The sequence below is a fragment of the Hemicordylus capensis genome, chromosome 4 (assembly GCF_027244095.1).
Source record: "Hemicordylus capensis ecotype Gifberg chromosome 4, rHemCap1.1.pri, whole genome shotgun sequence".
Classification (NCBI taxonomy): Eukaryota; Metazoa; Chordata; class Lepidosauria; order Squamata; family Cordylidae; genus Hemicordylus; species Hemicordylus capensis.
Window position 1 is genome coordinate 196,624,065 of NC_069660.1, and position 72,089 is coordinate 196,696,153.

The window sequence follows — 72,089 nt, forward strand, 5'->3', positions numbered from 1 at the left end:
TCAGACCTTTTTGCATTGAAGTCAATTGGAGGCAAAAAGGCGGGAAATTCAAATAGACGTCATTGTTCAAAATGGAGGGGGGAAAGGAAGGCCACAAAATGGAAGTCCGAAACATCCTAATATTTCAGATCTGAAACAGGGATGATTCGTTTCGGATCCGAAATTATTCGGGGCTCTTCGGGGGTGATTTGGTTCGGATCCGAATCACCTGAAATTCGCTGTTTCGGGTACAGATCATTCTGTACCCATAACGTTTCACACATCCCTAATACACATACACATTCACATTCACATTCCACAATCAGCAAAAATAAAATAAAATACATAAAGATGAATTCCTTTGCTGGAGTATAGGTGCACATAATTGTATAATGAACATTTCATCAAGCTACATGTTCTTTTTAAAATAAATATTAAATCAGCATATTAACATGGTGAGGAAAGGGGCTTGGCAGGAGTGAAAGTGCCAAAATTTGGGAAGCTGGACAGCATGAACTATATATGAGCCAGAATGATAAACTTAAAGTAAAAGGTGAAGTGTGCCATCAAGTTGGTGTCGACTCCTGGTGACATATGGCTTAATATGGGCTTAATACAGTTACTGCCTTTTCTTCTGTTTAGAACCAGGTTAATATAGTAATTTCTCAACAAAAACGTTGACTCACAGGGCAAAAATTGGTCTTGTGGTAGCAAGCATGACTTATCCACTTAGCTAAGCAGGGTCTACCCTGGTTGCATATGAATGGGAGACTAGAAGTGTGAACACTGTAAGATATTCCCCTCAGGGGATGTAGCTGCTCTGGGAAGAGCAGAAGGTTTCAAGTTCCCTCCCTGGCTTCTCCAAGATAGGGCTGAGAAAGATTCCTGCCTGCAACCAGGCGCATAACAACGATAGGGCAAGGGGAGACAGTTGTCTGGGGGCCCCACTGCCTGGAGGGGCCCCCCAGAGGCACCTCACGTGACTCCCCATTGCCCCCTGCCCAGCCCCAAGGCCCCTCAGCCACTTGCCCTGTTCTCCATCTCTCCAGCTCGTTCTCCTGGCCGGCAATCAAGGCAGCAGACAAGCTGCAAAGAGCTCCTTTTCTCCCGCCTCTCAGCTGATCGGCGGGTAGGCGGGGCTTCCACGGAGGCCTCCGTGTAGGCCTCTGTGAAGCCTGAACTCGAGTAGGGCCCAAGGAAGCCAGGAAGGAGGAGGCAGCCAGAGTGGCCACCACTGGTCTCTGCAGCAGAAGACCCCTTGCTGCCAGGTAGAGTGTGAACTCCTTTTTGTGGTTACCTTCCCCGCCCACCCCCCCATATATAGGCATCTGCTTGCCATAGGGCTTTGATATGGGGGGGGGAGGGACTGAGAAGTCTCTGAATATTTATTTTTAAACAGCTTGGAAAATTTGCTGGCTTAAAAAAAACTATCTAAAAAGTCCTATAAGTGGCTTGTTTCATGGCAGAAAATTACAAAAACTTCTGGAAGCAACAGTATTATATTTATTTTATTCATTCATTCATTCATTTATAAATGCACTTATGTTCAAGTTGTTTTGCAACCCAGAAGGTCTGAGTGAGAACTGTGAAGCATGTCTTGTGCTTTTATTTTATTTTATTTTATTTTTCTTGTGTGTGAACTGCTCCCCAATAACTTGCAGGGACTTCAGGGTCAATCTGGCCAACATGTGAATGCAGCACCTCTATTCCAGAGGAGATGTGTGTTAAAGGGCTTTAAAAGCCTCCTGCGAAAAACCTCCTGGAATCGAACTTGACTGAATTTGTTCAGAATTCTGAGAAAACAAACATAGGCTCACCCTGCATGGTTGAAAGTCTTCTTTGCTAATCTGCAGCAAGGGATCTATTGTAATCATTCATCTTTCTAGTGTGTTCTAGGCATTAAAAGTAATACAAATGTATAGTACTCAATGTATATCACTATATATTGTGACATGTGCGTGTGTGTATTCAGTGAAATGTATTTCCAGGCAGCATACTTATTTTGGAATATCAGACTTAAATCCTTGGGGGCCTGGGGTGTGCGGAGGCCCTGGACTTTGAGTGGGGGGGGCATTTTAAAATCTTGTCTCTGGGCCCATTCCAACCTTGCTACGCCCCTGCCTGCAACCTTGGAGAAGCTGCTGCCGGTCTGTGAAGACAATACTGATCTAGATAGACCAATGGTCTGACTCAGAATAGGGCAGCTTCCTGTGTTCCTATGTAACTCTGAAACAGGGCAACTGTTTCCTTCCAGTTTGTTTACATATTTTACTCTACTGAAGGGCTGTGTGAGAGCCCAGGACTCACTGGTAAACTCCACCACATGTAAACATCAGGGGCTTCTATGAACCCATTTGTTTTGGAGATATTTTATTCTACTAAGAAGTTATCAATGTGTGTTGATCTTCATCGGGATAAACATCATAAATCAATAGAGTTACGACTTATGTATGCCTAGTTACATCTAGCACAACAAAAAGCTTCTGATTTAGGCTGGAGAAACACTTAATATCAAAATAGGGCTTGCAGCAGCAGATATCCTGACTAACAAAGCACATGCATAAGGAGGGTCTGTGGGGACACACTGTGAGCTCACATGCAACTCCCCCGGACTCCCTGTGCATGCTCTTGTGCAAGAGCCCTTAGAATTCAAAGTGCTGCCTGCCCACTTCCGCCTGCACACATGCCTGCACATTTCTGATCCACAGCAACCTATTTCCAACCTTAATGATCACTTTGGTAGTGTGGGAAGCACTGAGTTGCTCTAGGGCTCCTGGTGCGGCCCTGCAGTTCTTCCTTATGCACACATTTTGTTAGGATATCAGCCATGGTGCTTTTCAGCTTTGTTCCAGCTGTACTTTCAGAATAGACTTGTCAGAGAAGCATAATACACCCATCAGTCTTGGCCCTTCCCTTTTACACAGGATGTTGCCTTATGCCAGGGCTGCTCATCTTTGGCCCTTCTACAGATCTTGGCCTACAATTCCCATAGTCCTTGGCTGTTGACCACTGTGGCTGGGGATTATGGGAGCTGTAGTCCAAAAGCAGCTGGCGGGGGGGGGGGCTACGTTGAGCAGGCCTGCCTTATACTGAGCCAGAGCATTGCTCCATCCACACTGACTGGAAGCAGCTCTCCAAAATTTTATGCAGGAGTCTCTCCCTTGTCATTTCGCTACCTGGAGATGCCAAGGATTGAACCTGGGAGCTTCTCATGCTCTACCACTGGGTTATAGCCTCATTCCTCCCTCATCCATTACCGCTTCTGCCTGCTGTATCCTCTCCTCCTCTACCTCTAGCTGGGGAATGCTCAGGCACCGAGTGCAGGGTGCTCCAGCTAGAGGAGGTGGAGGAGGCAGTAATAAAGGAGGGAGTAAGAAAGGAATAAGGAGTAAGGAATAAGTATGGGAGATGGCAAAGGTAAACCCCTCCTATATTCTACCAAAGAAAACCACATGGCTCTGTGGTTGCCAGGAGTAGACACTGACTTGATGACACAACTTTAAGGAGTAAGTAAGGAGTAACCAAGGAGGGAGTAACAAAGGTGAGAGTAAGCAGGGAGGGGGAGAGATCGTGTGTTACACTCACATAATAGCTCTAATGTGAAGGCAGGCTTGGGGTGCTGTGAATGTGCAGTAAGTCCTCTCTTTATAGATCTGTTTTCAGCCTCTGCATTGTAATACATCATTCGTTCTCTGCTAAGTCTCTTTCCATGAGTTTTACAATACACATAAAACAGCACCTGCCATTGTGGCTGCACAAAACTCCTGGCCGTATTATGAAATCCTGTGAGTATTCTGCTAAGTAATAGCAGCCACAAACTCTGCTTTTATTTTATGTGTTGCATAAAAATCTTTTGGGTAACTCGGATATGTATGTGACAACTTGGATAATAAAAAGGAGACAAACAGATCCCTTTATAGAAACATAAATCTCATGAGAAAATGATATTTGTTGCCATCTTATGTATGGGGACAATAAATCAAAGAATTTGGACTTAGAATTTCCAGAATCCAGTTCATGGTACAGTTCTCCAGATATTGCTCTGTTTCTAATAGAAACCATTAATAATTATGTATTTATTATTTATTTACCATGTGTCTATACTGCCTGACATGTACTTCCCTAAGTAGTGTGCATATGTTAAAATACAACAAATATTAAAAACAGGATACAATGATTAAAACAATTATAATATAAAGTCCATTACACAGGTGCGCCTTAAGAGTCTTAGGGGAAAAAAATCTCTCTTTTTTTTAATTAAAAGAGATGAAAAAGAACTTTTTCCTTGAATGATAGTTTTGTGCACTGTGTTCGCTCATTCCTGGCAAATTTTATAGTAACTGGTATGGATCAGGCTTGTCCACACTGATGACCAATGTTGTTGTAGCCTTTTTCTGGTCCAAAGACATGTTACCAAGGAGAGGGATGGGCACCACTGATCCATGTCTCTGACAACATCTTGGTATCATAATTCCATCTTTCACTCCATTTGGCTCCTGCCTCAGTGAAGTTAGGCAGGCTATGTGAAAGGGTGAATTAGACAGCTATTCAGGTAGGAATATTGTTAAGTCACTTCATCCAGCCAGGGAGAGGGGCACTGAGCTGGGCAGCAGTGGTCTGTGGGTTCAGAGCTTTATACCATTGGTCCAGCTAGCTCAATAGTGTAAAAATATTCACTATTCAAAATAGTGAAAATACAAACGATGAAAAATGTGATAAAGAGGGCAGAGGATGTCTCCACAGCTGAACATCAAAAGGAATCTGGAGAGAAAGCTGAAAATCTAATTAGGAAGAATGGGTATGAATTGCCTGTTTCAAGGAGTTGGAGAAGAGCTAGATCTATTAAGGGTTTGCCAGTACTTAAAATACCATTCATTACTGATAGATTTACATGGCAAATCCAGAAAATCTTGGAAAGACAAAGAATTAAGGTGGATGTGGTTTGTACAGCACCAATGACACATAAACAACTGTTAGTCAACTCTAGATTGTAGGATAGGAGATGTGATGTACATGATTATGAAATTTGTGAACAGGGTGAAGGAAACTGTGGAAAGAAAAGTGTAAAATACAAAATTTAATGTTTAGGTTCCATACCATTCTATATTGGGGAATCTAGTAGATCATTGAAAGATAGAAAAGAACATCTAGCAGATATGAGGCATTGTGCACAGAGAACGAAACCCTGGTCATTGCATATGAGGATAAAGCATGAAGGCCAAATGGTGCCCACTACAATATCTATTTTGGGGATTGAAAGGAACCTACAAAGAAGGAAAATAAAGAAAGCATTATTTATAGATTTATAGAAAAATTGAGACCTGACATTAATGCTCGGGAGTCATTGGCCGATGCCATAAAGTTTATTAGCCTCTCTGAGAAGAATCAGGTGATTCTCCTTTTCTCCCCCTCCCCACCCGCTCATTATCTCCCCACCAGTCACGGAACTGACTCTTATCATGTCTAAGGAATTTAACATCTGGGGAACGGAGTAGGGTTTTATCTGTGCTTATTTGTGTACTTACCTGAGGATGGTGTGCTACACTGAATTGTCTTATGTATATCAAATTTAGTTTTTCTTTTTGCACAATAAAGGGTCTTTTTGATGAGAGTTGGAGTTAATATGCATTGCATCATTGACACATCGATTTATCCATGCAGAGTGACAGCAGCTCTCCAGGGTTTCAAACAGCAATCTTTCCCATCCTTGAGATGCCAGTTACTGAAGTTGGGACCTTCTGCATTGCTGATATTCTGCCACTGAACTATAGTCAGGGGCGTATCTAGGGTAGGGCATGTGCCCTGAGCACCACTTGAAGTGGGGACACCATTTTTTAAAATTAAAACATTTTTAAAATGGCCACTGCACGTGTTCAAATGGCCCCTGTGAGGCCCTAGGCCATGCCAGGCCTCACAGAGGCAATTTGAGTATGCACGGCAGCCATTTTGTTTTCAGCAGCCATTAAAAAAAATATATTTTAGAAAATGGCCACCGCACATGCTCAAATGGTCCCTGTGAGGCCCTAGATGCCAGTGGGGGAGGGGGAACCCTTTGCAGACCCCCCTGGCCTTTAGGAAGACCCCAGAAGGGGCTACAGTTAACTTTTTTAAAAAAAATAATATAATATAAGTCACTGTACACACATTCAGTTTGGCACTATGCACAGAGAATCAGGGCTTGTGAATAATGAGCTGAAGCTTATGAGCTAGGATTATATTCATTTGCTCTTACTTTGCTTCTTGTGATGAGTGAGTTAAATGTGATGTCTTAATAATATGGCTATTAATGGTGAGTTTGTCTTTGAATCAGTGTGAAATCCTTAGTATTAAGGCCCACTGGGAGTTTCGTGTGTGCGCTCTCGCTCTCATTTTAACTGTGTTTCTGAAATACTAGAATATATTCCAAGCAGTGACACAGTTTACTCTGCATATCCTTTAATTATTTTCAGAGTATCTGGAGAAAGTCAAATTTTCCATTTATTTTTAAAACTTATGTAATAGTGATGCTACAATGCATAGTAAAGAATTAGACAGGCACTTCTGTTTAGTTTTCCAGGTACACTTCCACATAGTATTTGGGTATTTCATGAGCCCCAGCATACTGAAATTTGTCATTTTCCATCATTTTTTGGTCTGGCTACGTCCACTGCTAAATAGTTTTTGAAATATTAAAAGATTAACGAGTGTGATCTGATATTATGATAAAGTTATCTGAAAGATGGGTGTCAGATGTTTGGACAGAGGGCGCAATTTCAGTGCTTGCCCTAGGTGCTTTCCCCCCTAGATATGCCTCTGAGTATAGTCCCATTCCCATATCTTGTAACTGAAAAATATATGACATAAAATAATCGTATCAGCATTGCTTCAAGCCCCTGGAGTGGAAACCAATGAAAAGTAGGTGAGTGTGGTTAAGATACACTTTTTGCCTCCACAGCAAGGAAGACAAAAGGCCAGTGCCAACCCAAGGATTTATGGCACCCCAGACAAAGACTAGCTTTGATGTCCCACCCACTTCCCCCATGTGGGCAGGTACCTCCCATCATGCAGGTGGCCCCCAGCAGCCCACCTTTTCTCCTTGCTGCCTCTGCCTTCTGCTCCTGCCACTGCCAGCTGCTTCTGGACAGCCAGACTGCCACACTGCATTATAATGATGTTGCTTTGCAACGCAGTGTGATTATAATGTGCAGGACAGCTGCCTAGAAGCAGCCATCAGTGGCAGAAGTGGCAAGCAGAGGCAGCCACGAGAGTAACGCTGGACTGGGGAGCACCCACTCATTCACACATTTGCTCCAATGATAGGAGGTGCGTACCCCCAGGGGGTGCCTATGGCAGCACATGACCCAGGCTGTCAGTGCCCTTCCCTGTTTGGCACCCTAGGTGACTGCCTAGTTCACCTAGTGGATGGGCCTGTGCAAGGCAAGAAAGACACATACAACTGAGACATAGGTAAAAGGGTTGCAACTTAATTGAAGAAACATTATAACTTATAAGCCACCTAATGGCACAGCGGGGAAATGACTTGACTAGCAAGCCAGAGGTTGCCGGTTCAAATCCGCACTGGTATGTTTCCCAGACTATGGGAAACACCTATATCGGGCAGCAGCAATATAGGAAGATGCTGAAAGGCATCATCTCATACTGTGTGGGAGATGGCAATGGTAAACCCCTCCTGTAGTCTACCAAAGACAACCACAGGGCTCTGTGGGCGCCAGGAGTCAAAATTGACTTGATGGCATACTTTACCTTTACCTTTATAACTTATAAGAACTGCAGCAGGTCTTTGCTGCACTCGTCAAGCTATATGGGCACGACATCAGGACAGGGTCAGGCACTAATTTATTTATTTATTTATTCATTCATTAATTTTTATACTGCCCAAAACTTACGTCTCTGGGTGCTTTACAACAAAACTAATGGCCTCCCCCTAAGCCTACTTGGGCAAACACACCCTGTCTCGGAGCATAGGGTCAGAGGCTGACATATTGTGCCACATCCCATCTACCTTGTAACAGAACGTCCACATAATTGCATAAGAGTGCTAGTGTACAAGATGCAAGAATTGCACAAACACAATTGGACGATGGATGACCATTAGTTTCTAACTCCACCCTGTGCCTTGTGCTTCCAGCTTGTCAGGTAGGACAGCACAACCTTCCTCAGCATGAGGCTGTGAGTGTGGTGTCATTTCAGCTGCGCACTTTAGAGAGATGCAGTTCAGCAGTACCTGTAAACCTTGACCATCTGTGCTTCAGAAATTAATACCTTATTGGAAATTTATTATGTGAACAAGTATAATCTTATCGGAGACTGCCACTGCTTCCCCTTCTTTTTCTTTTTGCCTGCCCTTTTCCTGAGCCCTTCCCTTCTCAGCATAGCCTGCTTCCATCTTCCCTGAGCAGAACCTCTTCTGCTCTTTTGCCCCTCTTGACCATTATCTGTTCTTCTTGTCACCATAAGCTTTCCCTTTATTTTCTTATAACAATAAATGCTTTTAGAAATGAAACCTCTGTATCCAGGGGGGTAATAGCAGATTGCATGAAATGACAGTATGAAGTCAAACACTGTCCCAAAAACTTATCTATGATTAATCCAACCTTTCTTTCCTGTAGGGATGTGATTTGTGGCTTAGTTACAGGTCATAGCACTGACATAGTTCTGTGGCCAAAATGTGATGGAAGGAAGACTAAAGAAAGAAAGAAAACTAGTCTGACATCCAGATCAATGAAGTACTTGTGCTACAGGAGAAGCACAAGTACTTCTGAACAGTTCAACTCACTCAACCGTTCAGTTGTACTGTTTGAGCCTCTCCTCATGATCCATGAGAAAGGCTAGAAGGTTGTCTGTGGGGAAGGCAGGTCAAGCTTACCTTCCCTACACACAACTGCAGCAGCATTGCTGGGCATGCTTCCCACGCAATCAGACGATTACCTGTGCATCAAGGCAGCGAGAAGGGCCCCAGCCCTCACAAATCCTGTGATGTACCATGCAAGTGCATGGTGCATGATGGGGCTCCCCTCCCCAGACTCCCCACAGTATGGCAGCTGTGGCTGGCTGCCAAATGATCCCAAAAATGAGGTTAAGGGAGCGTTTGCTCCCCTAAGCTCATTTTACAGGGTGGCTATTTAGGCAGTTTTGCCACTACAGACTCTTAGCCTGGTTTTGCACAGGTGTGTGAATGGCCTCTTTAACTCTACAGTTCAGTTAACTAATCATGCATGTAGTGGGAACGGGGCAAATTTCAACAACCTCTGTTTTCCTCCAGAAGCACTCGGTGCCACCCAAAAGTACATCCCTGAGATCTGCACAGATCTCTGTGACATATTTTCAAGTGGCACAGAGTGATTCTGAGGGAAGGGGTGGTCATCTAAGTTCCATCACCCCCATACCCGTGCAAGCACCAGTGCAGTGTTAGCAGAAGCGTATCTAGGGAAAATAGCGCCTAGGGCAAGCACTGAAATTGCACCCCTTGCCCAAACATCCAACACCCATCTTTCAGATAACTTTACCATAATATCAGCTGAAAAATACAAGTCAAGCTCGTTAATCTTTTAATTTTTCAAAAACAATTTAGATAGAAAACTACAAATTTCAGTATGCTGGGGCTCATGAAATACCCAAATACTATGTGGAATATACTTGGAAAACTGTCTAATTCTCTACTATGCATTGTAGCATCACTATTACATAAGTTTTTAAAAGAAATGGAGAATTTGACTTTTCCCTATTTACTCTGAAAATAATTAAAAGATATGCAGAGTAAAAAGTGTCACTGCTTGGAATATATTCTAGTATTTCAGAAAGACAGTTAAAATGAGAGAAAGAGAGCAAGAAACTCCCAGTGGGCCTTAATACAAAGGCTAATTAATACTAATTTCACACTGATTGAAAGACAAACTCACCATTAATAGCCATATTATTAAGACATCACATTTAACTCACTTATAACAAGAAGCAAAGAGCAAATGAATACAATCCTAGCTCATAAGCTTCAGCTCATTATTCACAAGCCCTGATTCTCTGTACATAGTGCCAAACTGAATATGTGTATAGTGACTTATATTACATTAATTTTTTTTAAAAAAAATACCTGTAGCCCCTAACGGCTGTGGGGTGGGTCTGCAAAGGTTCCCACTCCCCTCGCTGGCCTCTAGGGCTTTGTAGGGACCATTTGAGCATGTGTGGTGGCCGTTTATAGATAGATAGATAGATAGATAGAGATATCCGCTGAAAACAAAATGGCTGCCACACATGCTCAAATGGCCTCTGCGAGGCCTGGCATGGGGGCCTCACAGAGGCCATTTGAGCATGCACAGTGGCCATTTTGTTTTCAGTGGCCATTTTTTTTAAAAAAAAAATTTTTTTTTAATGGCACCCCCCTTCATGTGGCTCCCGGGGCACGTGCCCTGCCTGCCCTACCCCTAGATACACCCCTGAGTGTTAGTCTGGAACTCTTCAGAAGCACTGGTGCTTCTCCCATAGCACTAGCACTCCGTTACTCAGGATGTTGGCCAGTGTTTTTCATGTCATTGTAGATGAAACATTTTTAATGCACATAATCTGCAAATAGTTGTGATTGTAGTCAAATCCAAGGAGTCAGTTGGGATATTAGGAATGCTGGATCAGGGCCATGCCTGTCCCAAAACATTCTAAGTTAGTGGATTGCTGTGGGGTAAAACTGGAGTCCTGCCCACTACAAATGATGAATGAAGAAATGACGCTATAGGAGCAATGACTGCATATTCTCCTCTTGGCTTGGATCATTAAAGGAAACTGACAAATATCTTGTGATCTGGGAAGTTTAGTAACACATGCCAAACAAATGGTTAAAAGCTACAGTTGCAACAAGGTTCTTTTGCCACTTCCCCACCACCACCCCGGCAGAGATCTTGAATCTTTAATAGTTGCATGGCAGGGAGAAACCCAACAGGCAACACATGCTTCATCACTGGAATTCTCTGCTGAGAAGCACTCAGTGGATTTCTGCCACTGTATATCTGTTAAAGGCAAAAGCGCCTTTCCTGAAAAGATGGCATTGTAACCCTGTTATGAGCATATGTGCACCAGGGTTTGCTAAGCACTCATTTGGCTAATTAAAAACAAAATTTTAAAAACTCATGGTTTTGAGGCTGAAAGAATTTTTTTAAAAAAGAGATCTCTATCAGAAATACACATTGTAAAAATACCATGTGAAGAAAGAAGATACTATTTTATTAGAAATAAAGCCCTCTTTCTCCCCTCTCCTCTATTATCACGTCCTTACATTGCTAACATTAATAGAACTATTATGCTCACACACCCTGATCCATGTAAAAAATATACATGGAAAGAAGTCCCTCTGATTTTAAGACATATAGTTCCCCAAAAGTGGCTTTGGATTGCAATCACATATGGCTCTATATATCCATTACAGGGGAAAATAAGAACTGAATTTCAGCTTTGGGAAATGGGAAATAAAAGTGAGTTGGCAGCCTTAAAATAAACTGTCCTCTGAGGCCCTACATCTCTCTGGCCTGGATTCCACAACCATCCTCTTCTTCCCACCTTCCAAATTTATGTCCAGACACATGAAGAGGCAGGCAGCTTTTCCCTGTCCTGCTAAGTCAATATATGAACTACATCAAAGTATAGTATGTAGGTCATTTAGCTTTTACTGCTGGGCAGCCTTCCATTACCTTAAATTTCCTAACAGCTGGCCGTTCCTCCTCTTTCATGTGATGGAGGATCAGCTGATATTATTTAATCTATGGGGGATTTTAAAAGGAGATGAATCTAAGAGCTGAATAGCTTCTCTTTCCATGCTCTCAGATCAGGTTTGTTGAGGCACCTGTTTGTAGCAAGCACACACAATAGTTCAACTAATCCTGGGAAATGGAGGATAAAAGTTTAGAAGTGCTCCCCAAATGTATGGCATCATTTATCTTCTCATGTTCAAGCAGGTCCTCCAAATGTTTTTTCAGCTCACAGCTGCCATGTGTCTGCTCTCCTGAGAGAAATGATCAGGAATATGTACCTCAAGAATGGTGTCTCATTCCTCTTACTCTTCACAAAGGCCCCCGCTTTCCTGAGACATGGGTAGGCAATCTTGGTGCTCCAGCTGTTAAACTACAATTCCAATCATCACAGAGCTAGCGTGCAGTGGTAAGAGTGCTGGACTAGGACTGGGGAGACCCAAGTTCAATTCCCCATTCAGCCATGATACTAACTGGATGACTCTGGGCCAATCACTTCTCTCTCAGCCTAACCTACTTCACAGGGTTGTTGTGAGGAGAAACTTAAGTATGTAGTACACCACTCTGGGCTCCTTGGAGAAAGAGTGGGATATAAATGTAAAAATCATCATCATCCCCAGCCAAAATAAATTATGATTGGGGAAGATGGGAGTTGTAGGCAACAAGATCTGCAGAGCAAAAGGTTGCCTCTACCCCTGCTGGCCTGGGATGTCATCTAATAAGAACACCTCGTATGTATGGTGATTAAGCCTGTGGAGGGAGAGGAAGGGACAATAACCAGTGGTATGCAAACCCAGCATTTTGTTGGAACAGAAGCCTGTGGTGTTTTTGGTTAATCCGTTCACTGATCCAGGCCAGCTTTTGAATGGTGCTTTAGTTACTTTTATTCCAGTCCTGGAGCAGAGGCGGGCTTTCCTTATGCCTTTTATATAACTTTTTAAAGCTATTTATTTATTTATTTAATTTTTTTTTAAAATTCTTTAACTCATTTTTATACTGCCCGAAACGTGAGTCCTCTGTGTTGGTTTTTGTTTGTTTGTTTTTTGCTTTTGTCTTTATGCTTTATGACCTTTTAAACATTTGTATCCACTTTTTACGATTATTAACTACTATTTAGCATTATTAACTACTGTTCACTAACTACACTTTTAGATCTTGGCTATTAAGGGCCACTTAGTGTGCGGTCTTGCTTTTTGTGCTAGGCAGACATAGTTTTCCTCTAAATTTTACTTTGACTTCTGATTTTTATAGTTGTTATAATTGCATACCATATGCTTGTATTGTGTCTTCTCTAGGCTTTTAGTACATCACTTACTATGTTTTATGTTCTTATTGCTCTTATGCTGGTCTGAGACCAGGGGCGTAGCTAGGGGAGAGGTGGCCCATGTTCACCCCCAGTGGCCCCTCCGAGTAAGGGAGATAATGAAGAAAATAGGGAAGGGTGAAGCTGAGAGGCCCTTAGGAGCTGGGGGTCAGTCTGGGTTCTTTGAACCCATCTGCTCAATTATAGCTACACCCCTGTCTGAGACTGAAATAAAGGTGATTGACTGATTGATTGAGTAGAGGCAGGGCTAACAAACAGCCAGCAGCAAGAGCACTGAAAGCAGACTGCACTTGCCTCTCTGAAAATAATATCTATCTCATTAAATCATTAATATTCCTGATTTAACTCCACTGTCTTGTCCTTGCATACCACAAAGCCTACAGAAGGATTAGGGATATCCAGTGTGGATTCATCCTGTGTGTCACTGCATAGCCCAAGAGGGGAACTTCAGGAGATCAGCCATACCACCACAGAATCTTCTTAACAACTGATAGAATATTTCATCATAAACATTTAATGATAAAGCCTTGTTGTTTAGGCTTACAGCTAGAAGATTCAGCTCTTGTAGTTCCCTCTACCTGCAGCAGATTGACCTGCCCTCTCATCAACTATGTCCAAGTAGAATGTTAGAGGGGAAATGTGAGTCGTTCCATTGCTAAAGAAAAGGAAAGGCAATTGTTAGAGCAGAACTGAAGTCTTGAATAACTGCTGCACTTTATGACTAGTTTAACTCTGTGCTAGTGCAACCCCTCTTATTCAAGAAAAAGAAGGGGGGGGTAAATTCTTTTTAATGACCTTGTAATTCCACCAGTGGTTGCAAAATTCTATTGCCAAACTCAAAGGATTAGTAAGCATTAAGTTTCCTATATATAAAGTGTCAAGGTACATATGTATATATGCAAACACATGAATTCATCTACACAGAAGTAGAGAAATTCCAAATGCAAGTGAACAAATGAACAAATCACAAAATCATATTTATTATATATTTATTACATTTCTACACTGCCCAACCCAATGGCTCTGGGTGGTTTAGAAACTAAAACAAAATATAATCATTCCAAAATCAAAATGTAAAACCATAAAATCAGAACTATTAAAACAGCTTAAAACAGTTAAAACAAAGCAATCAAAAACAGCTGGAAAACCCTGGAAGCCCAGACCAAACAAATAAGTCTTAAGGGCACTCTTCAAGGACAATAATGTATTTATACCACAAATATGTATACAGTATTGGCATATTGCCATTATACAATCGCTTTGCTTGTTCAAGGTAATGTGTGAAGAAGAACAAAGCTCCCAGACTCCCTCTTCAGCACTGTCCCAAAAGTACTCTTCATACCACTCCTATATAAGGTCTCAGGGATATGAGAAATAAGGAAGGCATAAATGGAATGTGTTCCTCAGCTTGTCCAAGGTCTTGAACAAACTTTCTTGAAGACCAGCTGCAACAATAGAAGCAAGTTCATAAAGCAAAGGGTTTCAAAGCCACCTTTCCCCCTCTCGGATCAGGAGCAACTCTGCTTCTTGCTGGTGCAGCAAAATTCAGAAGATTGTAAAGACCTTCTGAACATGTCCCATGACTAATTAAGAAAGGGGAGGGGAACTCACCACACTATTTAGTTGCCAGGTTCAGTGATCCTATGTTGCTAATCCTCCCCATACATTAGCAACAACACTGGTAGTAATGGTGGGGATTACACTAGTTTGCTGGTATGATGTTGAACTCTGCTAGTTTACTGGAGTTAATAGCATTGCACAGGTGTGATGGAACTAATGATCAGCCTCACAGTTTCTGATATACGTCCACAATGTCTCACTTGTAGGCATATTTCATGTTTTGGCTGTCTAAGAAGTAAACAGTTAATTAAATATACTTCTGAAAATATAGTTTGGCATTGACAACATCTCGGTAATATACATCAGTCATATTGAATGACAACATAAATGCTATGCCAAGAGTCTTATAATTAAGGTGATATTTCATAAAAGTCTTAAAATTAAAGTGAAAACTGACAGGTTCTCTCTGGAGGAAATTGTAATGGAGATGCATCTGACCAAACTATAATTGTAGAGGGATGCGCCATTCTGTTTGTTCAATGATTGATAGCTGCCTTCTTGACCAAAATAACGCAAGCGGTACAAACAAGCAGAGAATGAATGGGGGCGGGGGAGGAAATATACTGTAGAAATTATTGGTAGTCGATATATAGCAATAATTGATACATCAAACAAATGCAATTTCAGCTGCAAAATGTTCTAGATAATGCACAAGTTGTGCAAAGAGTAAGTATGATAAACATGGTGTTGGATTGGTTATATTGGACTTAGACTGGAAAGACCTGGTTTTAAATCTTTGTGAACTATAGCAATAAATCTTATTAGGGGGCATTGGCAAGTTATTGTCACTAAGCTTGTGTTATTGTCACAAGTTATTGTCACTACTTCAAAAGGCTGTTGTGCGTCTAAAACACTGTTCTGAACTTCATGGGGAAAAGGAAAGAGAAAGAAAGAAAGAAAGAAAGTTGGTTTTGCTGTTCTGTTTGCAGAACAAGCTGTCTTAAACACAACACAGAGGAAACATACCATCAGGGTTGCATCTGAAGATCTCTCTAGTTTGAGTTTTGAATTATCTCCCATTGTTCTGTTGTTTATTTCCAAATTTTCTATAGAGCACTGTACACACATAATTTGCCATAGCTTTCAGTTCCTTCAGCTCAGTTAGGTCTCTGCCACACTTTATAGTAAGAGTGTGCACATGTACATAGATATGTGAAAAAGCAAGCTTGATGTTATTGTATATATTGTTGTATCAAGGTTGTTCTTGGGGTGGAGAAATAGACCAGTATTCAGTGCATGGAATGTAAGATGGTGCTATCCTTGAAAATGTTGAAGATCTCTGATAGAGAGGTCTATCTTAGACTTGGGATACCACAAAGTATTCTTGAAAGATTATAATGAGGTGGGAAATTATGAAATGATGGGAAATTAGGTGGGAAATTTCAAGAATAGCCTGCTGGACTTCCAATTATTCTCAGAATGTTCTCCAAGTAATTCTCATGCTGTAGCTTCACTTGCAAATGAAAAGTTAGTCTGAACCTTTTTGCAAACCAATTTCTAGCTTAGCACCAGGAATTAGTATCTCTTAGCAAGGGAGGCCTTCTCTGGAAAAGACTGTTATAAATGATTTTTGATTAATCTGAGCATGGGATTGGCACATGGTCACCTGGTTAGCTTAGTGGCTGGGAAGGAGAATTGGACACGGGTTCTTTTACCACTGCTCTGAAGAGCATGGTGTGGCCATGCTCAGATTTATACAAAGAGACTTGTTGGTGCTGCACCTCTATTGCAGAGTTAATCACTTGTACCCCGCTCAGCTGAGTAAGAACACTCTGACACAGGTATAGTGCAAACTGAAGAATATATTGAAGTAGAGGAAAACTTACATGATATAGCAGCTCAGTAAGTCCTTTTACATGTAGGCACACATATACATTAGGCACGATATAGCATAGACCTAGCAGCCGGGTGGACCACAGTGGTGCAGCCTTTACCACTGTGGACAGTTAGCTCTTCCTTGAGCCTCGTTCTTATGCTGGCTTTGGCCAATCACATCAGGTCAGTACTCAACACCTGTTAATTGGCCTCACATGTTGCCAGTCACCACTTACTGCAAATACAGTGACTTGCACTTATTACTTAAACTAATACACACACGGCACCTCACAGTGATATATCTTGACAAGACTGGTACCTTATGACTCTAAAATTCTGTTGTTTCCCTGTTGGTCCCCAACAGTGGCTGGACTCCAATGCCCATCACACTATTGTCCATTGCAACAGGGCATGATGGAAGTGCGAGTCCAAGATCTGCAGGCGGATCAAAGTTGGGCAGCCATGATCCAGGTAAGGGATGGATCTTGAGGCTCCCTGACTGTGTCTGGACTCTGATGCCCATCACTCTATCATTCATTACACCATTACATGATGGGATTGGAAGTCCATCACTAACAGGCAGGCCAAAGTTTGGCAGCCATGCTCCAGATTAGGGGTGGGGTGGCCATCTTGAGGGTTGCCAGCTGTGGCTGGAATGCCCATTGACCTATCATCCATCAAAGCAGGGCATGATATGAATACAACGAATATCTATATATCGCTTTTCAACACAAGTTTCCAAAGTGGTTTACACATAAATAGATAGACAGATAGATAGATTAGATAGATAGATTAGATAGATAGATAGATAGATAAGCAAGCTCCCTGACCCCAAAGGGCTCATAATCTTAAAAAGAAACATAAGATAGACACCAGCAACAGTCACTGGAAGGATGCTATGCTGGGGATGGATAGGGCCAGCTGCTCTCCCCCTGCTGAACAAAGATAACCACCACTTTTTAAAGGTGCCTCTTTGCTCAATTAGCAGGGGATGGGAGGCAGAGTTGAACATGTGCAGGTGGACCAAAGTTGGGTAGCCTACCTCATAGGGTTATTGTGTATGAAGTACACATGTTCTTCAACATTACAGCACCTCAGATGTCTGTGGATGTCTGTCTTCTATGTAAATCTGATATTCCTACCTTTTGATATGGAAGGAGTCTGTTAATTATGCCTCCAGTTTTTTGGAAGGAAAATTAAAAAGGTCCTTGGATACTGTGAAATGGGGATTTGTGTGTGTGTTGCTTTGTACCACATGACCCAGCTGAGTGAAAGGACATGCCACCCACTTTTAAAGGGCCCTCTGCTTTAGCTTGCAAATGTGTGCCATCAAGGCATTCTGAGAATGATTCATTTCAAGATCTTTGCCCTTTCTGCCCAGGAATTTGCCTGTGGAAGCTGCCACACATTTTTGTTTTTGAGAAAGTAATTTGCTTTATTAAAATAAAATTATTTCATATTTACTTGTGCAGTGGAGAGAATTCATGGTGGCTTATACCACAATAATAACAATGAAAGAAACCCGCAAAACACAGCATTGTACCTGGTGTGTGAATTGGCTTGGTGAGATTCTGATTTCTTCTTTTTTCCCATCCACTAAGAAATTGTGCATTTCCTGCCATTTATTTGTCAATGTTTACATTGTAGCCAATCTTCTGAGAGAGATTAAAGTGAATTATGGATACCAAAAGTTTTCTGGTCTGCAATGAATCAATTATTTGATTGCTACACACACACACACACCCCATTATTGACAAGAGGGGCCACCCTCCTGTGAAATTTCACTTGTCTTATGGAAACCTATTTGATATATCTCTAACATTTTCATCTGTTTCACCTTGACAGATACCTTGAAATTCACTTTGAATTTCACCTGCCTATCTAGAGATGTGCAGAACATCCTCCAGCCTGAAAAATCTAACTTCTTATAGAAATTCATCTGATGCCTCTTGACAATTCTCAGATGTTACTCCTTGGGAGGAACCCTGAATTCCTATTCTGATTCCAGTTTTTCAAATGTCAGTACTGATGTGTGTATATATACAAAGAACTGTGGGAACTGAAAAAGGTAATCATTGTAGGAGGGGCTTCTACCCAGAATAAACACAGAACTGTGGGGACTGAAAAAGGTATTCATTGTAGGAGGTGCTGCTAACCATTGTAGGAGGCGCCTCTGGAAAGAATAAACTCTTAGTAGAGTAGTCTGGGAGAAACCTCAATACGGCTGTTGGGTTTCTTAAGCTCCTAATGTTTTAAGTATGTATTTCTTTAGTTGTTAAAATAAACAGTTATATATCTAAGAAGTAATTGTTAGTCATATGTGAAGAGTAGAAAAACTAAAGGGCTGGTTACAAAAGGTACTAGCCCTACTTTTAAGACTACATTCTATAAAGCACTTGTGTTGATTCACTTTGGAAATTTTGATGGCATCGCAGAATATGGTCAGGCTGTATCATGGCCAACCAGGTACTTGACACCTTCCCTTGTTTTGCTATTTGTGGCAAGTAACACAACCGCACCTGATGGGCCACCATATATAGATGATGAACTGTCTTGGACTGGGTAGCAAGTTATGCAGACTTTATTTAAGATCACATCATCTGGATACCTGATAATAAACTATTTGTTTCTTGGGACAGCCAATATGTTTAGCAAAAGTAACATAGGATGGATTTTTTTAATTTCAAAATATTGATTTGGCAAAAGAAAGTAAAAGTCAAATGAAGATAATTTAAATTCATTGTTAATTCTCTGGGCTTCTGAAGTAGCATAATGTAATGCAAGCTAATGATCCTAGTGATTAAGCCTTGCTTTGTTATACTAATTTTTCCCCAGTAATTAGCAGTAGCTGCAAAAATCTAATGAACGAAAATGAGCTATAGGAAGGATCCAAAGGGAGGACTCCTACCATCTTCTTCTTCCTCTAGAGAACTTACTGATAGATATCCTCAGACACACTGAGATCCAGTCTTTAATTCCCTTATGTTTGCTATGTTCTTCTTCCCTGCTCTTCAGCTTATTTGGATGCTGTTGCTGATGAAGTGTGCTTATCCACTCATATCCATTCTTTGGATGGATTAGAATAGATATTTCAAAATGTTACCTACATTTCTTTTCTATTTTTTGTATTTGTTTATTTCGGCCCAAGGCCAGCATACATTTCTTTTCTACATGAATGACAATAATAACTGGACAACAGTGAGGTCATCCATACAATCAAAAACTGTGTTTTACACAGGTTTGGGAGCTGTGTGCTGCCAATTTTTGGTTGTGTGGAAGCAAGGTAAGAGGAAAACTTGGGTAGAAGTGATTGTGTGGGAGCAAGGTAGGAAGAAAACCTAGGTAGCTTTCCCTCCTACCTTGCTTCCACACATTCACTATTACCTAGGTTTTGCTCCTACCTTGCTTCCACACAACTGAAAATGGGGAGCATAATCAGCTCCCAAACCCAGGTAGAAAACAGTTTTTGATAGTGTGAATAACCTCACAGACTGCATACCTGTCATATATACTAATAAGCCCTATGCATATGTTAAGTTCAACACTTGTACAATGAGTGTACAGTGTACATAGGTACAGATCTGTACAAAGGTACAGTGCTCCACACATTATGTAGAACACAAATACAGCAGTATACTTCACATCTGTACCATGTATTTGAGGGGCCTGTATCAGGTTCACTTTTGAAAAGAATTGGGAATAGTCATTCACAAAGATGCATGTACGAGGGTACAGACATCTGTACAATCATACAGCATAATGTCTGAATTATGCTGTATGATTGTACGGATGTCTGTACCCTCATACATGCGTTTGTGTGAATGACTATTCCCAATTCTTTTCAAAAGCATAGTTTGCTATAGATGCCTGGCAAACTATGCACATCTTAACACTCACTATAAAACTACCTTCAATAAGTCAATCAAAGACATGAGTATATTTAGACAAGAACCGAGTGACTGTAACAATCACTCATATGCTTTTAACACACTTGGGGGCTTACAAAAACAATGTACTGCAGGCTGCCCAAAAATACTTATTTTGGATCAAGAGACTGTTCAGGCTCTAAAAGGTGCCAAGAGACACCTGTTTAATTATCAATTATCTTCAACTGCACACTATATTGGGTAGCTGAAGAAAATGCCAACTGCAAACTAGGGGTGTGCACGGAACCAATTTTGGTGGTTCACTCTGAATTCAAATCGTACCATTGGTCTGCCGATCGGTTCAGTCGAACCAGCAGCGGAAGATTCTGTTCAGTCAACTGGGTTCGAGGGGCTGTAAAGGGGAATTCTGCCTTTAAAAGCATTCTAAGGGTGACCGGGGGTGGCAGCAAGAAGGCACTTTCCTGTAACCGGTGGCATGGCAGTGGAAGCTGTTCCTCTATACCTCACTGGTGCTCCCCTCCCCAGCAGCACGGCTCATGCGGCAGCCTAGTTACAGCCTTTGCGCATGCCTGGAGGCGAGAACGGGGCTGCTGCGGGCCTGCCATGCAGGCCACACTGCTGCGGCGGAGCACCCGTGGGGTTTAGAGCAGCTGCCACTGCCATGCCACCGGTGCCAGGAAGGTGCCTCCTCGCCGCTGCCCCGAGTCACCCTTAGAACCTGTTTAAAGGCAGGATTCCCCTTTGCTTGTAAACTGGAATCCTCATCAGATTCCCCTTTACAAGCATAGCCCCTTGAACTGGGTCGAACCAGTCCATATCAAACTGGGCCTGATTCAGTTCCAACTCAGACCAGCTGCCTTTTTTTGAGGCTGGTTCTGTTCAAGTTCAAACCAGTAGAACCAAGCCACTTCTAAACAAACCCAGTTAGTTTCAAACTGGTTTGGCACACTCCTACTGCATACCAGATGAGACAAAACACCAATCTTTCCCTTCTTCCAAACTGTCAGACCCCATATTACTTTATATATTTGGATGCTTAAGATGTCTACTACAGTGAATATGCCACTGTAAAATATGGGGTTCTAATGTAGATCACCCTCCGAAGGTGTAGTTTGCATGATGTGAATGACACTTTTTTAAATGTTAGGTTTTGAAAAATTCAGAGTTCCAAAATCTGGAAAATGGAGTGCCAGTGCCCAATATCGGTGAAAAGGACCAATGAGATATTCTTTGGGTTGTAGCTTTAATAGCTGTGGACTTCAGTAGCAGTTGGATCTGATTTGTTTGTGACTGGGATGCCTGCTTCCTTGACTGGAGACGGAGGAATCTAGCAATATGTTTGTGTTGTTTGTTTGTTCTTCTAAAAGATGTGTCCCTGATTCAAGAAGATCTTTATTTCTTCATTATATTTGTACACCACCCCAAACCTCCGTCTCTGGACTGTTTACAGCAACAAACAAATTAAAACAGAAATTAAAACCTTACAACAATTTAAAACCTCAAGTCTAGTTAAAAAGCTTGGGGAATACATGTGTCTTTAAAGACTTTTGAAGTGTTGTCAGAGGTGGGGAGGCTCTTATTTCAGCAGGGAGTGCATTCCAGAGTCTCGTGGTGGCAAAAGAGAAGGCCCGTCCCTGTGTAGCCACCAGCAAGCTGGTGGCAACTACAGACGAACCTCTCCAGATGATCTCCATGGGCGATGGGACTCATAGTGAAGAAGACGTTTTCTGAAATATCCTGGGCCTAAGCTGTTTAGGGTTTTATAGGTTTTAAGCAGCACCTTGTGTTTTGCGCAGTAACTTATTAGGAGTAATATGCGAGTAATATAGTCTCTTGGTTGCTGCCTTCTGGTTGCTGCCTTCTGTACCAACTGCAATTAATATTAAGAAATAAATTAAATTAAATATTAAGAAATATACCCATAAATAAATAGTTAAGCAAACTCTAAGTTCTGTGTGTATATATATATAGTTGAAATTGATATTTGCAGCAGTGTTCTATGGGAACTATGTCAGGCTGGGAGGGCAAAGATATTTGATTGGGAGGAAGGAGGGATTCACTAGGAGACTCAAAGACGTTCTCTTGGTGAAATCCAAGTTTAAGTTTGGGGGCAGGGGGGACTATGTATTTTAAAATAATTTGCTATGTTAATCATAGGGTGCTTCCAAGGAACAATAATATATGTTTGAAATGCTGGGGGACAGCTAGTCCCCTCACCCAATATATGCATCAATATAAAGTATATAGATACCTTGTCCCCAAATCTGTGCTCATATAAGGATTATACATTTCACTTGAAACAAGCGACTGTGGCTGACATTCTGCTAATGAAGTGCCAGTGTTACATGAGAAATGTCAGTGCTACTGATGGCTTTTACTATGATGGGGGCAAATTGCAACAACCTCTCCTTCCCCGGGGAGTGCTCACAAAACCCTCAGGGACATGTTTTTGGGTGACACAGCGTGCTTCCAGGGGAAGGGAAGGTAATCTAAACTGTGTGTACATACATGTTGTGTGCACAAGTGCCAGTGCTGCATTCGTTTAACCCATCAGTAGCACTAACACTTCCCATGTAACATCGGTGAGTGCTGGTACTGCGTTAGTTGAAGCCATCAGTAGTCTGGTGTTTTGTTTGTCAGGATATCACTCTGTGTCTTTTAAGGGCACATCCATTTGCTGAACAAAGATCCCATTCAGAGAAGATGGCAGGTTCTCAGGCAGAATTTTTTTTAAAAAAAATCTGAACACAGTGTAAACTACCTCATACGTACAATCATTCCTAATAAACCAAATGTTTTGGTTAAAACCTACTGTGTTGCTTACTGTGTTGTAGAGTAATAGCTTATCCTCTACAAGTAATTAAACAAGAAGCCAACTTTAACTGAGAAACAAAAGTCTGATAACTAAATAGGCTAAGAAAACAATAAACAGACTAACAGTCTCTAATGCAGAGAGAGTGAGAACCTCTCAGTTTGAATTCAAGGCAGTAACTGAAGAGCAGACAAACACTGTGACTCCATCTCCAAGCCAGTACATATAGACATTTACATAGAGATGCATGCCCCAGATAACTGAGACAATGTCTATGGAGAAATCCCAACATACTGCAGTAGTCTTCCAGATGACTGCTTCAAAACATGAGAGGAAATTTCAGATTTTGTTAGTAGTAAAGTAAAGTTGTGCCATTAAGTTGGTGGGAACTTATGAAAAATGACTGAATGAACGAATTCAGAAGAATAAATGACAGTACCAAACAACACAAACACATGGAAGACAGTGACATTCAAAAATGTCTGGTATCAAACAGTCATATATTCAGTATTGAACGATTATTTCCAACTAAAGCAAACACAACAAAAATGTACAGTTGCCCAGGAAGACTAACATACAAAACTGAAGTTTTAGCCAAAAGGTTCAAACCATTGTATGAATACTGCATAAACTAGAAGTACAATAATTTGATTAGTTAGATTGAAATGCCTGTCGTGTCACTTGTTAAGATTTCTCAAAATGAAATCTCAGTGTAAGACTTCTTCCATATTTTGAAATATGATTAATAATGATGATTTTTAATTTGCTATTTATTTTTATACCAATTGTCTGCTAAATCCAGACTAATTGCATTCCAAGTGGGGGATGGGTAACATCAACATCAACAAGGAAGACAATTATTTAGAATGAAATAATACAACTGAAACAAATGGGCAAAATTTTATACTGGTCTGTTCCTAAAGCTTCACAGAACAACTGCCTTGATAACACATAATAATCAATAACGAAGAAGTTTAAATTGCAATCCAGCCTTCTTGTATGAAAATGAAACTTTTGTTAGTTGCAGAATTCAACTTAATTGAAGAATCACTGAAGACTCTTATTCAGAAGGGAACCTTTATCCTGAGGAATGGAAACATTTATGAGGAACAGCTTGATGGCTGTATAGTTCCTCTTCCTTTCTCATGCTAATTACTCTTATGAAGAAGCTACAAATAGAAACAGAGATGAGACTGCATCCAGTCTCACACACCACAAGTTTTAAAATTACTCTTTTGATGAACAAACATTTCCTGTGAAAAGCATGTTAGAGCTACTTAACAGTAATTATATTTTTTTAGTAAAGAATTTCCTATTCACATAACCCAAATATATTCTGCGGTTACCCTGACAATGTTTACAGCTCTTCTGAACCCCGTTGTAGGCTTTCTCATTGTGGTAGTGGGGACTTCTAACATCCGAAAGAACTTTATCACCACAGATATCAGCTTTGACCTCTTAGGAGGCTCATAAATGAAAAGGACTACCACTCTCTTAGATTATCCAGAGACAACAGAGAACAATTATGTTCATTCATTCATTCATTCATTCCCCACTTCCTCCAAGGAGCCCAGAGCAATGTACATGGTTATGTTTATCACAACAACCCTTTGAGGTAAGTTAGGCTGAGAGATGTGTGACTGGCCCAGAGTCACCCAGTGAGTTTCATGGATGAGTGGGGATTTGAACTCAAATCTCCCTAGTCCTAGTCCAACACTCTAACCACTACACCACACTGGACAACTATGGTGGTCTGGTGGCTACACAGGGATGAGCCTTCTCTGTTGCTGCCCTAAGACACTGGAATGCACTCACTGTCAAGATGAGAGCCTCCCCATCTCTGACAACTTTTTGAAAGTCCTTAAAGACTTACCTTTTCATCCAAGCTTTTTGATTTAACTGTGTTTTTAAATTGCTTTAAGGTTTTTACTTTTATGTTTTACCTGTTTTGATGTTGTTGTAAGCTACCCAGAGATGGAAGTTTGGGGCAGCATACAAATTTGATAAATACATAAATACAGAAGCGGGAATTTTGGCAGGTGCAGCTTGTCATATTTGGGGTAGAGGTGAGACAAGCTGCACCTAGTGAAATTCCCTCTTTTAAACAACTATTAAAGGTACATGTAGGTCGCTATCCTGTGCCTCTGACCACCCAGCTACTTCCATATTGCTACCCTTGATGAGTACACGTAACTCTACTGGAATTCCTTCCTTTTAAAAAGGGATAGTTACTTTGCTTCTCAGTGATCACCATTTATGACCCGCTTCTCTCTCACACTTTCACATACAGAGTGGTACGGAATCTGCTTTCCTGTGGTGTAATTCCAAGCGATTGTACCTTCCCATGTGGCATGGGATTGGACCATGGGAAAGCAGCTCTTTAGCTGGATGGAATAATGAACTGCTTTTGGTTCATTTGAGAGTTCTGCTAGAGTCTCTGCCATTTAGGAGGAAATTAATGGCTGACAAATAGGTAAGAGGAATTTCCTTGAATATTTTTAATGTATTCACAAATCTCTGTTTGTGGCCCGTAATTTCAGTTACTTTACTCAACATTAAAACATTATTTAAGACAGGCCTGTACAACTATGGTCCACCAAGCCAAATGCTGTTGTGGTCTGTCATGAGCAAGGCATGATTACATGATGATTGTTGGCAGCAGTCATTTAGCTGAGTTAACATTCATTTAGCTTAATTGTGCACACCTGTTTATAATCACATTATTATTACATTCGTCACAGACCTAAGGGTAGGTTGAATTTAGCCACATTGTTCCAATTGGTCCAGCTGATGAATGAAAGGTATCATTCTCTATGGTGAGATATGTGTGATGTTTCATGAATCAAATTTAAATTATTTTGCCTTTCTTCAAAATGCCTACATATGTTTTGCCTGATCTTCCAAGTTCCCAGGATTTCTCCTTTTCATATTACTTTGGTGCCATCCATGAGAGTGTCAAGAAGTTTGACTTCTACCTACACTGCTCAGATAACATGAAAAGCCCCTGCCACATACTACGGATCCTGCACATGACTGACTTCTCTCTGTGTTAAGATACACGATCCTCCCCATCTCTGGCAATTTTCAAAAAACACCTGAAAACCCATCTTTTCATCCAAGCTTTCTCAGCTTCCTAAAAAACTTAGTTTTTAATCTCTGGTTTATTTTTAAATTGTTTTAAGTTTTTTGTATATGTTTTTAACTTGTTTTATGCTATTGTTAACTGCCCAGAGATGAAAGTCTGGGGCAGTGTACAAATTTGATTAAATAAATAAATAAATAAAATAAGAATAGCCCTGCTGGATCAGGCCCAAGGCCCATCTAGTCCAGCATCCTGTTTCACACAGTGGCCCACCAGATGCTGCTCGGAGCCACAGGCAGGAGTTGAGGGTATGCCCTCTCTCCTGCTCTTACTCCCCTGCAACTGGTACTCAGAGGCATCCTGCCTTTGAGGGTGGAGGTGACCTTTCGTCCTCCAACGAGTAGCCGATGATAGACCTCTCCTCCATGAAGTTACCCAAACCCCTCTTAAAGTCATCCAGGTTGTTGGCTGTCACCACATCTCGTGGCAGAGAATTTCACAAGTTGATTATGCGTTGTGTGAAAAAGTACTTCCATATGTTGGTCCACCAGATGCTGCTCGGAGCCACAGGCAGGAGTTGAGGGTATGCCCTCTCTCCTGCTCTTACTCCCCTGCAACTGGTACTCAGAGGCATCCTGCCTTTGAGGGTGGAGGTGACCTTTCGTCCTCCAACGAGTAGCCGATGATAGACCTCTCCTCCATGAAGTTACCCAAACCCCTCTTAAAGTCATCCAGGTTGTTGGCTGTCACCACATCTCGTGGCAGAGAATTTCACAAGTTGATTATGCGTTGTGTGAAAAAGTACTTCCATATGTTGGTCCTAGATTTCCCAGCAATCAATTTCATGGGATGACCCCTGGTTCTAGTGTGATGTGAGAGGGAGAAGAATTTCTTTCTATCCACTTTCTCCACATCATGCATGGTTTTATAGACCTCTATCATGTCTCTCCACAGTCATCTTTTTTTCTAAATTAAATAGCCCGAGGTGTTATAGCCTTGCCTCATAAGAAAGGTGATCTAGGCCTCTGATCATCTTGGTTGCCCTCTTCTGCACCTTTTCCAGTTCTACAATGTCCTTTTTTAGATGTGGTGACCAAAACTGTACACAGTATTCCAGGTGTGGCCGCATCATAGTTTTGTATAAGGGCATTATAATATTATAAGTTTTATTTTCATTCCCCTTCCTAATGATCCCTAGCATGGAATTGGCCTTTTTCACAGCTGGCGCACATTGAATTGACACTTTCAATGAGCTGTCTGCCACAACCCCAAGATTCCTCTCCTGGTCAGTCACCGACAGCTCAGATCCCATCAGTGTATACTTGAAGCTGGGTTTTTTTGTCCCAGTGTGCATCACTTTACACTTGCCAACACTGAACTGCATTTGCTACTTTGTTGCCCACTTACCCAGTATGGAGAGATCCTTTTGGAGCTCCTCACAATCCGTTTTGGATTTCACTACCCAAAAGAGTTTGGTATCATATGCAAATCTGGCCACCTTGCTGCTTAACTCTACTTCTAGATCATTTATGGATAAATTAAAAAGCAACTGCCCCAGTACAGATCTCTGGGGGGACCCCACTTCTTACTCCCCTCCACTGTAAAAACTCCTCATTTATACCTACTCGCTGTTTCATGTCTTTCAACCAGTTAGCAATCCACACGTGTACGTATCCCCTTATCCCATGGCTGCTAAGTTTCCTGTTGATTCTCCTATTGTCAAATGGCAAGGAAAGGGTCCATGCTGCAGTGGCTCCCATGCACAAAACTAACGTGACAAGGGTGAAATATATTTGCAGTCCTCTGCATGCCACATGATGGGAATAGTTCCTAATATAAATAAGCTGAATTTTCTTCTAGCCTTCTCTCCACCACACAAAGAGGGCTGTGGGTTTTTTTTGGGGGGGGGGGGGAACTAGTGATGTGCTCTGTGTGTGTCATCATCTCTAGCAGTACCATTGCCAAGAGAGTCTATTACATCAGAAAAAGTTGCACCTGTTTCCACCTATGTCATTTATGCAATGAATGCAAATGTCCAAACTACCATGTGCAATATGTAGGCAAAACATCCACAGACCTGAGCTGAGGCATACTTAGCCACGGACCTTGGGAATTTGGTCTGTGGCCTTTTGTCTTGGGGGGGGGGGGCTCCAAATGTTCTTAGGGACCTCCCCGGAGCCCCATCACTGCCCCACACCCAACGTTCCACTGCCCCACCACACAAGTTAAATCTTTTTTAAAAACTTTGTTTTTACTGCTGCTGTGTGGTGGGATGGTAGCAGGGATGGGGGTGGGTGGCTGGGGGTGGGCACTTGAAGGGAGACTGAGGCGGGGAGGTAGAGGCAGCAGCAAGAGCTCCTTCCCTGAGCCTATCTGCCACTCCAATGACAGATCAGGCCATTTTCGGCCCATTTAGGGGCTCTCTCCCCTGTGTGTGTTTATTTGAACTGAAACCAATTCTGTGCTGCCTCTCTGGCCAACCTACAAATCAATCAGGCCAGGGTTTGTGCTGCTAAGAGTTAGATCTCAATTGTGGGATGGGGAAACTTCACTATTATTCAGTCCTGAAGGAGCTGGGGACCACTGCTGGAGCATCGGCAGAGCGGCAGAGCTGAGGAGGCCAAGCTGCAATGCTGGGGGGAAAACATAGAAAAGAATCCAAATGCTATATACCATTGTTTTAATATCACTGTAATAAAACTAGTTGGTTGAAAATTATCCAGACTGGGTTGTATATAATAAATAATAAATCCAAATCAATACATCTATATACTCTAATAAAATAGATGAAAAATGATCAATAAAATTTCATTAAAATAGTCTCTATGTATCCAGCTGAAAAGATAGAATCCAATAATTCATGTCCAAAAAATCATGTTCTCAAAAAATGGGAGAAGTGTTGACAGATGTTCCAAAGCAGTCACAAATATCTCATTGCAGTTGAGAGATAAAGTGTCAAATCTTGATTTTCCCAATTTCTAATCAATCTTGCCAAACACCTTTTGACCTGATGTCTTCATCAGTGGCAATTATCTGTAAAATGTTTGCTTCTACAGGTAGTCTCCAATCCCAACATGGGGGCTGAACTGCACTAGTTTCTCCCTTCTACAGGATTTTGTTTCCTGCTCAAGGTACAGTGCTGTACTCCATCCTTATTTATGCTTTTACCTGTGGGTTTTGCTCATTTTCAGGAGCTTCAGAACCTAACCCTCAAATTCCTATAGACTCTTATTATTTGTGGTTTCATTATCTGTGGTTGTAGGAGGCAGTAAAACCCTCGTGAATTAAAAAAGCCACCTGTACTCAGATTAAACAAAATGAATTAATTTCCATCTCAGAGCTTTGGGCTCATAACCCTGTTGAGGGGTGTGAGGAAACATTAAAATATTCACACAGCACAGTATGCTCTGGTGATAAAGAAGTTCAGCCCAAGAAATTATCTGGAGACATTAGGTTGAGTTCAAAACACAAATAAAGATTTATTAAGAAACTAAAATATCATGTACTAAGAGAGAGACATCCTCTATAATAAAATGCTTAGGTGTGATCCCGTGTCTCTGCACCCATGTCTTTCTTGGCTGTTCTGGGCATGCGCGGAGCGCATGCCTAGAACGTCTGAGAAAGATACGGCTGCAGAGACACAGCGGCCATGTTGCCTCTCCGCGGAAAGGCCAGAGGCAGCCACGGGGAGGGCAGAGGCGGTGGCAGCGGGTACAGCCTGGCCGCAGGAGTAGGAGAGCTGGCAGCGCCGAAAAGAACAGGGGCGGTGCCGGGTCCGGACGGCCCGCAGGAAGGCCAGAGGCGCTGACAGCGGGTCCGGCCCAGCCTCAGGGAGGCAGAGGCGGGGGCAGCGGGTCCAGCCCGGACACGGGAATAGGAGAGGCGGCGGGGGGTCTGGCCCTCCCGCCGAAAAGAACAGGGGCGGCGGCGGGTCCGGACCGGCCACAAGGAGAGCAGAGGCAGCAGCGACGGGTCCCGACCGGCCACAGAGAAGGGAAAGATGGCGGGGGTGGGCGGCACTCTTGGAACTCTCCCCTACTAGAGCTCGTTATTTCAACGGGCTTAAAAACACTAGTAGAACATAATATCCAAGCAGGCACTAGCCTTCCACAACAACTGAACAATGCTAACTGACCAAGACAGGCCTATTAACATCTCTTCAGGCCTCTAGTGGCCAGAAAAGGTTACTGTGGTGCTAAGAGCAATGCTTTAGAATTCTCACTTCTAACAGATATTAGAACTCATTAAGGTCATTCTCACAACCATAACAGGGGTGGGCGTGGGCAGGTGGCAGCGGGGAGTCAGGGTTGAAACTGTCTTCCCCACAGACGATCTGTGTACTCCTCTTTGGTATGCTGCTGCATGCCCACACAATCCACTCTGCTTAGAGCAGCGCAGATTTCTGGAGGCCAGGAAAATGAGTCCCGGCCTCCAGGAATCCCAAGATGCACTGTGTGAGCAGTGGGATACATTGAGGGCTTTTTCCTCAATCCAGTTGCTTTAGGAGCCTGGCTGTGTGTATGCTTAACCTCAAGCCGGTTAAGGGCCGGGATAAAATGTTGGGCTAGCGAGGGCAGAAGTGCTGGCATCGGGAGCAATCTCGATGCTCAACATGAGCAGCCCAACCCAGGCTGGGCTGCTCTCGCCTGGTTCTGGCTGCTTGTGTGCATAGCCTCATTATATAAATCAGTCAATCTGTAAGCATTTGCCAACATGGATTTGTGAAAAATACATTCTGCTAGACTAATCTTATTTTTTTTTTTTTTTTTGATCATGTTATCAGATTGTGGGAATGCTGTGGACATAATTTATTTTGATTTCAGCAAAGCACTTGACAAGATCCTCATGGTTAGCACACTGGTCAGATGTGAGCTGGATGATGATATCATTATGTGGATTCACAACTGGAAAACCACACTTCAAGAGTGCTCATCAGTGGCTCCTCATCAAGCTTCAAGCAGATTACTCCTTGAGGTGTCTCAGGGCTATGTTCTGGGTTGGATACTTATCAACATGTTTAGCAATTAGTTAGATGACGGGGTGGTGTGGATCCTCATAAAATCTGCATATGACACAAAACTTGGAGGGATTGCTAAAAGAAGACAGGAATAAAATTCAAAATGACCTTGATAAAATGGAATATCATGCTGGAACTACTAACAAAATCGAATTCAACAGAGACAAATGCAAAACTCTGCACTTTGGCGAGAAAAATAAAATACATAGATATCACCTGGGAGACACCTAACTTGGTAACAGCACACCTGAGAAGGATTTCAAGATTGCAGTCACAAGCTGAACATTAGTCAGTGATGTGATACCACTGCAAAAAAGGTGAATCCAATTTTTGGCTGCATTAATAGAACCATAGTTTCCAAGCATTAGAAAATTGTTTTGTTCCACACTACTCAGTCCTCATTTAAAGGGCAGCAACACAGATGGTCAGGGGTTTGTGAAGCAAGCCCTGTGAGAAAAGGCTGAAGGAATTGGTATGTTTAGTCTGGAGAAGAGAACACCTTGGCGGGGGTGTGGTGCATCATAGCACCTTTCAAATATCTGCCTCAGAACAGGCTGAGGTTGGCTCACCATTTGTTTTCCAGCCATTGCTCTTGACCCAACACTACTTTTATGTTCCCTCAGTGGAGTTCATACGCTCAGTGGGTTTGCTGCATCAGAGTGAAGGGCTGTGCAGTAGGGATGTGGACAAAAAGGGTTTTGCATTTTGTTTCCAGCTCAAAACAAAATGCAGATGGCCAAAACGTTTCATCAAAACAGCAGTGAAACCAGTTGTTTCAACAGAACACAACTCAAACCGTTTCGAGTGTTTCGGCCATAGGGAACAATGGGGAAACTCAAAACACCCCATTGTTCCCCATGGGTAGCTCCTAGGGACACCAAAGTGGGTTGTGTGGTAGGGCATGATGGGTTCTACCTACAACCCAAACCCACAAAGGAAACGGGCAAGCTAGCAATTTTAAAACATTTTTAATCTTTAATCTTTAATCCCATAGGATCCTATAAGGGTTTGTTGGAAAGGATAAAAATTTGCAAATTCCTGCCTGCAACCTTGGAGAAGCCGCTGCCAATCTGTAGACAATACTGAACTAGATGGACCATGGTATGTGGCAGCTTCCTATATTCCTATGTAAGTCAAGAATATCTCAACAAGAAAAGAAATCTAGGATAATATTGTGATATGATGGATTCCTATTTCTTGAACAGCATGATAAGACTTCACAGGGTGTGTGTGTGTGTGTGTGTGTGTGTGTGTGTGTAGAATATACTTCCTTGCCACTCTTTTGTTGTTGTTGTTTGAAAACTGAAATTCATTCTGGCCTACCCTCTGAAGTTAGCGATTCTGATGAGGCACAATGTATGAAATTATACAATATAGAAGAATGATATTAATCAGAGTTATTCACCATGGCTTTACCTGCAACCACTGGAAATGGGAAAAGTACAGTATAAATCTGATTGGTTATTCCTGTCGTCCTAGCTTCTGAATATGAAATGGGTCCCTTCATTCTGCTATGACAGATAAAATACATATGGGAAAATTTATTCATTTTATTTCATCTGAGAAATTTGTATATTATTTCATAGGCGCTGTGATTGTGACAGACCATGTTTATTACTTAAGAGGATTTTCAGTATTTTGATACGAATGCAGCAAGTCTGAATTCTATGAAAAAATAGGAGGGGATTAATAAATGAGTTGGCTTTTTCCAGATATTCAATACCCCAATACTTGTTTGTATTTAGAGATATTTTAATTCAGGAGCCTATATTCTCTGACAGCTGGGTCAGACTAAGAGAAGTGCTGTAGCATGCTGTTTACAGAAATGAGAACGCTTGAAAATAAGCTTCTCTAATCTCTCTCTGGTTTCTTTTTCCCTCAAAAAATCTCTGCTGTCTAGGATCTTCATTATGTTCCTTCGGGTTTTTAGGCTCTTTGGTCATGAGCTGCAGTATTTGTCATGATTTAATCTTGTATTTTTAAGATTCTTAAAGAGCTTCATAATCCACTCAAGCTGCAATAACAGAGTGTGAAATTGTTCATAAGTTTACACATTGATCAACACAGGAGAGAATTTAAAGTAAATCCTCTGCTTGTAATAAACTAACAAAATGTTCATCATATAGGGTTGGAGGGAATGTGGAGTACTTGGATCCTGCAAGCACCTATGGATTCAGTGCACCCCAGTGTGCTCTGTGCACATAGAGACACATTACAGACTCCTGGGACTACCTAGTATGAGCAGTAGAGGGCAAGTTTTGCCCTCAGCACAGTATCCCCAATAAGAATGTCGGTCTGTCTGTATGTTCTGTCTACAATTAGTATAGGCAGCTCATGGTGCAAAATTTGTTGGCTTTAAAAAATAATAATAAAGATTGCAACAATCTCACTTTTCATTTTGCATTCTGAGATGCCTTCACAGAGTCTGTGAAACCAACATTAATTTATTTTAAAAGTGATCAGCTATTAATTTATTTTAAAAGTGATCAGCTACAAGTAAGCTCGGCCCAGGATGATATACAAAACAATAACGAACACACATAGTAAACGGATTTCAAGACCATAAGAAAAGAATAAATGACACTGTCCCGGTGCAGCAGAGCACAAGAACAAAATTTCAGCTTATAACTGGAAAGCAACCAAGTCTCTGTCAGCCTGGTTGAGACCAGCTGGCTCCTCTCCTCTAAGATTTGGGTCCACCTGTAGCCATTCCAGCTGCAGCTAACCAGTCAGCCACCTTCCATCAGATACATTGATGAAAGATTTAATCGTTGCTTGTTTTATTGGTACTGTGGTTGAAAAGTGGGTTTAAAAAAAAAAAAAATCTAATACCCAAACAAAATGTTTTCACGTACCCACTAAAATGTGAGCAGACACTAGAAAGTAACCATCAAGTACTGTCTCTGCACAATATTGGTTGTGCCTAGGCCTGGTTCACCCAAGGATATACATCACTTGATAACTACAACATCACATAATGGGCTTTTGCACACAATCAGAATGTGGTAGTTTGAGGATGAGAAGAGTCTTTGGGGCTATTCACACGACCATCAGAAACAGGGCTAGAGGCCTGAAGCCCAGGTTAGCACTCTCACTGTGTACCAGCGCCAAACTCTCGAGCTGTGCTCTCTCAAAGTAGGGTCACCCAGTTTCCAGTACTGGTTCTTAAACGAGGTTTAGCAGGCAGAGAACCTTGCCTATGATCTCCCAGTGCTCATGTGGAGTCGGGTCTGCTGCTTGAGCTTGACACTGGCCCTTCCCTTCTCCTACTACTATAGGGCTACTATAGAGTGTAAATACCAGAGTGGGCTGGGGGAAGTGACACACTGCCTTGTAAAGCCTGCTCCATGCATCCAAATCCAAGGCCAAAAGACTTTTGGCAACAGTCTGCCCAGCAACAGATGACATCACAAATACTGAGAACTTGCTCTAGCATTCTTAAAGTGGCAGGCACCTTACAAACTGGCTCAAGAGAAAAGAGACCACAGATTAATGCCAGTGGCCCTGGGGCTTCCAAAAAAGCAGTGGGCCTGAGCCTCATCCAGTCACTTGCTAAACTTGCCAAAGTTTGCTAAACCATCCATCCATCACTTGCCAAACCACACAGTCACCAGCACCGTTTTGGACATCTGGCAGCAGCTCCACCACCAGAACATGGCTGATGCAGCAGCAGCGGGAAAAGAGCACAAAAGCAGCACTTGACAGCAGATCTGCCAATGGGCAGAACCATCAATCCATTATTTGTATGTTTGTTTGCTTGTGGAACACATTTTTATACCACCCCTTGGTTCAAAACCTAAAAACAGTTTTCAGGCAGGCACACTCACTCAGTGGGCAGAGCCAACCTTGCTGGGACAGCAATAAGCAGGAGTGGAGCCACCACTGGGCGAACAGGTTCAAAGAACCCAGGCGCCAACAATCAGGGGTTGCGAGTGCAGCCCGACACATGCCCCCTGCATCTAATGTCAGATGTAGTGGTGTTATTTCGGTCCCAAACAGGGTCACGCGGCCCCATCTGGAGCCAAAATCAGCCAATGCTGAATTTGCAGCACGGTCGGAGTGACTCTCCCTGCCTTAAAGGCAGGGAGAACCGCTCCTGATCTCGCTGCGAACGCAGCAGGGCCAATAGATCACCCTCCCAAATGGGGCCATGCAGCCCCATTTAGGAGAGAGATCAGCCTGCACTGCATTGGCAGCATGTCCAGAACAGCTCTCCCTGCCTTTAAGGCAGGAAGGGTAGCTCCGGCTCACGCTGTTCAATGCAGCGTGGGCCAATCTTCTTTCCAAATGGGGCCGCGCAGCCCAGTTTGGAAGGGAGAGCACGCCCCCGCCTCTGACATCAGATGTGAGGTATGGCTAGCCAGGCCCCTGCGTCTGACATCAGACATGGGAGTTGGGGGCAGGGAGCCGCGGTGGCCACCACAGGCCACCACCAGCCTCGCTCTGCTCCTGGCCATAAGGATGGCACAGGGAGTGTGGGGTGTCCTGTGTCTGGGGCAAGCGAGACAACAGACCACTTCCCCACAGCTCCTCAGCCCTGTGCTCCTTCTTGTCCCCTGCAAGTCACTCCAATTAGCATCCAGCATTGCTGGCACTATCCCCCGTGCTGGACCGTGTGCATTGCCTGCCAAGGGACAAGAGCAGGAGCACTCAAAGCCATGCAGGCGTGCAGGGGCGGGCCAGCATGGTGATCCGTTCATTCTGTGCCACTGGCTGGGAGTATCCCTTCCCTTGCTGCGGCCCTGCTGCAACCTGGTTCCTGCTGCTGCTGCTGCTGCTGCTGCTGCTGCAGGGGTAATCCCCCCCGCCTCTCCGTGCCAGGTGCTGGGAAAGCCAGCACACCAGCCTACTGGCCTGTCCCAGCCTGCAGGCCTCAAAGCTGGCTGGAAACTGCACGGGTGATGGGGCTGCTGCTTTCACCTTCTCAGCGCCAGCCATGGGGGAGGGGAATGGGGAGAGGAGGGATCAGGTGCCTGTCCACTACAGGGCAAGAAGAAAGTCAGAGCAGGGCGGCAGCATCGAGGGGGAGAAAGGCTGCCATTACCAGGGCAACTGAGCGGGGACCTACCAGCCCTCTCCCTCAAGACGCAGGGGCAGCAGGGCCAGTACACACAGCAAAGATTGTTCTTTGCCACGGGGGGACATTTTGGCACAGAAAGGTAGGGATGTGCATGGAACTGGTGGGGGGGATAACTTTAAGGGGGGATAACTTTAAGGGTGGGGAGGGTACACTCCCCTCCCCGCATTTCGCCTGCCGGTGCTCTCTGTTAAACTGGTCTGGTGTGTGGGTTACTTCTGTTCACTTCTGGTCCGAGGAGAGGACGGGGCTTCAGGGAGGTATGCTGCCGCCAGATCAGTTTTACAGAGAGCTCCAGTGGGGAAAACATGGCGGGGGGGAAGTGCACCTTCCCTCGCCCTTAAAGTTTTCCTCTTCACCTTTGGACCGGCCAAACTGCCGAGTGCTTGAACTTCAAACCTGTTCCAAGGCCCATGGAAGAGCCTCCGAACAGGGTCGTGCAGATCCCTAAAGAAAGGTATAGAGGCTTGAGGCAGCAGCCTAGCAGATGTGTGGCCTCAGGCAGCGCCTCTCGGAGGGTGCTGACCTCTGTCATCTACGTGAACTTCTCCTCTGAAGAAAGGTGGTGGGGCTCCAATTCAGCCCTCCCCCACCCCACAGGGTGAGGTGGGGGAGTCGCTTCCATGTGTAAGTGAGTGAGTGAACGTGTGTGCATGTATGAATGTTGGTTCTGTTGGCTCTTACTGGCAGCTGCTGATGCTCCCTCTTCCCCTCCCATCCCTGCCTCATGAGCAGGGGTTGCTTGGGGATCAGGATAAAGTTCAATGCCTTTGGCAGTGCTGGGGTTGCCAGGAAGGGGTTAACTGCCTGCTCCTGTGACCCATCAATCAGGGATCTGCAAAGCAGGCTGCAGCTTCAGGGGCCCTCAGAGTGTTCTTGAGGGATTTCATGGGTCACGTGATCACCCCTGGTCACTGGGGGGGGCGCGGAGGCTGCTGGCAGCATGCTGCATAATAGGATGGGGGCGGGGCTGGAGGACCAACAGTGTGGGATGTGGCTGCCTGCCCTGATATCCAGCCATTAATGGTCTGGATTAATGGTCGTCTGTCCTGCCAAGGCCTGACCATCTGCTTGTGTATTTGCTGTGAGGTGGATGGGAGTGTTACAGCAGGGCTGCTGGAATTACCCTGTCTGCTGATCATGTGAATACCCTTCTTACCAAATGCAGAACAGACGAGCAGAGCCTACACTGGGTTCTGCAACCCCACCCCACCCCAGATGAGCTCTACAGCAGTGAGCTAGGATCGGGGAAGTCTGCTTGGAATCAGGGAAACCTTCCCACAATGCACTGCGCTGTCAGGAGAATGGAAAGCCACATCACAGCTGCCCTCTGGCCATGAAGGAGAAGGAGGCAGGGCAAACTCCATGCAAATCATTTTCAGCAAATGACTATAAGGGTGGGTTGTGCAGAGTGAGCACATTCACAGATCACAGCCCCTCCAGCCACAGTGCTCTCTAACAAACATGGTGCCTGGCTGCCGGGACCTGATAACAGAGCAGGAATCTGACACACGATGAACAACCCCAGATACCGGGGCCCCTGCTGTGCACTAATCTGAGTTAAGGCCGAGGGGTAGAAGCAGGGTTACCCAGATTCAGGCTACTAAAGCTTGGGAGGGTTGCCCTGGATCACACAAGCATGCAAGCCTAGGTTAGAGACAGAGAAGCCAGGTTTAGATGCGTGTGTGAAGAGGCTTAATGTGTTCTATGCATGAATAAGCCAGTGAAGATCCAACACTAGACAGAATTTCCATATCACCCCAAGTACAATGGGAAACAGCCAGACAAGTTAGTCATGAGTAAACACCGTTAGTCCAGCAGGCCAAGGCAATGATCCTCAAGTAATCAAAACAGAATCTAATGTTCCTTTATTTTAAACTGCATATCTGTTCTACTGACATAGTAAAAATCTAGACCGTTTTTTCCTTCCCCAAAGCAGTTTAAGAGTGTAACTGTTGAAAATAGAATATACAGCTTTGCTGTTCTGCCAGTTAGGCAATGAAATCAGCAAGTATGTTTTACAACTTGTAGTTTCAACTATAGTGCTGTTGTAAGTTTCCATCCCTGCTATCTAAAGAAAGAGCATCTTTTAAAGTGGTGGCTCTATTATCTTCATCAGGGGGAGAACAACTGACCTTATCCAACCTAGCATAGCAATGCATAACAATGATATCAATATCAGGAGCATGCTGAGTGGGCATATGTCACGGAGATCTGGTTGAACAAGGGGAAAGGTGTAAGCTCTCTCAGCCGTGTCCTCCAGCTTTCTGTGTACAACACTAGCCAAGGCAGGATGGGCTGGCAGGTGGGGTGACCTTGGTCCATTAGGACACCATCTCCCTCTACAGACGTTGCACCCACCAATTCCCATTTTGAGTCTCTGTACCTGGTGTTGGGAGGACACAAAACAGGACTGACATTGTGTTAGTGCAGCACCCATCCTGCTGTCAAACAGTCTCCTCACCCAAGCTGTCAGAGGTGGTCTTCGATATGGTGTTGAGGATGACAAGCTTTAACATGCGTACCAAGACAACCTGAGTTGATGGAAGCAGAAAAAACATACTTTCCTGCTACCATCACATCTGTGCAGTTCCAGCCAACAGTGGTGTTTTGGATAGTTAGGGAATGCCTTAAGTGCCCCCCCCCCAAGCAGCTGACTGACTATTATGTAGCTCACTCTGACCAATTTCCTTTGCACTTAGTGGATAAAATCACACATATCCTCATTGACTTGGATGCTGCTTTTTTCACAGAGTCAGACTTGGATATCACCCATGTTCTATTTAGTCCTATTATAAAAAAATATTTTTCATTCAGCATGTGAACAAGTAGCTTGGAGGCTTGACACATTTGCACTGAACCCTCCCTTCCGTGGGTGGTGAAATGGGTTAGAGGTGAACTGGGTCCCTAGCTCACAGCAGTGTTGAATGCTCCCCATTGAAGAGATAGTAGTTAGACCTACCTAGCTTCGGTTACCCCAGTGGATGACCTACACCATGAGATAGATGAGGGAGGTTCAACCCTTATGGATTCTCCTGGATGTCTGTCTGATGAAGAAAAAAATGAAGAAATCAATACTTCTACAAATCAATTGCATTAACATGCTAAGAATTATGCATATCAATGCAAGTTTTGTTTTCAATTAAGCTTAACACTAACATAAAATGGCCATCTTTTGTTTTCCTTTCCCTCTTTTCTGGATTTTGGGTATTTTATATAAACCGCTTCCCTGAGAAAATGAGTGGAATAGTTCTCATAATTTTTTTAAGTTTAGGCTAAATATGGAACTTCATCTTCTGGATTACACAGAAATCAATGAGACAAGTCAGTCATTACTAATATAAGTCCCATTAATTTCAATAGGATTTAGTCATGATTAACTTAGTCTGGATATGCTCAATGTTGTTCAATGCAGTCAGCTCACACATACAGTTAATATTCATCAAGTGTAGAGAAATCAAATGATGCATATTCATGTCTGAACCAACTCTTAGACAGTGGATTGTCTCCACCGTCTGCTAAAGGCTTAGAATGTTGACATGTTCAGGATTATGTTCAATGATCACTGTTAATCCAATGTTCTTTAAAAATGATGGAAGCCACTCTAAGCTTATGGAATAGAGTGCGATGTAAATAAACAAATAAGTGCAATAAAATTAATCCTGTTCTAGCATATTGGCTTCAAAAGGCAGCCTGATGGATTTGTGCCATTTTTTAGCAGGAATAGCCACCGCTGGTTGTGGTAATTCACAAAGGTCGTATGAGGTTAAATATAAAAGTTGGAAGAGATGGAGCATAGCAAAGACTACACAAACTCAAACATACATCTCATTGGAAAGTAACTCCTCATAATTTATTTATTTATTCGATTTTTATACCACCCTTCCAAAATGGCTCAGGGCGGTTTACAATTAAAAACAGAAATCATTAGAAACAATTAAAACAGAAATACAAATATGAACACCAATTTAAAAACTTCTTAAAAAACAATTAAACTATCAGAACAATTAAAACCCTGAAAACCAGGTTAACATTAAAACAATTAAACTAATTAAAAACCCTGAAAGGCCAGGCCAAACAGATGGGTTTTAAGTGCTCTCTTGAAGGTCAGTAAGGAATTCAGATTACGAATTTCTCCTGGGAGTGCATTCCACAGCCCAGGAGCAGCTACCGAGAAGGCCCGCCTCTGAGTCTCCACCAAACGAACTGGTGGTAACTGGAGACAGACCTCCTCAGATGACCTTAACGTGCAGTGGGGATCATGTAAAAGAAGGTGCTCTCTAAGAGAGAGAGAGAGAGAGAGAGAGAGAGAGAGAGAGAGAGAGAGGAGCAATGTAGTAAGGTTATTGGAAAGAGGCGACAATGGGGAGACATGATAGAGGTGTATAAAATTATACATGGAGTAGAGAGAGAGAGAAAAGAGAGAAATTTTAATCCCTTTCTCACAACACTAGAACCAGGGGTCATCTCATGAACCTGAAGGTTGGGAAATTTAGGACTGAAAAAAGGAAGTACTTCTTCACACAGCACATAAATAACTTATGGAATTCTCTGCCACAGGATGTGGTGATGGCCACTAGCTTGTATGACTTTAAAAGGGGCTTGGACAAATTCATGGAGGACAGTCTGGTGACTATAGGCCACCTCCAGCCTTAGAGGCATGAATACTGCTAATTAACAGTTTCAGGGGAGCAACATCAGGGGAGGGGGCAAGCCCTCACTCTCCTGCCTGTGGGCTTCTTGGAGGCATCTGGTGGGCCACTGTGTGAAATAGGATGCTGGACTAGATGGGCCTTGAGCCTGATCCAGCAGGGCTGTTCTTGTGCTCTTGTATTATATCAGTTTACTAATAATACACACCATTCTTTGTACTATGCAGATACCCATTTTTTTAGGATAATGGTTTTAATATGCATCTGCAATCCTATTCACATTTGCTTGGGACTAAGTCCCATTAAGCACAGTGGGATTTAGTTCTATGTATAGCTAATGTATATCAACTACATATATAAACATGTATGCAAGTTGAGTGATTACAAAAACCATGTATAGATTATCTGGCAGAGCTTTTTCCTGTCAGGTATGGAACTTTGTATAGGAAATGTCCATATTTTTAAATGAATGGAGCAAACATTTTGGAATAAGTAGGAGGCTTCACTTTGATACCTAAGGACTCCACATGAAATCATCAAGGAGCTGATTCTATTCTCTTTGAGCTCTGACGTGCTCTCTGATCTACTATGAACCAAGCCACTCTACCTTCTGTTCCCCAACCCATCGTTTCTACGTGTTGCAAATTCAGATTATACCTTCTTTGAAGAGAGGATTTCCTCTCCCAGTGTATTTGCAGAATATATCACAAAGACAAGTAGTCTTCATCTACCCTGTAGATGTTAAGGAATAGCATAGAGCAAATGGTTAAATATATCCAGAGGCAATATCATAGCCATAGACCAAATCTTCTCATAAGACTCAGAAATGAAACATCTTAATTTTTTTTTCAGATGCATTTTATCTATATCCTGCCCAGAACTGAACTATTGTGTATTTCAGTTCACTGAAAACATCCATGCCTATGCAACACACTATATGGACAATGAGATTTCTACTGAAAAATTAGAAAAGAGGCCATTATAGGGACAATAGTTTATTTTATTTTACAAGATATATTCCCTTCCTCATTGAACAGGGAATTTCACAAGCATTTCTGTATTGGGTTATATCCCAGCTTACTGCTGTGCTGGTAGAAGTGTCTTTTGTGGATGGAAGAAGAACTTCACTACCACAAGGACCTTTTGTGAGAGTGCCACTTTCCTTCTGTAAAAAGGAGAAGTCACATATGTGAGCATAGCACTAGGTTGGGATCAAACCCACCGGCTGACATGCAGAATAACAGAGTGCTATGTCATGGAGAGTGGAATAAAGTCATGTCCGCTTTTCTTATTTCATTCAATTCAATACCTGTAACCAATTCATTCAATTCAATACCTGTAACCTTCTACCTATAAACTTTTCACCTGAAAACTTACATGAAATGCATTTTGTAATCAATGCTATGTTTTGATGTCTTATGCGTTGTGGCTTTGTCTGTGCTATAAAGCTCTTGGGTATCCCATTTTGAGACTTCTCATATACCAGGGGTGTAGCTAGGGGAGAGGGGCCCCGTGTTCACTCATCTCTCCGGCAGCCCCTCAAGATAGAGAGGATGGAGCTGGGGCCCCTCAGAAGCTTGGGGGCTCAGATTCTTTGAACCCATCTGCTCAATAATAGCGACACCCCTGTCATATACCTTATGCATCTACTATAGACATATTCCTATCGTTATGGGCATATGGACAGAGGTGCACCTGGATAATTTTGAAGCCTGGACCTAAAGGCCTTTGGAGGCTCTCCTGCTTTAAGTGAAGCATCATTTTTTAACACATAGGTTCTTGAGGGCACAAAACACACTACCCAGGATAGATTAAAGAAGTCCCGATGTAAGAGCGCCTCTGGTTACGGGTGGGAATGGGGCAGAACAGACTTTGCTTTCTTCCCATTTGGGTCAGTAAGGAAGGTGTGACTTTTCAAGAAGTCTTCTCTTTAAGATGGTGGAGGGTAGGTTTGCTACAAAATGGCCTTTAGCTCCCCAGCTATTTTTCTGGACCATTTTTCTCCCAGCCTACCTTCTGCTCCCCCAGTCTCTACAATCTGCCTCATGGTGTGCTATATAGGAGATATGTCCACTCTTCTCTGTTTAGTGAGGGGTAAGTGCTTTCACATATCAAAAGCCAAACTTGTATAACTTTGTATACATTGAAGCAATTGGCTCCATTTGTCCAGGAATTGTTGCTTTGGGCTAAAGCTGCAGTGGTGCTCCTGTCAAGTTGAGCAAATGCAACCAAATTCAAGTGGCATAGTCATTTTGCTCAGATGGCACTACAGTCTTGAATGGATCCACAGAGGTTTGTGCCAGTGACGTTAATTTAACAACCAAGAAAAGCTGATGATTTTTAAATACTGTTAACTGGAAAAGCAGGTCCTTTGTGATTTTGACTGATAAACAAATGTTCCTCAAGCTAATTGGTGGGGCAGCTGTTTTATCTCTCATCAAATAATCTGCAGAAAAATATATAAAGAGACAGAAAGAGGTACAAGTTGCCATAGAGATAAGATTGGCAAAGAAAAAGAATGGCCAGGATCCAGAGAGATTGAAAGCAATACACTGAAGACTACAGAAGACTAAAACTCCTGGCTGACATTCTGACTAAGACAGCATGTGTGCCCCTAATAGAAGTGCGCACACAGTACTAGGCCCCATACACCTCCCCACACTTCTGAAACGCGGGCACTCTTGCATGTGAGAGGAAATACTTTCAGAGCTCTCCCTGCTCTCTGGGAATATATACATATATATTTGGGATGTATTTCTGTTTTAACAGAGTTCTTCCAGAGTGCAGGGAGACTCCAAGCATGTTTGCACTCCTTTGCAAGAGTGCTCATTCTTTGCAAGTGTAGTGACTAAAGTGGGGACTGGCACTGCAAGAAAAATTGATGTTCAGAGCACAGCACGCACCATTTTTACAAACCCCTCTCTTCTTACTGCATTATCTACTACTACGAACATTTATATAACGCTCTTCAACAAAATTCTCAAAACGGTTTACACACAAAAAAACAATTAATACATAAATATTCCACAAAAGGCTCACAAACTTTTTTTTTTTTTAAATCCTGTTTCAGAAAATCCCTGACCCAAAGAAGCAGGCCACCACATCTAAAGAATGACATTGTAGAACTGGAGAAGATGCAGAAGAGGGCAACCAAGATGATCAGGGACCTAGAGCATCTTCCTTATGAGGCAAGACTATAACACCTGGGGCTTTTTAGTTTAGAAAAAAGATGACTGAGGGCAGACATGACAAAGGACTATAAAATCATGCATCATGTGGAGAAAGTAGATAGAGAAATTCTTCTCCCTCTCACATCACACTAGAACCAGGGGTCATCCCATGAAATGGATAGCCAGGAAATCTAGGACCAGCAAACGGACATACTTTTTCACACAATGCATAATTAACTTGTGGAATTCTCTGCCACATGATGTGGTGACAGCCAACAACCTGGATGGCTTTACGAGGGGTTTGGATAACTTCATGGAGGAGAGGTCTATCAATGGCTACTAGTCGGAAGGCTATAGGTCACCTCCAGCCTCAGAGGCAGGATGCCTCTGAATACCAGTTGCAGGGGAGTAACAGCAGGAGAGAGGGCATGCGCTCAATTCATGCCTGTAGGCTCCCAATGGCATCTGGTGTGAAACAGGATGCTGGACTAGATGGGCCTTGGGCCTGATCCTGCAGGGCTGTTCTTATGTTCAGGGGACACAGGATGGGTTGTGGTATGAGGAGAGAGATGGGGAATTACTATTCCGCGAATGGAACTCTATTCTGTTCATAGAAGTAAGTTAGGATGCATGCCAAATTTACTGTTAACAAATTTTTACTTTTGAGACGGAAGAGGAAATTTACCTAAATAAATTTACAAAAACCCATGTGAAGCAAAGAAACAACCCTGCTTTGTTTTCTTCTGAAATATCTGAATGGGATATTTTCCCTACTGAACTCCTGCCCCACCACCACAGTGGTGAAACCAACATTGAATTTCTGGGCAGTGCATTTCAGTTAAGAAAGTACAATCTTAAAAGTGATATTATATTTCTTGCCTCATGGAGTGGTCATAAGCTTTCCCAGTAATTAGTAGGAATTACTAATAATGCACTTGCAATTTTTATATCATTGTCTTTCCATAGTTACACTATATACCACAGTTTCCTTAGCTATGTAATTTCCTTAGTTCCCTCAGCCTTGCGTCCTTCAGTACAGCATTCATCTTTGCATTCCATTTCAAACTAACCCCTTTATATATATATTTTACAGTCAAATTCACTCAGCATTACCAAGATGTCTGAGCCATGCTGTTCCGTTAATTAAAATGGCGACATTCTTCTTTTCTGTGTTTATCTTTCTCCTGTTCAGCTCTATGCTACTCATTGTAATGCTCTTTGCTTAAGGATGACTCCATTGTTCTGTTATACAGTGTAATGAGTTTTCTGGTGTGGTTTTAGCTCTGGCAGACTTACTGTCTGTAAGTAACAAGCACACATTGCATCAACTAATTTTCAGAAAAGAGATGCCTATGGGCTATAGTCAGATTGGCATGCAGGGATATATGGAAAGGTTTCCTTTCCCAGTGACACCTTATTGTCACAGAAAACAGACAGAGCAAGGAATGTAAATAACAGTTAAGCCTACAAGTATAAAAAGTAATGGTTTTTTGTTTGTTTTAAAAAGCTGAAATAAGGTGAATATCTGTTTCATTGGCAAGTAATGTCATTCATGATGCTGGAAAAAATGACAATTGTACTAGAGAGAGAAGAGGCCCATTTTAATTTTTTTTTAAGATTGTTGTTCTTTCTTCCCATAGATGAGCTTTTTTGTTTGTTTGTTTGTTTGTTTGTTTGTTTATTGTTAAATTTGTCATAACCATTTGGTGATGGTTAATAGAAGCTGTGACCTCATAGGAACAAGAGCATCAGATGATTCATGGAAGTGGCAAGATGGTGGAACTAGCACCCAAATTATGGAGGTGAATAGAGCAGACTGTGAGCCAAATGTACTTGATCAGCAAAATCGCATGGTGCGGCTCTTGCTGGACAACTGAACAACTGCAGGCGAGGAACTCGCTCGTTTTGAATTCTTCCCCACAATGAATATACAAACACTTAGGTACGTAGAAGGACAGCTGTCCTTCTAAGGACTTGGAGGGCTTTTCCACACAGTGGTTCATTCTGTATCTTTTAAAGCTTCCAATTTATTTATTTGTTTGTTTGTTTGTTTGTTTGTTTATTTGATTTCTATGCCGCCCTTCCAAAAATGGCTCAGGGCAGTTTACACAGAGAAATAATAAATAAGTAAGATGACTCCAGGTCCCCAGAGGGCTCACAGTCTAAAAAGAAACATAAGATAGACACCAGCAACAGTCACTGGGGGAACTGTGTTGTGGGTGGATAGGGCCAGTTACTCTCCCCCTGCTAAATAAAGAGAATCACCACATTAAAATGTGGCTTTTTGCCAAGTTAGCAGGTCACTTAGTGACCAGCTCTCCTACAGACTCCAGACAGCTGGGTTGGGTTCTAAAGAAATTTGCTGTACTTACTTGTGAGTTTCAGCACTATAGCCAGAGGTGGATCACTGTCCTCTCGCTATTTTTGCAGCATTGCCTGCTGGTCAGGGCACCTATTTATTTATTATTTCTCTGTGTAAACTGCCCTATGCCATTTTTGGAAGGGCTGTATAGAAATCATATAAGTAAGCAAGCAAGCAAGCAAGTAAGTAAGTAAGTAAATAATTTCCAGATAAGCCATGCAACAGCAGCAAGATGCTTCCGTTCAGGCAAATCACATTCAAAACATAAACAGCAGGGGGAGCAGTCTTGCGAAAACTAACAACCCGAAAAAGCAGCAACTGCTTTACGCCGGATATACGACGTTATAGCACTACATCACAGTGATTAAATTTGAAACGAGGCATTGGAAATATGAACAGCACCCCGTTGTCAGCATAGAGCCTGCAGGGTCGCAACACAAGAAATGTGGAAGCACACTTCAGAGATATGTCCTGACCCTGTTGTGGGGTCTAATCTGGAAAGCGTCCAGCACTTATTTTCCCATCTCTTGTTATAGCCACTTGAAAGTGGTCCTGAAAAGAGATGGGAAAGTAAGCACTGGCCAGCAGGTGGCACTCCAAAAACAGTAGAATGGAGGTGCTCCACATCTGGCTGGAGCGCTGAAATTTGCAAAGAGGGATGACAAGTTCCTTCACACAGGTGGAGCCTTTTGGAGAGTCCGTTATGAAGTATGACAGGAGTTTTAAAAGATACAGAATAACCCATTGTGTAGAAAAGACCTGAATGGCCTGGCTGCAGCTGGGATAGTAGCTTTCCCCCTTGAAGCACCAGCTACAACAGCAGATTTAGAAAAACTACACATCCCAAAAGCCCCCTGCAGCATCCTGAGTGGGGTGCAAACCATATGTGAGGTAAAACAGTCACACAGTGATGCTAAACATGCTAAATATTTATTTTTAAAAATAAATAAATAAAATTCAGGCAAATCTGCTGTACCCACAAGTTCAACTTTTGCCATTTTAAATTTATTCTGGAAGTTGATTTACAGAGCTAAAATGCATGTAGTATTTTTTTCTTCCCCTGAGCATGACAGACTCTGGAAACACACCACGGTTGTATGCCTTCTAAAAATGTAACATTCAAATTACAAACACTGGTTTTATCCATGGCGTTATCATGCTAAAATGGCATTTAACATATATAGATCAAACTGCAGGTGAAATCCATGGGTTTCTGATTTGCACAGTATAGGCATGCAGGTGGATTTCTCCATTTGCCAAATACTGGAAAAGATAACATGCAAATCGGCTATAAACAGTTTATGTTAAGGGGAGCGAGAGAGGAAATCATTATCTGCCTTGATATTTTGCCAACAACCTAGGAGCAGGAATAAAATTATATTGGCAGTAGTAAAGTAAAAACTTTTTATATTTTTTAAAAATCCTGATGTTTGGAAACACGCTGTTTTCTGGATGTAGAAATTTGAAAAGGTTCCATTTGCACACTTGTAGAAATGTCAGTAGTATCTTGTGCTGAGAACAGTTCACATATTCTGCTTTAAAACTAAAATGTCATCTTGTCTATCATCATTTACTACTTTCCCCCTTCCTTTCTTGCTCAGTACCTGGTGTGCAGGAAGTGGTCATGTTCACTGTCTGCCTGTCCCCATACTGGGTTACCTAAAAATGATTCTGAAATTCAGGCTTGATATATATACTGTAAAATCCAGAATAGAAAGCATTGGCATGGAATCAATTATGCTAATAGGCAAACCAAACATCTTACAGTTGGAGGGCCTATTGCTCAGTTGCAGAGCACATTCAGAATGTCCTGAGTTCAGATCCTGGTGTACACAAAAGGGGATGTAGGTCAGTGATAGACCACATGCTTTGCATGCAAGTGGTTCACTCCCTGACATATCCAGTTAAGGTGGAAAAGATCCCTGCTGAAGCCCCAAAGTGCTGCTGCCAATCAGTGTAGACACAATTAAGCTAGATAGATCAATGATCAGACTTGGTATAAAGCAACTTCATATGTTCATACCTGAACTTTATAACTTCATATGTACTTCATATGTTCATACTCCATAGGAACTTCATATGTATGAACTTCATATGTTCATACCTGAAAAAGGAATCTCTAATAGCAGGACTCTACTGAGACTGAAAGCCAACTGAAAGCCAATTGCCAGTCAGAGTAGATTATATTGAACTAGATGAATTATTGACTCCGTATAAGGCAGATTCATATGTTAATGTAGACAAATGTATGTTCAAATCAATTTAACATGGAATTGTGATAATTTAACTTGAGCTTGAAACTACCACTAGAATAAAAGACTATTCACATGATCAAGTGGGCGGGTGGAAGGGTCTCACTCACCTCCCTGCCCCTGACGATCAAGGAAATGCTGTGGGGACATGCTGTGTCCTGGCCTCCGGATATCCCACAATACACTGTGTGACAAGCATGATGCTTTGGGGACTACCTCCATGAGATGCTCTCTGACTGTTCAGGCTACCTGCAACACACGATCCTGGCCATGGGGTTAAGTGTGCATATGCAACCTTAACCCTAGCGAGTGGCCGGGTTTTTAAATAGGGTTAGGCACCACAACAGTGCAAAGATCATGCTTGATCCCAGCTCTGCCCATGAGCAGCCTAACCCAGGCTGGGCTGGCCTAGGTTGGGTTAGGCTGCTCATTAGAATAGGCTCAATGCCTGGTTCAGGCCTAACAGTAGGTGCCAATTTTACATCATGAGGATGTCCTAGGCTGCAACCCATAGAAATACTAACAATATCTAAAATCATTACAGTTTTTCATTTTTCTACAGTAGTAAATTCACCAGCCAAGATATCCAGCAGGAAAGATTATGATGCCAGAATAGTTCTGAAGCAGTTTGTGGGAATCTACACCTCTATTTGGGTTCTTTGTTTACAGAATGGAAAAGACAGTCTGTGTGGAAATGTTGTTTTAGTATGATCAGCGAGTAGGTGGCGCTAGCATTTGCTAGGGGTGATCTTAATTGGAGGCAGAGTCCCCTCCTGCTTCCTTCCTGTGCATTTGTTGAATTTGTCTCTTTGTGTTACACAATAAAGTAGTCTTAGCCTATAATGGCTGCCTTCCTCTAAGTTCTAATGACCCAGACCAAGTGCTCCCTGAGGTCCACCTCCATCCATTGGTTCTCTACAGACCACCCAGCCAATGGGGAGGGCCAGATGCGGCCCACTGTGCTGACCTATTCCCCCATTTGCACCCCAGCACAAGACAAAAAGAGAGTTTCTTGCTTATAAAGGGACCCCATTTATCATCGATAGTTTATATCACAAAAATGAACTATTGGTACATGAACCAACTATGGACTGTCGGTGCATTATAACAAATATATATGCAACAGTTTTGTTACAATAAATGGGTTTCCGAATCTTTAAAAGAGAACGGCCTGGTTGCTAAGCCTCTGATATAAGGTATGTATGTCTGTGTTTGTCTGTTCCTTTGTTGGTGTTAGGGTTGTCAATTAGGGATTTTTATAGAGGACATGTGACTATTTTGGGGACCAAACCACTTTTTTTTTGCATGTGTTGTGGTGTCCGAAGTTCTGGGGAGCAGCTGCAACATTTTGTTCACTCAGAACCCGTGACTCTCATGAGCCACTTCCCTCTGACCATCCATCCAATGGGGAAGCCAGAGGGAAGGTTTGGCTTCAGTGGTTGGTTGCAGAGCCACGTGATACAGGAGCACAGACAGGTGGATCTGGCAGGTGCAGCTTGCTTCCCTCATGTGGTGCTGGCCTGGCTTGGGAGAGCAGGCTGGGTGGCCAGTGGAGAGGCAGACAGTGTATGCGGTAAGCCTAACCAGGACATGAATTTATGGTTAAGAAACAGGGGCCTTGAGAACTCTGCACCTAGACAGCAGACTGAGGAGACATACAGCTCACCTGGTCATCAGCTTCACAGTGGTGAGCTGTTCTCAGATTATCCATTTTTTATCCTATATATATATATATATATATATATATATATATATATATATATATATAAATAAAATATCTATCTCTCTCTCTTTCTCTCTCTCTCTCTCTATATATATAATCAATAAACATATGCAAATCTTATCTGAAGTGGAGACTTTTTGGAGATGTTTTTCATCATCTGGACCTAGATATAGACTTTTTTCACCATCTGGACCTGGCAACCCTAGTTGGCATTGGTGTTGCAACTATCAGACAACTGTAGGCCTGCCCTGTTGCTTTTGTTCATTCTACTGTTTTCCTGTGGTCTCCAAATAACATTGCCTTGAAGACTCATAATGTTCATTGTGTGAAGCCTATACATAAGATAAGATAAGAAATCTTAAAATAGCGTTTTGCTTCCTCTTCCTCCAAGTGGCAGAAATCTCAGAGAACCCTTCTCATGTCAAAGTAGAGAGAACTGGATTATATGGTATTATTAGTAAAGATGTTGGCAGTCATCTATGATGCTTTATCAGGTATCACAGACTGAGATTCACAATGCTGTGGGGTGCCATTGCACATGTGGAACTCTGTACTAATCCCCTTTGAAGTTAGGAGTCTCTATCACTGTTCCCTTTAAGGCATGTGCACATGCACGCACTCACAGGTTTTTTGATGTCTGCTCAGTTCAATTTAGATCCCGCTCAGGTTGAATCAGGAAGGTCCCATTCTGAATGCAGGTGCGTGCACACTGCCTTGATACTGCCGCCCAGAACAAAACTCATTCTGCACAGAGATGACAAAAATTAGAGGGACCACGGGTATCTATATGTACAGACCCATTGTATATGGCAGCATAGAACACAGCAAACTTTCAATGTTTTGTTGTCCACCCATTCCTTTTTAAATCATAATTTCTGATATTACCAGTGGTTCAGAAGCCATGGAACCCTGCACATTAAATGAGTTTTAGCAGCCATTTTGATGTGCTTAATTAGTTTTTCTAGAACTACTAATCATCACATAGCCTCCATTATGAACCATATAATTATTGTGACATTCATTTTCTCCCAGGACTATTTTGCTCTTGATATCATCATCTTTCCTCTTGGAGAACTTGGCTGGCGAATTTACTGCTGCAGAGAAATGAGCAAATGTAAAGAAGTCTTTGGATAATATTTAGTATTTTCCATGGCATCCCATGGGATGTGAATTTTGTCTCCATAAACCATAGCAGCTTGTGATAAAGTGTGGAAATATAACAATATTAGGTGCCAGCAAAGATTTTAGAAAATTAAAAGCTGTTCTTCACCATGTTTTCATTACCTCACACAGAAACGATTGTCAGCACACTTTTTATAATGCAAGGGTTAGATATAAAATATAAAGTAGCTCTCTTATTCTATCTAATTTGCTAACTGAACCTGTGTATGTAAACACACACACATCATTCCTAGAGCTGTTGCTATCAAAGATGCCCATAACTGGTGATGTCTATTGAATATGTAAGAACATCAGCCCACAGCAGAACTCTTCCAATAGCTCAACTATTTTTTTGCAAACATCTAGAAGAACCCAATGTATTAAATTTAGCTTGGTCCAAAAAGAAAATCACCACAACTTATGTGCAGACTGTCCCTCATTTCTAAAGAGTCTGGGCCTAGAGCTATTCAGACTCCTGAGGAGATCATACAGACACAACCACTCACACGTAATATGAAAAAACCACTCCCGCAAAACTCAATCTGTTCTCCCTATACTCTTACATGGCAATCTCATTTCGAGGCCTTCTGATTTGCCTCTTTAAAAGGCAGCGTACAACAGTGCCAACAACTGAAACTTGGACCTTAGGTATGGAAAGTATAAAGTATAATCCAGCCCAAACCAAACTTTTATAGCTACTTTATTGATCACAGTTCAGTGCACAGAAATGCACAGTTAATCCCCCAATTAATGAAGGGCCATAAACAAGTCTAATTATGTGCTGTATTGTGGTTTTTAGCTCCTGAAATAAAAACAGGTGACTAGCCCTTGGAGTTCAGTGAAACAATCAGCCACTTAAACACACCACTCCAGTAGGGATGTGCAAAAAATTTCGGGCACAGAACAATCTGTGCCTGAAACGAACAATTTCGGGTGATTCGGGGCCGAACCAAATCACCCCCGATGTCCCCCGATATTTTTCGGGCACGAGCCGAATCACCCGAATTTCGGGCATGAAAAATTCGGGTGATTCGGTTCACGGTTGATTTTTGGCGATTTTTTAAAGTTTTAGTGACTTTGGGGAAGTTCGGGGGCATAGCATGGGATCTGGGCAAAAGGAGTGGGGTGGGGTGGTAGTGCCTAATGGGTGCAGGCTACCACCCCAATTTCAGGGGGATTGGGCCAAGGGCTGATTTTTGGTAAATTTCTGAAAATTTCATGTCTTTGGGGCAGATTGGGGCATATTGGGGCAGAAAGTGGGTCCAGGGGCAGAATAGTGGGGTGGGATGGTAGTGCCTAATGGGTGGAGGCTACCACCCCAATTTCAGGGGGTTTGGACAAAGGGGTGATTTTTTGAGAATTTTTGAGGTTTTAGTGACTTTGGGGCAGTTTGGGGGCAGAAAGTGGATCTGCCCCAAAATAGTGGGGTGGGGTGGTAGTGCCTAATGGGTGGAGGCTACCACCCCCATTTCAGGGGGATTGGGCAGAGGGCTGATTTTTTGAGAATTTTTGAAGTTTGGGTGTCTTTGGGGCAGATTGGGGGCAGAAAGTGGATCTGCCCCAAAGGAGTGGGGTGGGCTGGTAGATAGTGCCTAATGGGTGGAGGCTACCACCCATCCCCAATTTAAGAGTGATTGGGCAGAGGGGGGAATTTTGGTGAATTTATTTTTATGAGATTTGTCTTCATAAGGTGAAGTGTGCTAAATTGATTACTTCCTCATATTATTCATAGTAAAGGAAAGTGTGAAAAAGTGAAAGTGGGGTCATGAGAGTTGTTTAATTGAAAAAAATCTCATTTGCTATGATAGAATGAGAATTCACACCTCAGAAATTTTTAACCACCCCACTCCTTTTGCCCAGATCCCATGCTATGCCCCCGAACTGCCCCAAAGAAAAATTCACCAAAAATCAGGATTTTGCCCAATCCCCCTGAAATTGGGGTGGTAGACTCTACCCATTGGGCACTACCACCCCACCCCAAAATTTTGCCCCTGGGCCCCTTTTTACCCCCCCGAATCGATTCGGATTCGGATTAAATCCGAATCCGAACCGAATCAAGGGTGATTCGGGTGACCCAGATTCGGGCACAAAACAGAACAGGGGTGATTCGGTTCGGGTCCTAGCCGAATCACCCGAAATCCCGAATTGCACACCCCTACACTCCAGTGAGTATGGTACAGGTGAAGATACTTACATGAAACTGATCAGCTTGCATCGGAACAGTTCAGACAACCGTGCAACAGCATATGGCTCTGACTTAAGCCCTGCTTGAGTATCAGAGTACGTAGGAGTGTTCTACTCAAGACTGCACTTGGAAGCTCCGTCCTGACACTGATGCGCTCTAAAGCCACTCCCTTTGCTTTCCACACTTAGAGCACTTGCCAGCAGAGACAAGTGCTATACTTGTACTGAGATTCTCCTCATGATTAGAATGCTGGGGTCTCACTCAGCAGGGCCTCACTATGGAGCTGTGGCACTTTTCGGGGCTCAGGACAATGGGGAGGAGTGTGGGGAGCTGTCAAAAATCAGCAGCATGGAGGTTCCACTGCTGCTGGACTCCTTTCTGGGCAAACCAGAGGGAATCATAGCCCAATCAGAACCACTACTGTGCAAAGCTGAGCAGAGTGTGCCACGGGGTCTGGCTGGGTTGGAGGGCAGCTGCCAGCATGCTGTGGCAAGATGGAGCTGTGCTTCGGGGCCTGTGGCAGAAAAGGAGATTCTAGGCAGGAATCTGTTTGCTGCTGGTACATGGCCAGGAGAAGGCTCAGGCACTTGCCCCAATTCACCACCCCCTAAGGATGGCACTGTGCTTAGATTTTCACATCACAGGGGTCTCTTCTTGTTATAGTCTTTGTCTCTTCAGACAATAGCTGTAACTAGCCGACCCCGCACAGAGCATCTGTGCGCTCTTTGGGGCCGGCGGTTACCTCTCCTCCACCTTCTGCCCCAGTCTCTGCTTCTGGGCCCAGCCACCTATCCTCCCCTCTGCCACTTCTGCCCACTTTCTTTCCCCCTTCCTGGGCCTTGTCTCCACGGCCGGGCCGGGTCTGCCACCTCTGGCCTCCATGGCTGGGCCACCACCGTGGCAACCAATCCTCCTGGGTGCGCTTCAGCCAATCAGGCGCATCTGCCGCCCAGCCAATCAGCTGGGCTCTGGGATGCACATTCCAAGGCACACTCAGGAGAATTAATATAATAGATTGTGGAGAGTGGTGGGCCACACAGTGGGTATGGTACTCTCAAGCATGCTCTCTAGAACACTTTCTATAACAACTGAACAGGGCTTTCATGGAAGCTATTTTCATGGGACTTGTCATGGGGATAGACATGGGAATCAGTCTAGGATATCCAAAAATCTGGACTTAATTTATTTATATATTTGTCCTACCCTTTCTCCAAGGAAGCCAGAATGGTGTGTGTGGATCTTATGCCCTGTGGTGTATCCCTTCAACAATCCTGTGAGAGATCATGACTGGCTCAAGATTAACCAGTGAGCTTCAGGCTTGAGTGGAAGTTGCTCAATGGTACCGCATCTGCTTTGCTTGAAGAAGGTCCCAGGTTTAGTCCTTGGCATCTTCAGATAGGTCTGGGAAAGGTCTCAAGCAGGTATCAAGCAGGTAGATTTGCTCGATACTGAGTTAAATGGACCAATGGTCTGACTTGAAATAAGGCAGTTTCCTATATTCCTATGAGATTTAAACCTGGTTCCTCTCTATGCCACACTCTAAATGATTCCACCAGGTTGACTCTCATTAATCTTTAATCAGATCCCATTGTTATATTGCATCTGCATTATTTTCCTGCCATGTACCTGTATTTTTTCTGCCATATCGCATCTGTATTTTTTTCTGCCATGGGGAAAACGATAGCTTTGGAGGGGGGCTGTTTAGAGTGGGAAAGCAACCCAGCAACCCTTCCTCTCTTATTCTTCCTGATGATTGTTCCTTCCTAATGATGGTGCCTTATTCTTTCTTGTAGTGCTGCTGCTTGTATCAAAATTGGACTCTCCCCTGCTATTAGTTTCAAAGAGGTTTTTTTTTTTTGGTTTTGTTTTTAAAGGAGAAGCAAGGAGCTCCAGTCCCAGCTTGATTTCACACATCACATGTGATTTGTACCATAAGATGGCTTTGCATGTTACAAGAAACTGGAGGGAGAAGAAACAGAAGAACCCGAAGAGAGCAGAACTATAAGTTGTGATTCTTTGTTTCTGAGTCTCCCCTTGGTGTGTTATATAGGAAGTGCAAAAAGAGGAAACGTGAGTCATTTGGGGTAATGATCATAGACTATCCTTGGAAAAGACTATTCTCCAATGCATTTAATGGAATGGGTAGAATAATTCTCTGAATATTCTCTCCCATTCTAAATAATTTTATTTATTTAACATATCTGTATACCACCCAAAACCTATCTCTCTGGGCAGTTTACAATAAAATAATATAATACAAGAGAATATGCTTTTCACTGACACCTATTTCTGTTCCCATACTGGACTTTTGGCAGGAAAGTTAGCTATGAATGTGCTGAGGCTATGGTCAACTTTACGGAACAGTTTATTAGTGGAACTCCTACCTACCCTGTTGCACGGTTATCTGTTATTTAATTCTTTAGAAGTAAAGTATTTATATCCCACTCTGCTTCTCATAGAGCACTTGGACCAGTTTGCAGCAATAAAAAGACAATAAACTAATACAAAATAACATATTAAAACAATACAAATTAGAAACCATAAAATCGAACATCGCAATCAATATAAAATCCATCTAAAACAGCTGCAGAATTGCACATTTAAAAGTCTGCTGACATAAAGGAGCATTTAATCTTTAATGTTGTGATTATCAGGGTCAGTTCACAATGCCAATGAATCACCCAAACCTGTAATGCAAAGCGATTTCTGCAGTCATTGGACCCAAATATAATCATCCTGAGAACAGAATCCAACTTTATTAAAACTACTATTTCCCTGCTTTCAACTAAATGTTATGTACATCCACAGTAATGACCATGTCACCGCATTTGTTTTGTTATATATCACCTCATAAACATGTGTATGTATACCTTATATGTATATTTGTCAAAACAGATTTGTATAGCAAAATTCATCTGTGGCTTGCATGTTGTGTGAGTGTTTATAGATCTTGTACCTCAGATGTTTTCTTCTTCAATGTAGTATTTGCCCTGAAATGGGTTTTGCTACCATACTCCTGTCAAAATGTCTATATATTCAAGTCTAGAATTCAACTGAGAGGTTTTTGGTTTGTGAGCACATGCCTTTACTTCATTCAGTTGCATTTAACCAACTTATCATTAGCCTTTCTGCTTGCCTTTTTAGATTTATTCCTAAATAATATCCTCAGGTGATGCATGAATATATGGGGCAGTATTAAACATGATGAAACATCAACCCACATATAATAAACCAACAAAAGAAAATTACAGCTGCTATACAGAACTCACTGAAACATGTAATTATCCAACTGGTGGGGGAAACCATCAATGAATGATAGGTATTCATTGTGTCAGTTTATTCATCAATCAGCAAGACAATTCAATACCAAATCTTGGCAAACACATGTTTCCCTAATTTCAGTATATGCATCTTCTAAGTAACCCATCAGCTGGGTAATAGAAATTAGGGGTGTGCATTTGAGATTTTTGGTGTTTTGATTTGGACCCATTTCAAACGGATCCCATGTGAAATGGATCCAAAACACCACCATTTCATTTTGGATCCCAATCAGACCCATCCGAATCACCCCAGATTTAATTCGGATCCAAATTAATCCAAATCCGAATCTGAATTGATATGGATCAAAAAACCAGGTCCCAGAGCCAAAAGAGTGGGGTGGGGTAGTAGTACCTAATGGGTGGAGGCTACCACCCAAATTTCAGAGGAATTGGGCAAAGGGCTGATTTTCGGTGGTTTTTTGAAGTTCATGTGTCTTTAAGGTTTTCCCCTTCACGTCAGCGGGAAAGGGGTGGCCCAGGGTGGAGTGTGGTTGGTGGTAGTGCCTAGTGGGGGCAAGGAAGCTACCAGAATTATTTCAAAGGAATTGGGCAAATTTTTGAAGTTTACGCATCTTTAAGGTTTTTCTCCATAGGGAATAATAGAGGTTTCAGGAGCCCCATAACTGCACTTGGGTGGTGCTGGGGTGGCCCAGAGCGAGTGGTGATGTAGTGCACAGAGGGTGCCAACACCCCCCATGGGTTGCTAACTCATGGGGTACAGGGTTTTGTTGTTTCTGAGGTGTTCTGAGCGTAGATTCTCTGGTAGCAAATGAGAGTGGATTCATGGTTTGTCATTGAAAATTTCATATGCTACCAGAGAATCTAGCTGTCCAAACTGGGTAGAGAAGTCCCATCCTCAGCACATCAATCATTCCCCCTCACTCCCCTCCTGTGCTGCTCACAATTACAGCATTCATCTGACAAGGTGAACACTGTAAGCATGATGGTGGGTGCTTCCATGTTTGGCAGGCTCAGACACATCATTGAATTCTTGTCCCCATCCTCCACTGTCCCTCAAATAGCTGTACGCTATGCTGAGTGCACTGCAACAAACTCAGCCAATGGGAGTTATGTGTGTGCCTCCCATAAAGGGTTCCAGAAATTCCATTGCTCTCCAGGGGTCCAAGCATATAGGTTACCACCATTAGGCGCATCAGTAGCCTACTACATGCTCAGTGCCTGTGGATGAGCAAGGCCACTGGATTCTTATTGGGGCCAGGAACCTTCCCATCAAAATAACTGATATTTGGGGATTAATCTAACAGCGAATAACAAAAACCTGTTCAAGAATAATTATTTACCGTTGTGGAGCCTTATTATGGCAGATTTAACCAGGTGGAAAAAATTAAATCTTTCTTGGATGGGAAGGATAGCATCTGATAAAATGAATTTTTTTTTTTTAACCAAAGATGAGCTTTTTATTTCAAATGATCCCTATTAAAATTGAGGATAAGACATTGAATATGTGGCAGAGAAATATAATTTCTTTTATCTGGACCAATAAAAAACCAAGAATTAAATTCAGGGTCATGCAAGATGTAAAATTTCAGGGAGGATTGGCTGTTCCTATTTTGAAATTATATCATCATGCCCGATGCTTGACATGGATTTCGGACTGGATCAGAGAACCATATGGTTCAATGATGGCTACGGAAGGGTTTGACCTTCCGGAAGGGTTATGTAAGTATTGATAGACTAATATAAAAAGGAAATATCATGACATAAAATCCCATACAATTAGAAGTAGTTTATTACATGTTTGGGACAAATATAAGAACAGGAATATTTCAGATGAAACATTTATTTCTATTTGGGAGCCTTTCATAATTTACAGTTTAGCACAGGGTCAACACCCTCATCCAAGATTTGTTTTTTCTTTCTAGAATAGACAGCTAATTGAAGTGTTGTTTTTGTGTTATTGGGGTTTTTTCCATGTTTTTTGTTTCAATTCTTGGGAAGGGTGTTTGTGTCTGTGTGTGTGTGTGTGTGTGTTTAGGAAGGTGGAGAACAGAGGGCTACTGAACCACCCCGACTGATGTATGTAATTATAAAATATCCATGAAATGTTAACTGTAATGCTACTTTTATCTTTCTCCGCCCATCCCATGTCCCTATGTCTCTTTTTTATATCTGTTATCTTGTTGGGGGCGGGAAGAAAAATATTTTTAAAAAAATAACTGAGCACATTGCTATAGGGGTGTACCAAGGTTGGACTAGAAACTGGGGGACAAAACATGAAGATGGGCCCCTGCCTTCCCCCAGTTTCCTCTTTGGAAAAGTGGGAGGGGGAAAAGTGAAGATCAAGCTGTTGCTCAACTGCAGGAATCCTCTCCCTCAGGTGCCAGGGAAAATTGTCCTTGCCTTGTTCAATTATAGCTACTAGCCGACCCCGCACAGAGCATCTGTGCACTCTTTGGGGCCGGAGGTTACCTCTCCCCCACTTCTGCCCCAGTCTCTGCTTTCGGGCCCAGCCACCTCTCCTCCCCACTGCCACTTCTGCCCCTCCCTCTTTCTTTCCCCCCTCCTAGGCCTTGCCTCCGCAGCTGGACCAGGCCCGCCACCTCTGGCCTCCATGGCTGGGCTGCCGTGGTGGCAACCAATCCTCCTGGGTGCACATCAGCCAATCAGGCGCATCTGCCAGCCAGCCAATCAGCTGGGCTCTGAGACGCACATTCCAAGGCACACCCAGGAGAATTAATATAATAGATTCCCCTGCATCACTGGCTGAGGATCTTCATGAAAGTTCCCAAGCTACTTTCCCACGTGTGTGTGTGGGGGGGGGGATATACTGGCACCCCATGGCTCCCCTCCCCCATAGTGAGAAATATAGCTGGGGTAATTCTGTGAATGAAAGTTCAATTTTAAATATATTAGAAGGAAAGCTCAAGAACTTCCCATCTTCGATGGTTTTTCATCAGCCTTAGCGCAAACTGGCTGTAAAAAAATATATTATTATGTCAATTTTCATCTTTTCATGAAATTTCCAGGTACATATCATGACATCTTTTACTAATGTTCACTTAAAAACAATGCTTCTTCAATCCCAAACATTATTATCCGGAAGAGTTTGAACACAGTGTATCCATAAAATCAGCCTCTCTAGTTATTTCTGAAGCTTGTTCTATACAAATTTATATTGCTTGCATTTGGCCTGTTAAAACCTAATTTACGTTTCTGCCCCAAGAGAATAAGAAGTTATGCCTATATGCTCCACTGTGTCCCTAAGAAACAATTCTCTCTATAACTGTGAACTTTTTTCCCCCATGGCAAATTGGTTCTGTGATAGGAAAAATAAACACATTTGTTTTCATGAAATGCTGTAGGGAAAGAAAAGTCGTCAATTTTTTTTCTTTCTAAAGAAATGTTCCATAATAAAACCAATGTCAGTATTAAAAGTTGCAATTTTTGTATTTTGCACATAGAACCCACTGGAGGTTCAGCTTTCTAACAGCATTGGTTAGTTGCTTTTAAAATATGCAATACAAATGTCTTGCCCTGATAAAAAATTACAAAAAACTCCACACAGTTTAAGAAAAGCTCAAATGACAAAGCAGTAGTGATAAACAGGCCAAACAAGGTTTTGAGTTGCACACCTTGTGGCTTTAAAACAGAAAGTGAACATTTTTTAATCCTTCATTCCTCACCATAATCCTCACTCTTTTCATTTACAAATAATCTGAAATAATCTCAGTTTACTAGGAGTCACCCCTATTTTCTGATACCTATTCCTACTTCATCCCTACTTGGGCTTCTGAGGAAACATTGACAATGTATTTTAAAGATGTTACTACCATGCACTAGAGGTCAGGCCTCTAGAAGTGAAGTATTTGAGTGTAGGGTGGATTCATCTTGACTCTAATGCACACTTGTATAAATGCATGCAAATAGACACAATATGCCAGGAGTTAAGAGGTTTGATCTGAAGTGTGATGGTAATAACCACACTTCATGACTATATTTTGACTGAAGTGAAGTAAATTAGCTCAATTGGTGCAAACCTGCATGCAGCTATGTTCTCTATTAAAGGTATCAAGAAAGTTGATTATGGTAGGGTACACTGGAATTTAGAGTAGGCTGAAGTGAAGGAACACAGACACATTTTGAAAACAAATATTTGAGGACCAGAAAAGGGTACAGAATGAGAAAAGGGGCGATTAAGCAAAGATTAGTACTCAGCTGGTTGCTCAAAATGGTCTTTGCATAAGGGGGTTGCAGATTCTCTGGAAATGGCTTAAGTTGCCCCAGTAGGGATGTGTGATGTTCGGCATTCGACTTGTTGAACATAGAACCTGTTTGGTGCGAAGGTTCGGTGTCGAACTGAACCATCCCTGTTTAGTCTGACCTCAGACTGAACACCCCCGGCTGTTTGGGGATTTGCGGACCTTTTCATATATATATATATATATATATATATATATATATATATATATATATAACACCTTACTCCCTTCGAGGGAGTTGTTCGAGGTGGCAGGGGGTGTCCGTGGAGGTTCCCCCTCCCCCCACTGGCCTCCCTTGTAGCCCAAACCAGCCCGTTCAGCCAGCTCTTTGGCCTGTTTGAGCCTTCCCTCCATGGCACGGCAGACATTTCGGAGGCCTCTGCATGGCCTGGGTCACGCAGAGGCCATTTGCAGGTGTGGCGGCATCCAGAATGGCTGCCGCGCTGAAGGGGGAAGGCCCGAATGGGCCAAAGTGCCAGCTGAATGGGACAGTTTGGGCTGCAAGGGAGGCCAGTGGAGGGAGGGGGAACCTCCATGGACCCCCACATACACCCTGCCTCCAACAACTCCCCCGAAGAGGGTAAGGTTAAAAAAACTTTTTTAAAGGTCTGCGAACTCCTCCCCTTGACCGAACCGAACCAGGGGGGTTCGAAGGGGTGCCAAACTGAACTGGCCTTGTCCCATATCCCTATCCCATTGCAGATGCACTAATGACCTGAGGGCACCAGTAAATTCCTAATCAGGATGACTGATAATCTAGCAATGCAACAGGCTGACTTCACTTTCTTGCAGGCTAAATGACCAAGCTTCTGGTCTGGTCAGATTTGCTTCAGATTCAGTTTATTCAAATCGGCCAGATTTGAGTCAAATTCATTCAAATCTGAATTGTTTTCCAGCTTGAGGATGGAAATAGATATGAAAAAACAAGGAAAGTTTTCCAAAAGATCTCTGAATTCAGAAGAAGTTTCCAACTATGAATTGGTATGTTAAGGGATGCCAAAAGACAGATAGTAACTGATTCAGAGAAGATCAAACAGAGATGGAAGAAGTATACTGAAAATCTGTATAGCAGGGACATCAACATTCAAGATACTCTAGATCAGGGATCCTCAACGTTGGGCCCCCAAATGTTCTTGGACTTCAACTCCCATAATCCCCAGGCCCAGTGGCCTTTGGCTGGGGTTTATGAGAGTTGAAGTCCAAGAACATCTGGGGGCCCAACGTTGAGGATCCCTGCTCTAGATGATATCCCCTAATCGCAAGAACCTCTAGTACAGGAAGATGGTTATATCAGCACTCTGGTCATTACCAAGTTGGAAGGCTACAGGAGTTGATGGAATAGCTACAGAAATATGGCAGGCAACAGAAAAAGAATCAGTCAAGGCGCTAACCAAACTATGCCAGCAAATCTGGGGAATGGCACAGTGGCCAACAGATTGGAAGAGGTATGTCTGTGTAAACCATCACAAAATATCCTTAATTTCAAATGCTGGTAAAATAATGCTCAGGATCATACAATGCAGATTAGAGCCCCATGTGGAAAGGGAAATGCCGGATTTTCAAACTGGTTTCAGAAAAGGCCGAGGAACAAGAGATATCATTGCTGATTCATGCTGGATAATTGAGAAAGCCAAATAATTCCAAAAAGAAATCAATATATGCTTTGTTGACTACAGAGAAGCCTTTGCTTGAGTTAACCATGTCGTGGAATATCCTTAGGAAAATGGGTGTCCCAGAACATCTCATTGTTCTCATGAGAAACCTATACACAGGACAGGAAGCCATAGTCCAGACAGAACATGGTGAAACAGACTGGTTCCATATTGGCAAAGGAGTAAGACAAGACTGTATCATTCCTCCATATTTTTTCAATTTATATGCTGAACATATACTGAGAGAAGCTGGATTGGAAGAAGATGAGCGTGGTTTTAAAGTTGAAGGAAGAAACATCAATAACCTGTGCTACGGTGATGACCACTCTTATAGCTGAGAATGCGGATGATCTGCAAGTTCTAGTAATGAAAGGAGCACATTGGAAAAAATGGGACTATGACTAAATGTCAAGATGACTAAACTATTGACAAAGGCTACAGCAATCAGCCTCAGAATTGATAATGAAGACATTGAAATGGTGGACAGCTTCTGCCTTTTAGGATTGACCACCAACGGTAAAGGATCCAGCTGTCAAGAAATACTCTGCAGACAAGCACTTGGTAGGGTTGAAATGAAGACCTTGGGATTTAGATGCTGTGACGTGTCTATACCTACAAAGATTAGAATCGTTCGGACAATGGTTTTTCCTGTGACACTCTATGGATGTGAAAGGTGGACTTTGAAAAAGCAAGCTATAAGAAGTATTGATGCTTTTGAACTTTTGTGCTGGAGAAAACCTTTGAGGATATCATGGACAGCCAGGAAAACAAAAAAATGGATCATAGACCAATCAGTTCAGAATTTTCACTCGAGGCACAAATGACCAGGCTCAAACTATCATACTTCGGACACATTATGCAAAGACTCAGCTCCTTCGAGAAGTACATAATGCTGGGGAAAGTTGAAGGAACGAGAAGAAGAGGACGACCAGCGTCAAGGTGGATGGAATCAATTATGAGAGCAATGAATGCACCACTGAGAGACCTTAAAGGCCAAGTCAAAAACAGATCATCCTGGAGAGAATCTATGTAGTCGCTAAGAGTCGACACAAACTTGTCGGCATTTAATCAATCAATCAATATGAATAAAGATTCTACACTCCACAGCTTGTAAATATACAAGCATTCATAACAAAGTGCATGGAATATGAAGTACATCTTCAATTAGACCATCTGCTTTGAGGATAATTTAAAACATGTGGATAAACATAATGAAGCAGCTGCTCCCCAAGAGAAAAACAGCTAAGAGCAATAGGAGGGCCCTGTTCAAGGTAATTTTGTCCTATTTGAGTAAACAGTATGTTAGCCATTTCTGGTTGAGGCCTCCCCTTTAAAATTTGAATAGACTAACAGTTCCCACCCATCCCACCAAAGAAATTTAAGTAAAAAATAATACTTATTAATAAGAATAGAGGAAAGTGAGATAATTTTTATCTCCTCCAAATTTTGTGCAACTCTATAGCCAAATTGCCGAGATACAGCAGTTTACATTTTTAATTCCTGAAAAGAGGTTTCAAAGTGTTGGTGACTTATTTTCACCATAGACTGACTCTCTCTCTCTCTCTCTCTCTCTCTCTCTCTCTCTCTCTCTCTCTCTCTCTCTCTATATATATATATAAATGATTTTTAGCATCCCCCATGAATTCAAGTCCATTCTGGACATGCTTTTTGTTGCTTTGAAAAACAACAGTCTAGTGATTTTTGATTAATTATTGTGAAATCCCCATAATAACAGGGGAAATAACTAAGGGAAAGTTAGCTAAGAGCATCACTGAATCTGTCCACTGAGAATTCTGAAGTTGGGAGGGGAAAGTGTCCAGGCAATTTCTAGTGAGTAACTTCCTGGTTCTGAACATAGGTGCCTGATCTATGAGCACTCTGGCACTTACATAGTTAAACAACCGTTCCTCCCCCTCCCTTTCCTTTCATGAGCATTTCCTTCCTTCCAACCTTCCTTTGCCACCAAATGGGAAATGCAGAGCACCTCAGTAAAGCTTGGAATAAATTACTAGAAAGTAAGTCCATTGATTCCACTGGATATTGCTTCTGAGTAAACACACACAGAAATCAGGACCAGCGGAGAAACTAAGCAAGAATCTGGGTTCTCCTTTTTTCTCCTTCTTCCCAGCCCCTTGGCAAAGCATAGAAGGGGGGATCCTTTCTGAGGGGAGAACCTCATTTCTTTCTCTAGGGCTTACTTCTGAATTAAAATGTATAGTATTGGGAATAAGGAGCCCATGCTAGGAAGTTCCAAAGAAGGAACATCATTCTGGTGTAGACTGCTCTTGAACATGGAGGTTTTACTTGGCCATAATTAAGAAATGAAGCCTCCATATTCACAGGCAGCTTGGCTCTATTATAGAACCTCCATGTTCAAGGGCAATCTACACCACAATAATAGTGTATTGGCACTGGGTGGGAATGGTTTCTGGGATTTCTTTGCAGCCTTTCTTTGGAGCTGAGTACTGTGAGAAAGTACTCAGCTGAATACTGTGAGAAAGGGGATGCTGGGCTGGAGTACACGTGCCTTTCCCAGCAGCATTTTGATAACTGTACCTGCAGTTCTATGTGCACACCTAGAAGGAAGTAAACTCCATTATAGGGATGTGCAGATCATTCTATGGTAAGAATGTTTCAACTCAAAGTGAGCCATTTCAAGTGTTTCGAGCTTGGAACACAATGCCCATCAAATGAAAGGCCTGTTCCAAGCTGGAACGAAATGGCCCATTTTGAAGCATTCCAAGCATCATTATGGAATCCGAAATGGCTCTCTTCTGGCCTCTACACATGTGTGATAGACATTTACGTGGTCAGCGCCACCACACAAATGGCCGTCGTGCAGAGGCCAGAAGAACACCATTTTGGATTCCAAAATGGTGTTTGGAACATTCCGATGTTTATTAAAAAAAGAAGAGCCAAGGCCAGAAGATCTCATAGCAGCCCCACAGAGCTTGACTGTAGCCAGAGAACAGGCCCAGGTAAGGTGTGGGCGGGCTACTGCTCAAGGCCTGTGTGTTTTATATTGTTGTATTGCTGATCTACGAACAAAATAAAGTTTTACTTACTTACTCAAGACCTGTGTGTCCTGATTGAAGGAAGGAGAACAAGAAGAAGATGTAAGGTTTCCATCCCTTAAAAGAGCTGGGGTTTCAAGAATTGGGGGGGGGGGTTTCCCTCTAGGGGATTCGTAAAGCAGAGTATAAGTCACTGAGGTGATTCTCACAATTGCCAAGAGCAGGTGGGTGGAGAGGGAGGGTCCAAAGAGTTTACCTTCCCTGAAGATAATCCAAGGCTTGGTTCTGGAAGCACGCTCTGTGCTCCCACATGAGTAGCCCTGCTCCATGAAATACAGAGCAGGGCAGAGATATCCGAGGCTGGAAATTCTTGTTCTGGCCTCCAGGCATCCGACAATAAAATGCAGAACACTCATGTTTCATTGAGGGATTCACCCACCAGACAGGCACTCTATGCGCCCTTCTCTGTCTCCTTGGGCTGAACTCACCTCCATGAGACACATGCTACACGGCAGCTGCATTAAGGGTGCAAGCGCACCCTTTACTTTACTTTGGCTAACAGCTGGGTTGTTTAGGAGGATTAGGCAGGTGGGAAGTATCGGTGTCTGCGGGGATCCTGCCAGTTCTCATGACCAGCCTAACCCAGGGTGGGCTGTGATTTTACAGGTCAATTCTGTGCCTGGCCCAATTGTCGAGGCCCCTAATGCTTCTAGTCTGAAATCAGCAGTTTTTCAATAGAAAGGACAAATTTTCTTCCATTTACAGATATGTTATAAAAGCCTTAGGATGTATGTAACAAATTTTTACATTATAAAAGTTTTAGGACATATGTAACAAATCCCGTGGTATGTGGCACATCTTATGAGAGTTCTGACAACACTTGGGGAGAGGGAGAGAGAGAGGGAGAGAGGGCATGGAGGAGGGGGCTGAGGAGCAGATGGAGGGGCAGCTGCTGCCAAGGGAGGAGCAGGAGGGCCAAAGAAAGAGCAGTGACATCGCTCACTCACTCACTCCTTCAGCTCACTCTGCCGCAGTTCACTACCTCAGCTCCAACCGCTGGCCTCTGATGCCTTGCCAAGTCTCCTCATAAGGAGGATGGCCAAGCTGTGGCTTCCCATCTGGCCTGCATGGATGGTTCTTGGTACTCTCTCCCGCCCTGGCTTGGCCATCCTCCTCATGCGTAGACTCAGCAGGGAGTCAGAGGCCAGCCATTGAAACATTTCTAGCTGATCTATGTGTATAACCACTGTATCATAACTTGGTCAGTTTATTTTGCTGGGCTTCTGTTTGTAAACTGTGCTGGTCTGTGAGTGTAATAAAGTATTGATTGGTTGGTTGATTGATTGATTGATTGATTGATTGATTGATTGATTGATTGACAGAAATTCATCTCAAGGATGTGATTAGGGAAACTGCACTTGTTAAACGTCTGCATGGATGCATCCCCTCCCAGCCCAATGACCAACTGAAAGACCAAGGCAAAATGTGGGTGCATGGAGACTCATTTCTAAATGAGTCATTTAGAATAATGTTCCAGACTGTAAAAAGTCTTTAAAGTGTATATGGCACAGAAGTCAAGATGGGCATGTTAAGTTGCAATTTCCATTCTTTTTAGAGCATGAGTGAAAATGTAAATGATCTTAACTCAAAGATTTTTGGATTACTTACTCAATTTCATTGGGACAGGAAGGTCTTCAGACCCTTGGAGACATATTTTTGGGAGGCACAGCAGGAGGAAGGGGAGATTGTCCAAAATTGCTCCTCCCTCGCAACTTGCATGATAGTATAGCATTAGTCTGCATAGGCACTGCTGCACCAGCACAGCACTAGTCTGGATGTTTACCACTGTTAATAATTTGTCTGTCCTAATAGCTACTTTTCTCAAGATGCTTCTTTCCTAACCAGGGTTACCTACACAGAATGACTTCTGTAGAACACCCCTGAGATGAATTTTATCTATATCTCTGGCCTGGTTCAGACGTAATGGCTATCCACAGTAAAAGTTGGCTGAGGTTCCAATTTTTAATGCCAAATAGTGCTGCAAATGTTCACCAAACCACAGCCAGCCAAAATCCAGTTGCAGAAAAGGGGATCCTCTCCCCTCTAAGGCTGATCCCAGCCAGCTCCATAGCCAGACTGTGGGCAAAGCATAATCACATCACATAATTTGTGACTCCTGAGGATGTGGACAAGCTGATTGGAATGGTGCGGCCTACCACCTGTTCTTTTGACCCTTGTCCGACATGGCTTATATTATCGGGCAGGGGGGTTGTTGTGGAAGGCCTGGTGGAGATTATAAATGCATCTCTGAGGGAAGGTAGGATGCCTCCTTGTTTTAAGGAGGCAATTATTAGACCGCTTCTGAAGAAGCCTACCCTGGATCCCTTGGACTTGAACAACTACAGGCCTGTCTCCAACCTTCCGTGGCTGGGCAAGGTAATTGAGAGGGTGGTGGCCTCCCAGCTCCAGACAGTCTTGGATGAAACTGATTATCTTGACCCATTTCAAACTGGCTTTCGGGCTGGCTGTGGGGTGGAGACTGCCTTGGTCAGCCTGATGGATGATCTCCAATAGGCAATTGACAGAGGAAGTGTGACTCTGTTGTTCCTTCTGGACCTCTCGGCGGCTTCCTATACTATCGACCATAGTATCCTTCTGGAGCGTCTGAGGGGGTTGGGAGTTGGAGGCACTGAATGGCAGGGGTTCTGCTCCTACCTCTCGGGCAGGTTCCAGATGGTGTCCCTTGGAGATTTCTTCAAAATCTGAACTTTTGTATGGTGTTCCCCAGGGCTCCATATTGTGTCCAATGTTGTTTAATATCTACATGAAACTGCTGGGAGAGATTATCAGGAGATTTGGTGCAGGGTGCTATCAGTATGCTGATGACACCCAAATCTGTTTCTCCATGTCAGCATCATCGGGAGAGGGCATAACCCCCCTAAATGCCTGCCTGGAGTCGGTGATGGGCTGGATGAGGGATAACAAACTGAAACTGAATCCAGCTAAGAAGGAGGTACTCATTGTGTGGGGTCGGAACTCGAGAGATGATTTTGATCTGCCTGTTCTGGATGGGGTAACACTTCCCCAGAAGGAACAGGTATGCAGTCTGGGGGTGCTTCTGGATCCGAGCCTCTCCCTGGTGTCCCAGGTTGAGGCAGTGGCCAGAAGTGCCTTCTATCAGCTTCGGCTGATACACCAGCTGCGTCCGTTTCTTGAGGTGAATGACCTCAAAACAGTGTTACATCTGCTGGTAACCTCCAGACTGGATTACTGTAATGCGCTCTATGTGGGGCTGCCCTTGTATGTAGTCCAGAAACTACAGTTGGTTCAGAATGCGGCAGCCAGGCTGGTCTCTGGGTCATCTCGGAGAGTTCATATAACTCCTGTATTGAAGGAGCTACACTGGCTGCCGATATGTTTCTGGGCAAAATACAAGGTGCTGGTTATCCTATACCATAAAATGGTTAGGTGTGCGGCCGTGCTGTCCGTGTCTTTTTGGGCCGGTCTGGGCATGCGCAGAATAAGATACGGCCGCCCAGATTAGGGGAGGGAAGAAACAGCAGCGGCGGAAGAGCCCTGCCTTTAAAATTAGTGGGGGTGGGTGGGAGGGAAGAAACGGCAGCGGCAGAAGAGCCCTGCCTTTAAAATTAATGTCGGAGCTGCCCGGGAGGGAAGAAACGGCAGCGGCGGAAGAGCCCTGCCTTTAAAAGTTAATGTCGGGGCCGGGAGGGAAGAAACGGCAGCGGCGGAAGAGCCCTGCCTTTAAAATTAATGTCGGAGCCGCCCGGGAGGGAAGAAACGGCAGCGGCGGAAGAGCCCTGCCTTTAAAATTAATGTCGGAGCCGCCCGGGAGGGAAGAAACGGCAGCGGCGGAAGAGCCCTGCCTTTAAAATTAATGTCGGGGCCGGGAGGGAAGAAACAGCAGCGGCGGAAGAGCCCTGCCTTTAAAATTAATGTCGGAGCCACCCGGGAGGGAAGAAATGGCAGTGGCGGAAGAGCCCTGCCTTTAAAAGTTGTCGGGGCTGGGAGGGAAGAAACAGCAGCGGCGGAAGAGCCCTGCCTTTAAAATTAATGTCGGAGCTGCCCGGGAGGGAAGAAACGGCAGCAGTGGAAGAGTCCTGCCTTTAAAATTAATGTCGGGGCTGGGAGGGAAGAAACAGCAGCGGCGGAAGAGCCCTGCCTTTAAAATTAATGTCGGAGCCGCCCAGGAGGGAAGAAATGGCAGTGGCGGAAGAGCCCTGCCTTTAAAAGTTAATGTCGGGGCTGGGAGGGAAGAAACGGCAGCGGCGGAAGAGCCCTGCCTTTAAAATTAATGTCGGAGCCGCCCGGGAGGGAAGAAATGGCAGTGGCGGAAGAGCCCTGCCTTTAAAAGTTAATGTCGGGGCTGGGAGGGAAGAAACGGCAGCAGCGGAAGAGCCCTGCCTTTAAAAGTTAAAGTCGGGGCCGGGAGGGAAGAAACAGCAGCGGTGGAAAAGCCCTGCCTTTAAAAGTTAATGTCGGGGCCGGGAGGGAAGAAACAGCAGCGGCGGAAGAGCCCTGCCTTTAAAAGTTAATGTCGGGGCCGGGAGGGAAGAAACAGCAGCGGTGGGAAAGCCCTGCCTTTAAAAGTTAATGTCTAAGACCCAAGTATGCACTAATCACAATCCACCCCCCGCCCAAACACCCGTTAGCCAACAAACACAAAAAGAAAACAAGTGCTAACACACTACACTCCCCCCCCAAAAAAAACAAAAACAGAGCAGGAAAAAGTCCCCTCCCCCCACCAGTCAAGGGCGAGGGGAAAAGAAACGTTAATTACGTATGCGTAAAAAACAAAAAAACCTAGCGCCCGTTATTATAACGGGCTGAAAAATACTAGTAACCTATAAAGCCCTAAACAGTTTGGGCCCTGGGTATTTAAGGGAATGCCATCTTCAGCATGAACCCCACCGCCCACTGAGATCTGCTGGTGAGGTCCATCTGCAGCTGCCACTGGCTCGTCTGGTGGCCACTCAGGGACGGGCCTTCTCCGCTGCTGCCCTGAGGCTTTGGAATATGCTCCCTAGTGAAATAAGAGCCTCCCCATCTCTGACAGCTTTTAAAAAGTCTTTAAAAACACATCTCTTCACCCAGGCTTTTAATTAATGTTGTTTTAATGGTTTTAATGCTGTTTTAAAATATTATTCTAAAAATTTTAAATTGTTGCAATGTGTGTGCCCCCCCCCGCCCAATTTTTTGTCTTAATGAATGTTTTACTTTGTTTTTATTCTGTTGTAAACCACCCAGAGACGTAAGTTTTGGGTGGTATAAAAATGTTTTAATAAATAATAATAAATAAAATCAATGGCTCAGCCACGATTGGCCATGACTTCCAGGGGGTTTGCCGCCTGGCTTCCTTGCACAAATGATACCTTAACCCCTTCCTCACTGCACTCCCAGCTATGTTGTCTCAATAAACCTGCAGCAGAAAAGTGGCTCATAGGGATAATACTTGGCAGTGGAGTGAGAGGCACACATCCTCAGGTTGAGTGGGGATTTCTGCTCATGAGCGGGGGATACCATTGCTTTTCATGCTTCACCACAAGGCATGGCATGGCATGGCAGTGCCCCCAGGCTTGGTTCCAATTGGTGCCCCTTCCCTTCCTTCCTTCCATGGCTGCTTTAAAAGGGGTAAACTATTTTCCTTCGCAGCCACACACCCATCAGCTAAGTGCCGCATGCAAGGGGTATCCCATGTCCCTTCCTTCACAACTCAAGGGGGGCCTAATAGAGTCCTCATGGAAGGCAGCATCCCCTTCGGCTGGGAAGTTAATGAGTAGCCTTCCAGACAATGGCGAGGCTGCTGCATGGGGAGGACAATGGGTAAAAACAAGCACCCTCTCCGTCTTTACAAAAACCAGCACCATCACTGGGATAAAAATGACTGACTCCAACATTTTAGCCATCTCCATGTTTGCTCACAAGATGAAGGGCAGGTGCGCTGCAGCGGGAGTGCACATCCCCACAGCAGAAGTACACACTCAATGCACATATTCATTTTTCAATGTTGCAATTTTC

The 72,089-nt window shown here is 43.1% G+C and overlaps 3 long non-coding RNA genes across 3 annotated transcripts; 2 read left to right on the forward strand and 1 right to left on the reverse strand.

Annotated features, from left to right (window-relative positions):
- Nucleotides 1-1,109: 1,109 nt before the first annotated feature.
- On the forward strand, nt 1,110-32,824 carry LOC128322148 (uncharacterized). Its single transcript, XR_008305554.1, has 4 exons — nt 1,110-1,247; nt 29,305-29,379; nt 31,032-31,582; nt 32,260-32,824. It is a non-coding gene; the product is annotated as an uncharacterized LOC128322148 (long non-coding RNA).
- Nucleotides 12,051-18,729, forward strand: LOC128322150 (uncharacterized). Its single transcript, XR_008305556.1, has 3 exons — nt 12,051-12,117; nt 16,832-16,938; nt 18,313-18,729. It is a non-coding gene; the product is annotated as an uncharacterized LOC128322150 (long non-coding RNA).
- Nucleotides 13,537-34,656, reverse strand: LOC128322147 (uncharacterized). Its single transcript, XR_008305553.1, has 3 exons — nt 34,566-34,656; nt 32,682-32,776; nt 13,537-13,687 (listed from the first exon to the last, which is right to left on the reverse strand). It is a non-coding gene; the product is annotated as an uncharacterized LOC128322147 (long non-coding RNA).
- Between the last annotated feature and the right edge of the window lie 37,433 nt (nt 34,657-72,089).